General features: G+C 36.4%; 1 protein-coding gene across 7 annotated transcripts; it reads left to right on the top strand.

Moving 5' to 3' along the window:
• The first annotated feature begins 1181 nt into the window (after positions 1-1181).
• On the top strand, positions 1182-57203 carry alpha-Cat (catenin alpha). 7 transcript variants are annotated; one of them, XR_010436528.1, is made up of 13 exons: positions 1184-1418; positions 11408-11784; positions 11846-12163; positions 12226-12429; positions 12509-13193; positions 24430-24581; positions 48087-48159; positions 53331-53398; positions 53459-53640; positions 56149-56389; positions 56458-56574; positions 56645-56846; positions 56906-57149. XR_010436528.1 is itself a non-coding variant. In XM_064684597.1 (12 exons), the coding sequence occupies exons 1-12, from the start codon at positions 1265-1267 to the stop codon at positions 57068-57070; spliced, it is 2736 nt and encodes a 911-aa protein (XP_064540667.1). In that variant the 5' UTR covers positions 1185-1264; the 3' UTR covers positions 57071-57203. The 7 variants fall into 7 exon arrangements, 6 of the variants coding, with proteins under 6 accessions (XP_064540669.1, XP_064540670.1, XP_064540671.1 ...); XM_064684597.1 differs by lacking the exon at positions 56645-56846 and having other exon boundaries at positions 1185-1418; positions 56906-57203; XM_064684598.1 differs by lacking the exons at positions 48087-48159; positions 53459-53640; positions 56645-56846 and having other exon boundaries at positions 1183-1418; positions 56906-57203.
• Positions 57204-61308: the final 4105 nt, after the last annotated feature.

Genomic DNA, 61308 nt, shown 5'->3' with positions numbered 1-61308 from the left:
ACGGTACCTAGACATGAAGAGAGCATTGAGAGCACTGAGAGTAAGTGCGAGCGAGATAAAAATAAACAGCGATGCCGTTCTATCGCATAAATCATATGGAAGAGAGTAAGCCAAAGCAGTTTCCTGTAGTGGGAGCGAGATAAAAAACAGCGATGCCGTTCTATCGCACAAATCATATGGAAGAGAGTAAGCCAAAGGAGTTTTCTGTAGTGTGAGCGATCAAAAGATGTCATATGTATATCTTACTCGCTCGTTGGACCAGATGCAAACCAATTTTTGGAGACCACCTATTGTACACGGCATGTCCAGTCTATATGTTTTTTGGTTAGTGATATAAGCAAACGTTGAAGTGCAACAATTATGCATCAATTCAAACCCAAAATCATAAAAAAGAAGGGCACGCGTCAGATGCGTGCCAATAATAAAATTTTCTTTTGCGCCAATAATCTGCCCATTCACACACATTTGTGTCTGTGTGTGTGTACAGCTCGAAATTCAGAAACCCCAATAACTTCAAATCTTGCAAGGGACAGGCAGGCAACCAACAGGCACACAAACGCATAAATGCTTATATTTTCGTTTTCCACACGTAATAGCCTTATTCCACTGTCCACATTTCTTAAACATTTTTGAAAAATGTGTAAATTCGCCCCGAACAGTTCGTGTTTTTGGCGATAATTTATCGAACTTTTAATCGATGTTGTGAAAATTGTGAAGTTATCATTACTAAAAACAGCTGATTTAGCAGCGATCTTATGCGGTAACTTTGAAATTTAATTATAAATATTAATAATCCCACAGTTTTTACCATTTAAAGATGACCAAATCCCGTAGAGTCCATTAAATGGAGACCCTAGTTCGAGGTAGTGTTTTATGACTTTTGAAAGGAAAACTTTGCGGCGCTTACGTAAATCAAAGAAACTCGATCAGAATTTTATTTAAAAAAGCGGTACTTTTCCCACTCACGTATTACCGACAACTGACACTTGCCAATGGAACACCAATATGTGAAGTTACAATATGTGACATATATTAAGCATAGTGGAAAAAGGCTATAACTGCCGATGCTGATTTTAGATGTAGATGCAAACTCAGTGCCGGTGAAAACGAACTATTAGAAGTCAAGATCGAACCGACTTAATTTCGTAGATTTTATAGATATATTCATAGAAGATGTCATCACTAATCCAGTGCATGAGACGTCGAGTTACAAATAAAGTGGAAGAAACGTTTTTCTATAAAATATACAGTGTTTTATTTCAATATGGGTACACTATCCGATTTTGGTCAAATAGCTTTGAAATGGGATCCAAAAAACTTAGAAATTCGTACCATGTCAGTCGAAAAAACTTTAGAGCCGTTGGTTTTGCAAGTGACAACGCTAGTGAACACTAAAGGGCCAAGCAAAAAAAAGAAAGGTGAGGCAGTAAAAATTAAGTTTATATATATTTTAAAACGCTATTAAGAATTTCAATTGAGAATTTTATTAGGATATTAAGCTTTCAATTGAGTCTGTCATTAATTTTCACGATATACATATCTTTAAAGGACAAGAAATGCTTTCCCTCTTTAAAGGGATTAACACAAATGCATATTTACATATATGTATGTATTAAGTATGTATACTCTGCAAGGTGCGCCCATATTTAAAATAGTTAAATAGCTTAGATATTAGAGAAAATTGTAATTATACAGAACATTGGTTTATTCAATGCTCTTACATGTTTATTATTGAAAATTCATAAAACTGTATAGAAAATTTGTTTTATAAATTTTTCTGGAAGGTACTAAAAAAAATGGTGTTATTTTTAAACGAAAAAAAAAGATTACGCGTTCTTAATAAATAAATTAATTAAAATAGAATGCAAAAATATGTTCAGTAGTGCGTGTTGACTCCTTGGTGTCTTACAACTTCAAAAACACTGTTTTTTTATATAGCAGTACAGAATGTATGACGTTCAAAGATATATCGCTCCAGGCAAGATAATTTGCTGCTGTTAACGATTTCCTCTCTTCATACTGTCTTTCTCCTTTGCGGTGTTAAGCCAGCTCCATATATGTAGGTCTAAAGTGTAAGGTGTCCTTAGTTAACGTTTTGGCGAGTGTTATGAATTATTCTGTTTAAGATCCATGACAATTGTCAAAATAATAATATAATTAAAATTAAATTAATTGTTAAAAAGTTAACTCAGATCTAATGGATATGATGACTTCGTCCAGACAAGCAACTGGGTGTGCAATTTTTTCGAATAATGTTCGAACTCTGATTAAATGAAATTTGACAATCAATACATGCCTGATACTAGGTAAAAGAAAAGTTAAAGGAAAAGTTTCTGCAACCAATGAATAGGAGTGTATATGCATCTACATGCATACATTGTTCGATTAAATTAATCGTTCGTGGCATCCGAGACATCAAAATACATTATGACAAAAAATTATAGTGCAATTATGTTTTAGGAATACGGATTTTTGTGTCTAAAATAAACTTTCGTTGTTCTGCAAGTTCCTTAGTTCCGAACGGATTTATTATTAAAATCAAACTAAAGTTAAGTACAGAAATGTACAGAAATGTTCTTAGAGCTAAGCTAGCCCTGTGACCCATGTTTGTTGATACAGCACACTGTCTAGCGAATCGTATTTCGGACAGCCAGTGTATGAGAACGCTTTAGATAACATTGGTGCTGACGCGCGGCTATTTTATAGCCGTGCATAAGGCGTAAAATTGTTGACAGTAACAACTGTTTGAATACAAGCAGTTGATACTGTCAAGGAAAGAACCCAGGGACCTACAACATTAAATTATATTTTTCGGTACCAGAAAAAGGTTACAATATGTATATATAGCTCATTTGAATGGGGACTAGCGCGTTTAATGTTTTAAATTAGGTCCCAGAATAAAAAAGAAATCTTATAATAAGTGAACCATAATATATTAAAATGATCCCTAAAAAAAAAAACAAAAAAACATTTATTTTTAATGTAAAATATGTTATTGAGAGAATAAAATGATAGTTGTGATTATAGGCTCTTCATTTTTATTTTGAACATAGAAGCTTGTATTTCTCGGCCCAGTCAGATTCATTTTTTATAACACCTATAGCCATGATTATGTGCGTATATATGTAACAGGAAGTCCAGTACTTTTGATAACCAACATGATGCTATTTTCGAACTGTGCTTCGATGATGTTTATATTTTGTTATAACCGACAAAGCCCTTTTATCGCGAAGAGTGGTGTTAGATGGTCAACCTCTGTTTGCAACAAATATAATTGCTGCCATATTTTTTTAAGTGTAAGTAAGCAAAAGCAATGATATATTCAGCGCGCCGAAGATTTAACACAATTTAAGACATTTGCCTTATGGGATTGCAGATATGTGAAAATAGTAAAGCTCGTAAATGCTTAGTGAAAATATCGGGGAAAACAGAGTATTTTTCCGTCCGATTCTTCCTAACAATGGCTTATGTAAGCAGCATAGTTCAAATTCCGAGTTTGGTCAGTATATCTTGATATGAATTAGTTTTTTTTTAGCAGTTTCTTAGCTGAATTAGTAATCCGATGTTGGTAAAATTTTTCATAGGGGTCAAACTTATAAATGCCTAGTTTTGGTAAAATGTTTTGAAAAACAATACCCCTTGTAAACATTTCCCTTTTCAGATATATGAGAATATTGTGCAGCTATAGTGAAACTTAGCACAGCCGAGTTAGGATAATATATTTTTATAAACCAAAAGTGTCCATAAAAGAATCTACTACAAGGGTATAAAAAATCACTTGTTATTGGTATTGTCATTCCTCAATATTGGTGTACTTACCGATTCATTATAGTGCACACGTATGTGCACTTAGATACTGAGCAGCAGCTTTTGTACAGATATATTTAAATTATATTTTTTGTGTTTTCTCTTGGCACTTCAGCTTTCCCTGTCATATGCAAAGAATCGTTTAACAGTCCTCTCCATAGAAAAGACAAAAAATCTGATGTGGAAAACTGCCATAATTATGCATTAATATAATTATATTATATTATTTTAAAATCTCAGCAAGGGATCGTGGCTCATAAATGTGTAAGCATTAATTAATTATTAAAGACTAGGTTAGTTCTGTTAATCTTTAATTTTTTAACAACACACTCTGGTGTGATATTGTATGCCGATTATGTAATCTGATAAATATGCCGGAACTTATTACTTTCAGTCTTAGTGTCAAGTAAATATTTATAATTTTAGTTGTCCTAAATCAAGGTAATGACTTATCAACTATTCCGATAATTAAGTTTACAACATTCTTGATCATATTATCAATTTTTATCAATGAGGCGCAAGGCATGTCATATGAAAAATTTTATATACGGCAAATTCATATGACTGTGGAGTGTTGCCTTGCCGGCATAAGTCAATTATGTTTAAATAAAAGAATAATGAAGTTATATAAGTGTATTATTAAATTAGTACATGATGAAGATAAGGTGAATGGTTGTATTTGGAAAAAATATCGTCATTATAGATTATGTGTCAAAAAACCTATTCATGGTGAGCAGTGTGTGCTCATCACATTATATGCTGAAAGCATATAATTTTAAAAGTATGTCATATACTCGTTTGTCTGAGTAATTATATCGTTATTTGTTATGTTGTATAACACTTGGCTACGATATTAAGAAAAAGATAATTGTGAAATTTCAAGCCAAGATATGTTGTTTGTAATAATTTGATTTATTACTACATCGTGTAAACAAATGGGTTTCCTTTTATCGTAAAATATAACATTTGCATCCAATGGAAATTCGATTCATACAGATGTATGGACGGATTAGTATGTTGGAAAAAAAAAAGTTTCAATAAGTTTTGTAATTATTATTTAAATATTTGTTATAAATGAAACTTTAACATTTTACATACTATGTAATTTAGTATGTGATTTGTTTTACTTAATATATTTTTGTCGCATATACATATAAATAAATTATCAAGTTTGTAATCAAAATAAAATGTTTTTTCCATTTTGGTATTAAACAATGTGTGATAAAATATATATTAAGTAAGTGTACCTATAAAGATATTTTTGAACGAATTATATATATTTCATATAGATATAATATGTAGTTAATTTTTAAAAAAATGTGAAACGTAAATTAACGAACATGAAATGCTATGTAATAATGGCCATATTCGTTTTTATTTTACATTAATATCTATAGTATATTTTTTATTCAAAAATATATTAAGTTGTCATGTAAATACATTTTGTATAAATATATATGTATATTTTGTACATATAAATTTAAAAAAACATTATTCTGGTTGATCCTGCCAGTAGTTATATGCTTGTCTCAAAGATTAAGCCATGCATGTCTAAGTACACACGAATTAACAGTGAAACCGCAAAAGGCTCATTATATCAGTTATGGTTCCTTAGATCGTTAACAGTTACTTGGATAACTGTGGTAATTCTAGAGCTAATACATGCAATTAAAACACGGACCTTTTGGAACGTGTGCTTTTATTAGGCTAAAACCAAGCGATCGCAAGATCGTTATATTGGTTGAACTCTAGATAACATGCAGATCGTATGGTCTTGTACCGACGACAGATCTTTCAAATGTCTGCCCTATCAACTTTTGATGGTAGTATCTAGGACTACCATGGTTGCAACGGGTAACGGGGAATCAGGGTTCGATTCCGGAGAGGGAGCCTGAGAAACGGCTACCACATCTAAGGAAGGCAGCAGGCGCGTAAATTACCCACTCCCAGCTCGGGGAGGTAGTGACGAAAAATAACAATACAGGACTCATATCCGAGGCCCTGTAATTGGAATGAGTACACTTTAAATCCTTTAACAAGGACCTATTGGAGGGCAAGTCTGGTGCCAGCAGCACGGCACAGTAATCTATTAGCCTAAATCTCTATATATAAAACTGTTTGTCCTGACTGACTGACTGGCTGACTGACTGACTGATTGGTGATCAACGCACAGCCCAAACCGTAAGAGCTAGGAAGCTGAAATTTTCACTGTAGTTACTTTATGTGATGTAGGTGCACGTTAAGACGGGGTTTCAGGAAATTCCACTCGCAAGTGTGGAAAAATCGCGAAAAACGTTTGTATGTAACTTTTTTGTTTACCATCCGATCGGCCTCAAACTTATTTTCAAAGATCTTTGTTCAAATTCATTTAAGGGGTGTTTCACACTTTTCGAAAAATCCGTTCCTCCTTGGTGGAAATGGAGGTCAAAGATTTGGTGGGTGACGTTTCGCGCTCAAATTCATTTCCAGTGATCTATATGAAAAATCATTTGAGACGTGTTTCTCACTTTTCGCAGAATTCAAACTTCTTCGGGAAGAATGCGATTTAAAGATTTTTTGGGCGGCGTTTTATGTTGTGACCGATTTGCTTCAAACTTATTTTTAAAGCTCTTCATAAGAACTTAATAAGTACGTATTTCAGCGATTTGGAAAATTCCACCCGCAACAGTGGTAAATTGACGGAAAACGGTTGTATGAAAGTTTTTTGTTTACCATCCGATCGGCCCCAAATTCATATTTAAAGATCTATGTTTAAATTCATTTAAGTGGTTTTTCACACTTTTTGAAAAATCCATTCCTCCTTGGTGGAAATGGAGGTCAAAGATTTGGTGGATGACGTTTTGTGTTCAAATTTATTTCCAAAGATCTATAAGAAAAATCATTAGAGACGTGTTTCACATTTCTCGCAAAATTTTTTGGTGAATTTTAAGAGTTTTCCGATTTGCATAAAAGTTGTTTGATTCCCGTCCGATCAGTTTCAAAATCATTTTTTTGATTTTATAACATACGTGCCACGGGCAAGGCCGGGTTATACCCGCTAGTATTTATATAAATATAAATATAAAATTATGACTGATTGCTAATTTGAATTATATGCTTGCATTAACATAAAATAAGAGAAATTTAAAAAAAAGTTCTGATATATGATTAATTGATATGATTACAGTGCGTTAATTTTTCGAAATTATATAATGACATAATTATTATTGATATTTGAGTTAATTATTGGGATATAATATAGCGTATTTATTATTATTATTTTTTTTAACTATTTATAGTTAATTAACGCAATTCCGGGGCGCTCTATTTAGTTATGTATAATGATATTATTATTATTTAAAACTCTAAGTGAAAAGTACCTTAAGCATATACATATGCTTTGACCCGAAATATGGTGAACTATACTTGGTCAGGTTGAAGTCAGGGGCAGCCCTGATGAAAGACCGAAACAGTTCTGACGGGCAAATTGATTGTCAGAAATGAGTATAGGGGCACTAATCGAACCAGCTAGTAGCTGGTTCCTTCCGGTGCACTTAACTGTTGTATAAAATAATCGTATCTGGTAAAGCGAATGATTAGAGGTCTTAGGGTCGAAACGATCTTAACCTATTCTTAAACTTTAAATGGGTAAGAACCTTAACTTTCTTGATATTTGGTTTAAGGTTATGATATAATGTGCAAGTGGGCCACTTTTGGTAAGCAGAACTGGCGCTGTGGGATGAAGCAAACGTAATGTTACGGTGCCCAAATTAACAGCTCATACAGAAATAATGAAAAGGTGTTAGTTGCTTCAAATAACAGGACGGTGGTCATGGAAGTCGAAATCCGCTGAGGAGTGTACAGCAACTCACCAGCCGAAGCAACTAGCCCTTAAAATGGATGGCGCTCAAGTTGTATACTAATCATTGCCGCTAAAGAAAATGATTTATATTACTTGTGGTATACATTTTGAAACTTTAGTGAGTAGAAAGGTACAATAGTGTGCTTATAAGTGTTTTTGGCGTAAGTCGGCATGGAGCCGCTATTGGTACAGATCTTGGTGGAAGTAGCAAATAATCTAGTGAGACCTTGGAGGACTGAAGTGGAGAAAGGTTTTCGTGCTCATCCTGGCAACAGTAATAACCATTAAGAAGCCGTCGAGAGGCATCTCGATCGCGAAACTGCACCCACCATCTGCGACCCTTATTTGAACCGTCGAGGAATGCATTTTTCCAAACGTGTGAAACACCCCTTAATTGAATTCGAACAAAGATATTTGAAAATGAATTTGAGGCAGATATAGTGTAAACAAAAAATAACATATAAACGTTTAACACAATTTTTCCATACTAGCTGGTGCATTTTTCCAATATTACCATATAAGGTAAATACAGTTGTAAACAGTAAACATTAATGTAAACTTTTAAAAGTCAACAGCCACAACATCTAGTGTTTTATAAGCAATAGTAGTATAAACTATATATAACTTTATTGTAAAAAGTCAAGCTTGGCACTCTAAGAAAATAAGAAGAGAACGCGAGGTAACGCCGACTCATGATATGTAGAAAAACGAGTAAATAAAAATAAAGAAGATTACAAATCTGGTGTAAGGTTTACCCAAAAGTTCCCATCGATATCATTAAGTTGACAAAATTAGAGCTTAAGCCGCTGCTTTCGGAGAAAGGAGTTCCTGTATGCAACGAAACTACTATATACCAGTTGCGTACACTGGTGAAATCAGTAATGGCCGAGACTGTTGAAACATCGCGTGTCTCCGGAGAAGAGTCACCGAGTACGTCAGGAGCTTTGGATATAAATGCGGAATGTTTTGAGTCGGGTCAACTGTTGGAACAGCCTTATGAAAACGCCCACAACGAGCAGCCTGCAGAGTTGCATGAGGATGAACCTGGCCATGGGAATGTCGCTAATTCAGAAGTAAATGTTTCAAATGAGTTCGCGTTCGTAATAAATGAAATCACCGTGTACACTGCACATAAAAATTTTGCAGAGCTAATGGCACGTGTTTTCGAACTGGAAAGCGGAGTTGAGCCACCCAATCGACGTCGCCGTGTGGATATCAACGATGTCGAGGATGTGGATATAGACGATGTTCAATGTTGAGCACCTTTCAGGCATCTGTTGCAGCTCGCGCACCTAATGACGCCACTATGAGTGCAATTCTTGAGACTAGATATTAGTACTGCCGTCAAATAGGGCATCAAGGATTGCGTGCGTCCCAAAAGACCAGAAGAAGGAAGAAGGTTGATTCAATTGTTTTTAAATTGGCCGCTAATACAAGCAGTGCCCAAAGCGCGGCAGTATTACTGCCATGGGGATGCCATGATGAGGAGGGCACAAACGATAAATCATTTATCCTATTAGTAAGTCTAAGACTACCTTGTAAAGGGAGATGCACTGAAATGAACAATATTTTTGCATTGTTAGACACCGGAAGCCCTGTAAGCTTTACGAGTAAATCGGAAAGGCGTAAACTCATCAAAAACTTGATATTGGATGAAAAATCATATAAGGAAGTTGGTCATTAAGTTGGGTGTTCAAATAAAATTATGTTATTTTGCAAACTTAATAAAACTCGCAATAAACTTTGCGTTTAAAGAAAGGACTTTTTTAGGTTTTTAACAATATGTTGCTGGAGACATGTGTCAATTGTTTGCACTCTTCGCTGTTTTTTATGTTAATTGTTAATTTGTTTGCTCAGTTGCAACCTTAGAAGGACCCTTCATTCATAGAGAGAAAGAGAACAATAGACGGAAGCAATACTGAATTAAATTGTTCTGTCCATCTAGACTAAATGTTAATACATGATAATATACGAATATTTTATCGTGCAATTAGATCTACTGCTGATAATTTCACCAATATCGATCAAGATCTTCCATAAGTTATTAAATGCATACATAAAAATAGAATTGCAATTGCGATTGTATCGTATACCGTGCTATGTATATGTGCAGCTACTTAAGTTCCGAGTCGGTCTAGCCATGTTCGTCCGTATGTATGATCGCGAGGATCTCGGAACCTTTATGAGCTAGAGTCTTGAAATTGGAACTAAGATCCTCCTAGTGTTCGCACAGTACGAGTTTGGTTCTGATAGTCGATAACTTGCCCCGTTTCCAAGTAAGCGATAAAAATCGATATCAAAATCCCATATTTTGAGCAAGTCTCTTTGGTTTTTAGAGTCACCAAAATTGACATCAGCTTTTTGTACAATTGTAAGAATTTCTATATACATGTACACACACACATTCATGCGCGTCGTTATTGAATTCTACCAACATGTGATCCCATTTAAATTCGTTTTTTTTTTTCTCATCGAATATAAATTGTTGGTATGGCTAGGGAACTTTTTTTTTTATTTGTAATTAATTTGTATTTATGCTAAAGAAAATGGGCTCGTAGCGCGAGCTTCAATAGATGGTGTTGGTAGAAGAGGGTCAGGGTATCCCCTAGTCGGGAACTCCCGACTTCCTCGTATAAAGTCTTCTATTCTAAACTATTTAGCAAGTAGATAGTCCTATCTTTATTTGTAATTGTATTTGTACACATACTCGTAGTTTGTATCGACTTTTTTTTTTCATATTTACTTTGCATTTCGTGTCGTACGTTACACGACTGCGCCCCTCGGTCGGTTGGGCGGGAGGTGGGATGCAGTACGTTGCATCGGGATTCGCGTAAAAGAAAAAAAAAAAAAAAAAAAGAGCCTCTTACTTGGGTTTTTATGCTAAAGCAAAAGAGCGCGTATTTATAGCTTCATTTGTCATTGTTAGCAGGAAGTTCAGTGTATCCCCTAGTCGGACACTCCCAACTAGAGCACTCTTACTTGCTTTTAGGATATTCTAACCGAAATGGGAAGTTGTCACCTTCATTGCTCCTAGCGTACACAAATCATATTAACATTTGATAACTATTATCATATAGATCTATAGAAATATTGGGTCCGCAATAAAGTTTTTGAACAAAGCCCTTCTAATCGTTACGCTTTCTTTTTTGCTTTGAGCTGTTATTTTATGGTCAGTTGCACTCGACTAAAACGTCCTTATTTGTTTTTATATCCTTAGCCTATTGAAAATGTGTAAAAACATATAATGTTTTTGTGCAAATGTATGTAAAGGGCAGCAGGAAGCATTTCCGACTCCATAAAATATATAGTCTTAATCAGCATCAATAGCCGAGTTGATCTAGCCATGTCCGTATGTATGAACACGTCGATCTCAGAACCTATAAGAGCTAGAGTTTTGATGTTTTAAATCCAATTGCCCGCGCAGTACGAGTTATCATTCTGTTTCTACGAAATATATACAAATTGATTTTTAGGTTAGGTTTATAATAATATCTCGGAGTCTATAAGAGAAGTTAGAGTTTCCAAATTTGTAAAATTTGCAAAGGCTTAGATTTGTGCTTGGCATATAAACAATGTATCCACGATATTTATCCCTGACAATTTCATATTGATCGGATTGTAAACAGAAATGAATAATTATTGAATTTCTCGTTCAAAAATTGAAAATGCATTGTTGCAGAATTTAGTGCACATGTCTGGGGTGTGCCTTTTTGTGCATCTATTCTTACTTGTTACTAAGTTTTTTATTTGATTTTTAAGGAAAATCAAAGCGGGCGAGTGCACTAGTTGCTGCTGTTGAAAAAGCTACAGAAAATTTTATACAGAAGGGAGAGCAAATTGCGTATGAGAATCCGGATATAACGCAAGAAATGTTATCTGCCGTCGACGAGGTGCGTAAAACAGGAGATGCCATGAGCATTGCAGCAAGGGAGTTTTCGGAGGATCCATGTAGTTCATTAAAAAGAGGGAACATGGTGCGAGCAGCACGGAATCTGCTTTCAGCTGTAACACGCTTATTAATTTTAGCAGATATGGTGGATGTTCATTTGTTGCTTAAATCTCTTCACATTGTTGAAGATGATCTTAATAAACTTAAGAATGCATCAAGCCAAGACGAACTTATGAACAACATGCGGGTAAGTTCACATTAAGCTAAAAAAAAATAAAGGTATCAAATAAAAAACCTTGATAAACTAGCAATTCGGTCGTAACGCTGGAGAGCTCATCAAACAAGCAGCAAAGCGTCAACAAGAACTAAAGGATCCACAATTGAGGGATGACTTAGCTGCCGCACGTGCAATGCTTAAAAAGCATTCAACAATGCTCCTGACTGCATCAAAAGTTTATGTTCGACATCCAGAATTAGATCTGGCCAAAGTCAACAGAGACTTTATCTTAAAACAAGTGTGCGATGCTGTTAACACGATTAGCGATGTGGCCCAGGGCAAATCATCACAGCCTACCGATGTTTATAGTGGTGCAGGAGAACTAGCTGCAGCCTTGGACGATTTTGACGTGGGTGCTTTTATTTTAGTAAATCTTATTGTTGCTTAATTATTTGCTTTTACAATTTTTAGGAGGGTATTATAATTGATCCCATGACATACAGTGATAAACGGTCACGTCAACTGCTGGAAGAACGTTTAGAAAGTATTATTAGTGCTGCTGCACTAATGGCCGATGCAGACTGTACAAGGGACGAGCGCAGAGAAAGAATTGTTGCCGAATGCAATGCCGTCCGCCAGGCTCTACAAGATCTCCTTTCTGAATACATGTCAAACGTAAGTTATTTGGAAGCCAGAATGCTAATATATGTATGTATAACTTTAGATTATATTTAACAAACATATATTATTTTAGATGGGTCAAAAAGATAACAGCCCCGCTCTAGATCGTGCCATTGATCAAATGTGTCGCAAAACTAGAGATCTGCGTCGGCAGCTTCGCAAAGCAGTTGTTGATCACGTGTCCGATTCCTTTTTGGAAACAACTACGCCTTTAATTGACTTAATTGAAGCCGCTAAATCTGGTAATGAAAAAAAAGTGAGGGAAAAAGCTGAGATATTTACGAAGCATGCTGAAAAATTAGTTGAAGTTGCTAACCTCGTGTGCAGTATGTCAAATAACGAAGACGGGGTGAAAATGGTCCGCTATGCGGCGGCCCAGATCGAAAGCTTATGCCCCCAAGTAATAAATGCTGCATCAATTCTCACGGTTCGACCCAACTCAAAGGTTGCCCAAGAGAACATGTCTGCTTATCGCCAAGCATGGGAGGTGCAAGTTCGGATATTAACGGAAGCTGTCGATGACATTACAACCATTGATGATTTTTTAGCTGTTTCCGAAAATCATATTCTTGAAGATGTAAACAAATGTGTCATGGCGTTGCAAGTTGGGGACGCTAAGGATCTACGTGGAACTGCTGGATCCATTCAAGGCCGATCGTCCCGTGTGTGCAATGTTGTTGAGGCTGAAATGGACAACTATGAGACATGCATTTATACAAAGCGAGTTTTGGAAGCAGTTAAAGTGCTACGCGAGCAAGGTTGGTATTACCGAATTTCTTTAAACATCTATAATGTGGCTGACCGATGGCTATAATTAGCATGTAGCGAATAAGAAGTGAAGTTTTATTCAGCGCAACGTGTGGGGAGCAATTTAGAACAACTTATTATTTTCAGAGGGTAACGTGTTCATTTCCTTATCCAAGCTCTCCAATTATATTTTATTATGGCAACATATCAGCCGAAATTATGCAACACCAGGCAAAAAATTTAAAATAATTATATAAGGTAGTTATAACGGCGTTTTATTCGATGAGAATATTTAAATCCGACGGATAGGCTGTGTTTCTCATGTTAATGGCAACAAAATTTCAAATGTAAATTATGCAATGAATCTACGATGAATCCAGTAAAGGTATCGGTAGGCGTCCTGCTCGATTTAATGTTGTTGGTGTCCCGGTGGCGGGCTCTCAGCGTGAATCGATGTTCGACTATCAAAACATAACTGAAGCTAATGTCACCAGCGACGTGAGATATAAGCTATTAAAAAGATATAAACTACGAAGAAGCATAAGCTATAAATCTACAGCCAGCAAGCCGACTCTGTATAAGCGAAAATGCTGCTCTTGCAACTTATGCAAGGGATAAGGTTACCCAATCTGAGTACAATTCTCAGCCATTGGGTAGGTTTCTTATAAAGTACTATAATTATGTAGAAAGTTCAAAATGTCAAAGTTAAAAGCAATAAAATTCGTAGTAAAACAAGCTTATTGTAGATTTTGTTGGAGAACCGCCAGTCGTGAAAGGTACTAAGATGGACAGTAATTACATAAATTAAAAAAGGCCGTTTACTGCTATGGTACCGTGGTCGACATATCAATTTTGAACGAACTACTTTTCACTATCCGCTGATGCTTAGTTCATCTGCAAAGAATAAATTTACATTTATTATGCTTAACGAAAAATCATTTTTACAATTCGCCAAATGCAGGACTCTCGATGGAAAATTAAAATTTTTTTTGGGGGAAGCTTGAAGTTTTGTCTGATAAGCTTTAAACTTTTTTTCAAAGCATTTCGAAAATTTAGCGATATAGGAAATTCCCCCCGCAACTGTGCAAATTTGGCAGGAAACTTGCAACTTTTTTGCTTATTATCGGTCGACTTCAAAGTCATCTTCAGATACGTTTTTGATCCGTTTTTCGCAAAATTCACTTGCTTAGCCGAAAAGTGCGGGTCAATGGCTTTCAGATTCTCGCTCAAAGCTAAAATGGGAGGGGAAACTATTGATTCCAATTTTTGGTTCTTTACTCGATGGACTTTTAATATATTTCTATATGGATTTAACTTTCCACGGTTGGGAAAAGAGATACATTTAAATGTTAAACACAAAACTAGCAACAGGAAAGGCCGGAATATACCCGCTAGTATTGTATAAAAAACTTATTTATCTGGGGCAAGGCCAAACAGGTATACATTAAGCTTAATTAGGCGAATAGTAAATAAATTCGCCTTCTTTCGATAAATGTAAGAAAGTTTGTCCAGACTTATTGTCTGTTTGATTGGTGATCTGCCCCAAGTTTGCACAAATATACTCTTGTTTCTGATCACCGATAACTTGCCCTGTTTCTAAGCAATAAAAATTAATATAATATCCTGTTTTTCGATCAAAACTCTTACGTTTTAAATCACCAAATTGTATACGTAGTTTCTAGAATAGAATATACAGATTAGAATTTTTTTGATTTTATGGCTACTGCCATAAAAATTGAATTCTATACTATAATTGCAGTTACTATTGTATTTTATGCTGAGTTGTTTGCATGTGCTGTTATATTAATCCAGTTTTTTCGTTAAAACTTGGTGATGTTTGCTGTGATGTTTGGAGCGAATGCACGTTATTTGGTCGGTTAAAATTAGTTACGAAGTCGATACCGGCAGGGAAACTAACGTTTTTTTTTTTTTAATATTTTTTTTATTGATGCTAGTATATTCCTTTACTAAAAAAAAATAAAAACCATAAAGCCAAGGCAATCGATCACATATAGTTAGAAAAACAAGGTAAAGGTATCCCCTAGTCGGGCAATTCCACCTCGATCACTTTTGTTTGAGTCACTTATTTGGCTTATCGATATATGCTGATCGATATATATGACTGAAGAGTTGGTGATCGACAGACATCCAAAACCTATTAAAGCTCCGAAGCTGGAAAATTTGACCTCCAAGTTGGGCAGAAGTATCCTCAAAGTTATAAAGGCATAAAGAATCATTTGTTTATTTTGTGAACGAAACGTAATGATTTAGTTTGATAGAATTGATTTATGAGCTTTAAATAAACAAACGACAGATTTTAACAAAAAAAAAGGGAAAATGCATGGCTCGTAGTAAGTTGAGTTATTCTTAATTACAGATTTTCGTTTGATTTGGCTGTTTTTTCAATAACAATGCTTGCACAACATTTAGGTATGTCACCCCCGTGACGACAGAATACAAAATATTTTATTCAGAGAAAATATTTTTTAAAACGAGATAATTATATGCATTTTTTTCATATATGTATATTAACTTTGTACGGTCTTAGTTTTTGCATATATACGGGTGGAAATTCGCTGAAACACGTTTTTATTAGGGATTTATGTAGAGCGTTGAAAGTAAGTTTGAAGGTGATCGGGCGAAACTTGAAACTTTACCAAAAAATCTCTGCCCCATTTTCACTCAGGAGGGGTGTAATTGGCTGACAGAGTAAAACACATCTTAAATCGGCTTACATAAAGATCGTAAAAAATTCATTTTTAAACGAAACTTCGCCTACCAAATATTTGACCCTCCTTTTCATAGATGAATGTGCGCACTTTAAACGCATTTGTTTATGTATGAATCTAAATTACACAAACAAGGAAAAACTTATAATTGAGGCACCGGTCACTAACATAAAAATGTAATATTTAATGACTTATTTAACCTGTCTTATATATACTAACATGCAGTTGACTACATTTACACTTTAATATAAAATCAATTAATTAACTAATTCATTTCATCAATTAAATATCAACGTTGCAGGTGTGATTTGAGAGTCATTTCTATTATTGCGGGATTAGAATACATATTCGAACAGCATGCTCAATTGCCTATAGAAGCTTGCCAGTTTATTATAAAATTGTAGGTCCGACGAGATCAAACAAATCAAAGCAAATCAAGGAGTGTGAGATTGTATATTCTATACAAAAATTTCTCTGTAAGCTAAAAACATGTCAAGTAATATTAATAAAATAGTTTGAGGCTTATGCAAAATTGCTGTATCTGAAGCACTAAATAGTTATATTATATACATTAACATTTACACAATGCAGGTTTTCGCTATTAAAACCTCATAGTAGTTGTAATTTCAATAATTCATAGGTCTGACCAAAGCTACTGATTTTGTTGATATGAACCTTCCAACTAGGGGTGTTATTAATTGTTATTTCTAGGCTCTTTAAATTATCATATCAACACATTTTTAATTTTTAAACTAAGAAATTCAGTTTCCAAATTTTTTTTGGATACACCACGACAAATTCTATGGTGAAAGAGTGATATTCAATAAAGTATTGAGTATATATATATACATATTTATATATATATATGTATATACAAAAAGATATAAAGATACAAAAAAATTTGTATTCGTATTTATTTTATACGTACCACGGGCAAGGTGGGGTTATACCCGCTACAAATATATCTATATATATATAAATATCTATATATATATATATATACTAGCGGGTATAACCCGGCCTTGCCCGTGGCACGTTTAAAGTAAATTTACTCAAAAGGCTTTGAAAATAATTTGTAATCTGATTGGACGGTAAAAAAAAAAACTTTCATGCAAAAGTTTTTCGCTAATTAACCACTGTTGTAGGTGGAATTTCCCAAATCATTGAAACACGTATACATTAAGTCCTTATGCAGAGCTTTGAAAATAAGTTTGAAGCAAATTGCACATAACTTAAAACTTCATCAAAAAAATCTTTGAATCGCATTTCTATCGAAGGATTTTAGATTCTGCGAAAAGTGAAAATCACGTCTCAAATGAACTTTCATATAGATATTTGGAAATGAATTTGAGGGCGAATTTTTGACCCCCATTTCCACCAAGGAGGGAAGAGAAAAACTTAAAAACTTAACCAAAAAATTCCTTGAATTGCACTTTCCACCGTGAAAGCTGTGATTTTGCCAAAAATGTGAAATCCGTCTCAAATGATTATGATCATACATAAAAATGTAGATCCATGAAAATAAATTTAAACGCGAAACGCCACTCACCAAATCTTTGACCCCCATTTCCAGCAAGGAGGGATGCATTTTCCAAAAAGTGTGAAATACTCATCAGATGAATTTTGACAAAGATCTTTGGAAATGTCTTTGTAGCCTATCGGATGGTAAGCAAAAAACTTTTGCCAAATCGCTGAAGCACGTATTTATTAAGTTCTTGTGTAGAGATTTGAAAATCAGTTTGAAGCAAATCGGACAAAACTTATAACTCTGCCCAAAAAATCTTTGAATTGAATTTTCTACCGAGTAAGTTTTGATGCTGCGAAAAGTGTAAAACTCGTCTTAAATGATTTTTCGTGTAGATCTTTAGAAATAAATTTGACAACGTAACGTCAATCACCAAATCTTTGGCCCCCATTTCCGTCAAGGAGAAATGCATTTTTCGAAAAGTGGGAAACACCCGCAAATGAATTTGAACAAAGATCTTTTAAAATGAGTTTGAGGCCGATCGGATGGAAAACAAAAAAGTTGCACAAAAACCTTTTTTCGATTTTTCCACACATGCAAGTGGAATTTCCCGAAACCCCGCCTTAACGTGCTCCTTCATCACATAAAGTAAATACAGTGAACATTTCAGCTCCTAGCTCTTACGGTTTGGGCCGTGCGTTCGTCACCAGCCAGTCAGACAGAACAAACAGTTTTACATATAGAGATATATGTATATGATCCAGCCATTACAAAATTATATTTATGTAGTATTCATTTTTTTTTTTTAATAATAAGTCATTTCACAACACACCTATTTTAAATTTAGCCTAGTTCTCTTCATGTTCCAAATCAATATTCAATTCAAAACAGACTCGTTCGTCATCTTTTTTTTCTAAAAAGCCATTTTCATCTTCGATTAAATTTATTTACCAATTCTTTCGGAATTTTTCTCTGTTTGTTTCATTTTTGTCGTTTATCTAATCAGCGACTAGATAACAAAGGATCAGAAGAATCCTATGCTCTATTAAAAAAACGTAGGTTATGTTGTTCTGTTCACTATATTGTCCTTTTTTCGCACACTGTAAACGAAAAATATTCTAAGGCATTGTTTTGTTCATAAAGGGCGGTTTTCTTTCGCAAACACAGTGGTTAAATGTAAAGTAGTCTTTGGGTTAGCTTGGTCAACTTTTTGTTGCTTATAATTCTCAAGTGATTTATACTTCGGACTAGGGCTTATATACTTTTTTTCAAAGCATTTCGAAAATTTAGCGATATAGGAAATTCCCCCCGCAACTGTGCAAATTTGGCAGGAAACTTGCAACTTTTTTGCTTATTATCGGTCGACTTCAAAGTCATCTTCAGATACGTTTTTGATCCGTTTTTCGCAAAATTCACTTGCTTAGCCGAAAAGTGCGGGTCAATGGCTTTCAGATTCTCGCTCAAAGCTAAAATGGGAGGGGAAACTATTGATTCCAATTTTTGGTTCTTTACTCGATGGACTTTTAATATATTTCTATATGGATTTAACTTTCCACGGTTGGGAAAAGAGATACATTTAAATGTTAAACACAAAACTAGCAACAGGAAAGGCCGGAATATACCCGCTAGTATTGTATAAAAAACTTATTTATCTGGGGCAAGGCCAAACAGGTATACATTAAGCTTAATTAGGCGAATAGTAAATAAATTCGCCTTCTTTCGATAAATGTAAGAAAGTTTGTCCAGACTTATTGTCTGTTTGATTGGTGATCTGCCCCAAGTTTGCACAAATATACTCTTGTTTCTGATCACCGATAACTTGCCCTGTTTCTAAGCAATAAAAATTAATATAATATCCTGTTTTTCGATCAAAACTCTTACGTTTTAAATCACCAAATTGTATACGTAGTTTCTAGAATAGAATATACAGATTAGAATTTTTTTGATTTTATGGCTACTGCCATAAAAATTGAATTCTATACTATAATTGCAGTTACTATTGTATTTTATGCTGAGTTGTTTGCATGTGCTGTTATATTAATCCAGTTTTTTCGTTAAAACTTGGTGATGTTTGCTGTGATGTTTGGAGCGAATGCACGTTATTTGGTCGGTTAAAATTAGTTACGAAGTCGATACCGGCAGGGAAACTAACGTTTTTTTTTTTTAATATTTTTTTTATTGATGCTAGTATATTCCTTTACTAAAAAAAAATAAAAACCATAAAGCCAAGGCAATCGATCACATATAGTTAGAAAAACAAGGTAAAGGTATCCCCTAGTCGGGCAATTCCACCTCGATCACTTTTGTTTGAGTCACTTATTTGGCTTATCGATATATGCTGATCGATATATATGACTGAAGAGTTGGTGATCGACAGACATCCAAAACCTATTAAAGCTCCGAAGCTGGAAAATTTGACCTCCAAGTTGGGCAGAAGTATCCTCAAAGTTATAAAGGCATAAAGAATCATTTGTTTATTTTGTGAACGAAACGTAATGATTTAGTTTGATAGAATTGATTTATGAGCTTTAAATAAACAAACGACAGATTTTAACAAAAAAAAAAGGGAAAATGCATGGCTCGTAGTAAGTTGAGTTATTCTTAATTACAGATTTTCGTTTGATTTGGCTGTTTTTTCAATAACAATGCTTGCACAACATTTAGGTATGTCACCCCCGTGACGACAGAATACAAAATATTTTATTCAGAGAAAATATTTTTTAAAACGAGATAATTATATGCATTTTTTTCATATATGTATATTAACTTTGTACGGTCTTAGTTTTTGCATATATACGGGTGGAAATTCGCTGAAACACGTTTTTATTAGGGATTTATGTAGAGCGTTGAAAGTAAGTTTGAAGGTGATCGGGCGAAACTTGAAACTTTACCAAAAAATCTCTGCCCCATTTTCACTCAGGAGGGGTGTAATTGGCTGACAGAGTAAAACACATCTTAAATCGGCTTACATAAAGATCGTAAAAAATTCATTTTTAAACGAAACTTCGCCTACCAAATATTTGACCCTCCTTTTCATAGATGAATGTGCGCACTTTAAACGCATTTGTTTATGTATGAATCTAAATTACACAAACAAGGAAAAACTTATAATTGAGGCACCGGTCACTAACATAAAAATGTAATATTTAATGACTTATTTAACCTGTCTTATATATACTAACATGCAGTTGACTACATTTACACTTTAATATAAAATCAATTAATTAACTAATTCATTTCATCAATTAAATATCAACGTTGCAGGTGTGATTTGAGAGTCATTTCTATTATTGCGGGATTAGAATACATATTCGAACAGCATGCTCAATTGCCTATAGAAGCTTGCCAGTTTATTATAAAATTGTAGGTCCGACGAGATCAAACAAATCAAAGCAAATCAAGGAGTGTGAGATTGTATATTCTATACAAAAATTTCTCTGTAAGCTAAAAACATGTCAAGTAATATTAATAAAATAGTTTGAGGCTTATGCAAAATTGCTGTATCTGAAGCACTAAATAGTTATATTATATACATTAACATTTACACAATGCAGGTTTTCGCTATTAAAACCTCATAGTAGTTGTAATTTCAATAATTCATAGGTCTGACCAAAGCTACTGATTTTGTTGATATGAACCTTCCAACTAGGGGTGTTATTAATTGTTATTTCTAGGCTCTTTAAATTATCATATCAACACATTTTTAATTTTTAAACTAAGAAATTCAGTTTCCAAATTTTTTTTGGATACACCACGACAAATTCTATGGTGAAAGAGTGATATTCAATAAAGTATTGAGTATATATATATACATATTTATATATATATATGTATATACAAAAAGATATAAAGATACAAAAAAATTTGTATTCGTATTTATTTTATACGTACCACGGGCAAGGTGGGGTTATACCCGCTACAAATATATCTATATATATATAAATATCTATATATATATATATATACTAGCGGGTATAACCCGGCCTTGCCCGTGGCACGTTTAAAGTAAATTTACTCAAAAGGCTTTGAAAATAATTTGTAATCTGATTGGACGGTAAAAAAAAAAAACTTTCATGCAAAAGTTTTTCGCTAATTAACCACTGTTGTAGGTGGAATTTCCCAAATCATTGAAACACGTATACATTAAGTCCTTATGCAGAGCTTTGAAAATAAGTTTGAAGCAAATTGCACATAACTTAAAACTTCATCAAAAAAATCTTTGAATCGCATTTCTATCGAAGGATTTTAGATTCTGCGAAAAGTGAAAATCACGTCTCAAATGAACTTTCATATAGATATTTGGAAATGAATTTGAGGGCGAATTTTTGACCCCCATTTCCACCAAGGAGGGAAGAGAAAAACTTAAAAACTTAACCAAAAAATTCCTTGAATTGCACTTTCCACCGTGAAAGCTGTGATTTTGCCAAAAATGTGAAATCCGTCTCAAATGATTATGATCATACATAAAAATGTAGATCCATGAAAATAAATTTAAACGCGAAACGCCACTCACCAAATCTTTGACCCCCATTTCCAGCAAGGAGGGATGCATTTTCCAAAAAGTGTGAAATACTCATCAGATGAATTTTGACAAAGATCTTTGGAAATGTCTTTGTAGCCTATCGGATGGTAAGCAAAAAACTTTTGCCAAATCGCTGAAGCACGTATTTATTAAGTTCTTGTGTAGAGATTTGAAAATCAGTTTGAAGCAAATCGGACAAAACTTATAACTCTGCCCAAAAAATCTTTGAATTGAATTTTCTACCGAGTAAGTTTTGATGCTGCGAAAAGTGTAAAACTCGTCTTAAATGATTTTTCGTGTAGATCTTTAGAAATAAATTTGACAACGTAACGTCAATCACCAAATCTTTGGCCCCCATTTCCGTCAAGGAGAAATGCATTTTTCGAAAAGTGGGAAACACCCGCAAATGAATTTGAACAAAGATCTTTTAAAATGAGTTTGAGGCCGATCGGATGGAAAACAACAAAGTTGCACAAAAACCTTTTTTCGATTTTTCCACACATGCAAGTGGAATTTCCCGAAACCCCGCCTTAACGTGCTCCTTCATCACATAAAGTAAATACAGTGAACATTTCAGCTCCTAGCTCTTACGGTTTGGGCCGTGCGTTCGTCACCAGCCAGTCAGACAGAACAAACAGTTTTACATATAGAGATATATGTATATGATCCAGCCATTACAAAATTATATTTATGTAGTATTCATTTTTTTTTTTTAATAATAAGTCATTTCACAACACACCTATTTTAAATTTAGCCTAGTTCTCTTCATGTTCCAAATCAATATTCAATTCAAAACAGACTCGTTCGTCATCTTTTTTTTCTAAAAAGCCATTTTCATCTTCGATTAAATTTATTTACCAATTCTTTCGGAATTTTTCTCTGTTTGTTTCATTTTTGTCGTTTATCTAATCAGCGACTAGATAACAAAGGATCAGAAGAATCCTATGCTCTATTAAAAAAACGTAGGTTATGTTGTTCTGTTCACTATATTGTCCTTTTTTCGCACACTGTAAACGAAAAATATTCTAAGGCATTGTTTTGTTCATAAAGGGCGGTTTTCTTTCGCAAACACAGTGGTTAAATGTAAAGTAGTCTTTGGGTTAGCTTGGTCAACTTTTTGTTGCTTATAATTCTCAAGTGATTTATACTTCGGACTAGGGCTTATATATCTAGAGTAAGTTGATAGGTTACTGATGGGAGAGCCGGGAGCTCTTTAAAGTAGCTATACAGACAAGCTGGTTACTTTTGGTGTTTAAACCTTTTTGCTGCAACTAACTACCTTAAAACTTAGCTTACACAAAATCAGGTCGCTTAAGACATTTTGTTATTTTCTTCTAATTTACTTCCTGACCTCGTCCTCACTAATAACAAGAATCGTACTGGCTGCAAACACAACATTGTCTGCAATAAAATTATTTTGGTCTTGATTTATATTTTCCAAAATTTATCTCTTCAGCGTGCGCTCAACAATTATTGCTGCTGTTACAATTTTTTATACCCTGAACCCATTAAAAATGGGTAAAAAGGGTATAATGTATTTGTGCAAATGTAACAGGCAGAAGGAAGCATCGCCGACCCCTTCAAGTATATATATTCTTGATCAGCATCAACAGCCGAGTCGATCCAGCCATGTCCGTCAGTCTGTTCGTCTGTCCGTATGTATGAACGCAAGGATCTCAGAACCTATAAGAGCTAGAGATGTGCAATTTCCTCTGTAAGTCCTCCTAGTCCATGAGCAGATCGAGTTTGTTTCCGATATTTGATAACTTTCCCGTTTCCACGTAATCGATATTAATATCCTGTTTTTTGACCAATTTTTGTAAATAATAAGAGACACCAAACTTGACATGTAGCTTCTAGAATAGTATATATATATCAAGTATCTTTCATTTTATAGCTACCGCCACCTCCCCGCTACCACAACAAAGCTATAAATCATGTTCGCAAACCAACTTGTATTGCCCATCAATTTAAGCCACAACTTAAATGCAATTGTCATTTTGAGATTACACGAATATTTTATAGTACAATAGGATCTACTGCTGAAAATTTCATCAAGATCGGTTAAGAAACACAAAGGAAAATGTGTTTTATGCGGCCCACGTGTTTGCAGCAGCAAGCGCAAATTCCAAGAACTTCTGTATACATGTACACACAAACATTCATGCGCGTCTGCTTTGAATTCTATCAACAGCATTGCAGTTTCGATTGTAAATATAATTTTTTTATTTGGCTGGTGTGGCTGTTGCTTAGAGGCGGCAGCAAGTAATGCGGTCAGTTGCGAGTTCGAGCCCTGACAAGGGTACTTTTGGTTTTGGTTTAATTTATCTTAATTACTACTAAAGCAAACGAGCGCGTAGTGGGAGCTGCATTTGGTGTTGGAATAAGAGGGTTCAGGGTATCCCCTATTCTGGAGCTCCCGACTAGAACCTCTTGTTCTATTTGCTATATATAAATTTCCTAATCTAAGTGCCCATAGGAATTACGAACTATCTTTACATAAGCATTTTATATAATTTTTTGTTTTTCAGTAATGATAAAATTTGAACAACGAGTTGATGCTGCAGTAGAAGCTCTTTCAGCAAATAGCAACAAAAATGTCGACGAAAATGACTTTATTGATGCCTCCCGTTTGGTTTACGATGGTGTGCGTGAAATCCGACGTGCAGTATTAATGAACCGAGTAAGAAATAAATATTTTTAATTTAATTATTAACATAAATAACCAATAAAACATAATAAAGCGTCCATGGAAACATTCTGAGACGAATTAAGTATGACGATAGGTATTAGAATATCCAGTAATAATCAAGCCTCTACTACGTTTATATCTATGAGGTTTATATCTATGAGGTAGTCGCTGGGAGGTGGTGAGTGCTATAAAATGAAAGATACTTGATATAAATAAAACATTAATGAAGGTACATGTCAAGTTTGGTGACTCTAGCTCTTATTATTTACCAAAATTCCTAAATAAAAAAAAAACAGGATTTAGATGTCGATTATTATCGATTACTTGGAAACGGAGCAACTTATCGAATATCGGAAAGAAGCTCGTTCTGCGTGGGCACTCCAGCTCTTATAGGTTCTAAAATCCTGGCGATCATACACACGGACAGACAGACGAACATGGCTAGATCGACTCGGGTATTGATGCAGATCAAGAATAGATGTACTTTATGGGGTCGGTAATGCTACCTCTTTTTCTGTCACAAATACATTATACCCTTTTTACCCATTGTCAATGGGTTCAAGGTATAATCAGGATTCTGAGCAAGATGCAAAATAGGCACAAGCCCCGTCTAAAGCAGCAGCTAATTCAAAACGCAATCACACTATGTATAAACATAAATGCATACATACAATGGATATGAATTTACGGGCGCAATTCAATAGTCACACAATGATTATACTGTTTGGAAGATTAAATTGGTCGGTGGGGACACAACACCAGCTGTTAGAGTGGCATTCACACAAATACGATTCCTAATGCGAGTCTATCTCACACTTGCACATGCACATACACACTAAATATTAACGGCCGAAAACTATATTTATCGATAATGTCCTGTTTTATTTAAATGATTACGAATCACTGTACACAATTTATTATCAACAGCTCCAAACCGTCTTAAATAGTTTATTTTTTCATAAATCTTTGTAAAATCAGTATAAAAAAGTCGGCAATCAAAAATCAAAAAATAAGATGACTACAACAACAGCGGTACCTCCGAGGATGTATGGACTACCAAAGATACATAAGGAAGGACCCTGTCAAGGGAAATTTTTTGTTTTTTGTTAAATTTATCTTTATTACTTTATAACTAAAGCAAACAAGCGCGTAGCGCGATCTGCATTGGTGTTGGAATAAGAGGGTTCAGGATATCCCCTAGTCGGGAGCTCCCAACTAGAACTTCTTACTTGTTTGTATATTATTTTGATGTCTTAATTTGAAATCTGATTTATTTTGACTAACCCTTTTATTTTTAGTTTGGATTTAGTTGTGCCTATGTAAAAACCATTGCACTTGTTATTTTCCCCGTCACATGGTATGTAGTAAACTACGTTGCTTTTGTCGGTCACAGTAATTTTTATACCCTGAACCCATTAAAAATGGGTAAACGGGGTATATTGTATTTGTGCAAATGTATGTAACAGGCAGAAGGAAGCATCTCCGACCCCATAAAGTATATATATTCTTGATCAGCATCAATAGCCGAGTCGATCTAGTCATGTGCCTCTGTCTTTCTGTCTGTCCGTCCGTCCGTATGTATGAACGCAAGGATATCAGAACCTTTAAGAGCTAGAGACTTAACATTTTAGCTGTAGGTACTCCTAATGCACGCGCAGATCGAGTTTGTATAACTTGCCCCGCTTCGAAGTAATAGATAAAAATCGATATCGAAATCCTGTTTTTTGAGCAATTTCGGCAAATAATATGAGCTTGAGTCACCAAACTTGACATGTAGCTTCTAGAATAGTATATGTCAGGTATCTTTCATTTTATACCTATCGCCACCTCCCCGCTACCACCTCAAAGCTATAAATCAAGTTAATTATCCAAATTGTATTGCCCGTCAATTTAAGCCACAATTTATATGCAATTGAATTTTCGAGAAAACAGAAATATTCTTTATACTATTCGACAATAAGATGTACTGTCGAAAATTTCATTAAGATCGGTTAAGAAACAAAAAAGTTATGTGCGCACGTGTTAGCAGCATAGCTGCTGTATTTTCTGAATTTCTGTATACATGTACACACACACACATTCATGCGTGTTTGCTTTGAATTCTATCAACAGCATTGCAATTGCGATTGTATTGTTTTCGGTGCTGCTCTTTTAATTGGTTTTTTTTTTCTCATTAAAGCTCAATTATTGGTGTAGAGGTAGCGGTAAGTGGTGCGGTTAGTGCGAGTTCGAACCCTGTCAAGGGAACAATTTTTTTTTTTCATTTTTCTTTATAACTACTAAAGCAAACTAGCGCGTAGCGCGAGCTGCATTTGGTGTTGGAAGAAGAAGGTTCAGGGTATCCCCTAGTCGGGAGCTCCCGACTAGAACCTCTTACTTGTTGACTTTATCTTGTTGAAGAATTTTTGTTACGTATTCGTAGATTTGCGTGCTACTTTTGATTCTTGTTTGTTGTAGCAGTCTGAGCTCGTGAGGCATTCTGATAGTCGTGATACATATGGATAATAGGGATTTGTGTATTTTGGTAGGTTCTGTTGGCTTTTCTGTTCTGATTTGTTGTCTTTTTAATGTTGTTTTAATTACATTATGCGGGTAATAATTTTTCGTCAAAAGTTTTTTTATTTTATTTCCAATTACTTTGTGGTATATGGTGTCCGATATGTTAATCATTCTTTTCATACAACATAGTGCCGTATTTATAAACATACTTTTTGGGTGGTTTGAATTAAAATCGAGTATTCGTCCGGAGGCTATGGGTTTCTTATACCACTTAATTTTGTGTGTGTTGTCAACTGCTGCGTAATATAGAGTTTATAAATGGAATTTTCCCGTCTTTTTCTAATTCAGTTGTAAATTTGATGTGATTGTGAAAAAAATTCAATTCTTTTAGAATGTTATGCACTTATATTTTGTCCGTTAATGCAGAAAGGTCAACTATATATTTCGTTAAAAATCTTGGTTTTGTTGTCAACTCATCAGTAACGCTGTCGAACAGTTCCTCCATTATTATGTCTGCGATTACTGGAGAGGCCGGAGAACCCATTGGCCTTCCTTTTAGTTGTTTGCATATCTTGTCTTTGTATTTAAAATATCGGATTTCTTGAATACACAATTTCTCAATGTCTATAAATAGTTGTTGAGGCATAGTTGATCCATCTAATCCTTCTAATTTGTTGCGAAACTAAGATACTACGTCAAAGGATACTAATGATTCGTCTTTCCTAATATGGGAATTGTCCACTTTGTCTTTAAAAGCTAGTGCGTTCTTAATGTTGTACCTAGAGTCCATTGTCAGATTTATTAATATTTTTTCAATGTATTTGCACAGTTCTTAAGATGGTGATTCGATAGAGGAACATATTGGCCTCAGTGATCCTTTCTTATATACCTTTGGTAGTCCTTATGTCCTCAGAGGTACCGCTGTTGTTGTAGTCATCTTATTTCGTTTGTCCTTTGAAAGAAGACCCAGTTAGTCTGTAGCTTGCGGTTGCCATCACACCATAGACTTTTAAGTGTTGTTGATTTTCCCTTGCCGACTTTTTTACTGATTTTATAAAGATTTTTGAAAAAATAAACAATTTTAGACGGTTCAGAGCTGTTGACAATAAATTGTGTGCAGTGATTCGTAATCATTTTAATAAAAACAGGACATTATCGATAAAAATAGTTTTCGGCCGTTAATATTTAGCGTGTATGTGCATGTGCAAGTGTGTGATAGATTCGCATTAGGAATCGTGTTTGTGTGAATGCCACTCTAACAGCTGGTGTTTTGAAATAGCCCCTCCCCTCCGACCATTTCAATCTAACAAACAGTATAATCACTGTGTGACGATTGAATTGCGCGCGTTAATTCATGTGCTTTGTATGTATGCATTTATGTTTATACATAGTGTGATTGCGTTTTGAATTAGCTGCTTCTATAGACGGGGCTTGTGCCTTTTCTGCAGTGAAATTGGGTAAAGAGGGTATAATGAATTTGTGACAGAAAAAGAGGTTGCATTACCGACCCCATAAAATATATATATTCTTAATCTGCATCAATACCCGAGTCGAGCTAGCCATGTTCGTCTGTCCGTGTGTCCGACCGTCTATGTATGAACGCTGGAATCTTAAAACCTATAAGAGCTAGAGATTTTAAAGTTTAAACGTAGGTCCGCCTGGTGCGTTTCCAAGCAATTGATACGACTCGGTACGACATCCTGTTTTTTGAGAAAATCTCTTATGTTTTCAGAGCTACAATAACGAAATGTGGCTTCTTGAATAGTATATATAGATCAAGCATCTTTCATTTTATAGCTATCACACATTTTTTATACCCTGAACCCATTGAAAATGGGTAAAAAGGGTATAATGTATTTGTGCAAATGTATGTCACAGCCAGAAGGATGCTTCTCCGACCCCATAAAGTATATATATTCTTGATCAGCATCAACATCCGAGTCGATCTAGCCATGTCTCTCCGTCCGTCCGTCCGTCTCTCCGACAGTCCGTCTCTTCGTCCGTCCGTGCGTCTGTCCGTATATATGAGCGCAAAGGATCTCAGAACCTATAAGAATTAGAGACTTGGAATTTTAGCTGTAGGGCCTCCTAGTCCATGCGCAGTACGAATTTGTGTCCGATAATCGATAACTTACTCCGTTTCCAAGATATACTGTAGAAAATTTCATCAAGAGCGTTTAAGAAACACAATTATTAAAGAAAACGTGTTTTGACTTTCCTTTTATCAGCGGCAGCAAGCGCAACTTCCAAGAAAATCTGTATACATGTACACACACACATTCATGCGCGTCTACTTTTAATTCTATCAACAACATTGGAATTGCGATTGTATTGTTTTCTGTACTGCTATTTTTATTCGTTTTTTACTAATTAAGATTCAATTATTGGTTTTATTGTTGGGTAGAGGCGGCTGCAAGTAGTGCGGTATGTTGCGAGTTCGTCCCTACTGAGGAAACTAGTTTTTGTATACCCTGAACCCATTGAAAATGGGTAAAAGAAGGGTATAATGTATTTGTGCAAATGTATGTAACGGGCAGAAGGAAGCATCTCCGAACCCATAAAGTATAGGATACGCAAGGATCTCAGAACCTATAAGAGCTAGAGACTTGAAATTTTAGCTGAAGGTCCTCCTAGTGCCTGCGCAGATCGAGTTTATTTCCGATATCGATAACTTGTCCCGCTTCCAAGTAATCGATAAAAATCGATATCGCAATACTGTTTTTTTGAGCAATTTCGGCAAATAATATGAGCTAGAGTCACCAAGCTTGACATGTAGCTTCAAGAATAGTATATATACATATATCAAATATCTTTAATTTTATACATATCCCCCCACCTCCCCGCTACCACCGCAAAGCTATAAATCAAGTTAATTATCCAACTTGTATTGCCCATCAATTTAAGCCACAATTTATATGCAATTGCTTTTTCGAGAAAACAGAAATATTCTTTATACTATTCGACAATAAGATGTACTGTCGAAAATTTCATTAAGATCGGTTAAGAAACACAAATGATGCGCGCGCACATGTCAGCAGCATAGCTGCTGCGAAATTTGCAAGAATTTCTGTATACATGTACACACACACATTCATGCGCGTCTGCTTTGAATTCTATCAACAGCATTGCAATTGCGATTGTATTGTTTTCTCTGCTGTTATTTTAATTGGTCTTTTCTCATTAAAGCTCAGTTTTTGGTGTGGACCTTGAGTAGAGGCAGCAGCAAGTGGTGCGGTTAGTTGCGAGTTCGAAACCTGCCAAGGGAACAATTTTTTTTTTCTTTTCATTTTTATTTATTGCTACTAAATCAAACGAGCGCGTAGCGCGGTTTGCATTTGGTGTAGGAAGAAGAGGGTTCAGGGTATCCATCCCCTAGTCGGGAGCTCCCGACTAGAACCTCTTACTTGTTAATACTAAAGCAAACGAGCGCGTAGCGCGAGTTGCATTTGGTGTTGGAAGAAGAAGGTTCAGGGTATCCCCTAGTCGGGAGCTCCCGACTATAACCTCTTACTTGTTTATTACTGCTACAGCAACGCGCTCTTAGCGCGAGGAAGATGGTTCAGGCAAAGACAATATAGACACTAAGATGAGTAACGCCATACAACAAAATTCTACTGAGCAGCTTGATTTTTTTAATTTCGAGACCGAGAACGAAATCAGTATCATTGCGCTCTCACAGCCGAAAGAGCGAAAAACTAAAAATATAATATATTCTCAGCTTCAGCTATATGAGGGCCGTGCAAGCAATTATGTTTGTATGTGTGTTAATATACCCAGCGGACCAAACTGTCGCAAATGATATCGCAAACTGGTGAAATGCGAGACTTTACCCGACAAAACTCTCGCAATCGCATCGGGAAACGATAGCAATATGAATCATATGTCGTTCAGTTTGTGGCAGTCAAAGTTTCATTTACGATTGTCGCCAGAAATACGGTTAGCGAGCCTTTTGTGATATGTTTTGCGAGCCTTTTCTGATATTTCTAACGAGTCTTATAAAATATTTTCTGTGATACTTTTTTGATTAAAAAAAATATTTTTTTTAAGCCGGTAGAAATATTAAAAAAAGTCTCTTAAAAGATATGGAAACGGCTCGCATGAAATATGGTTTGCGAAACTGTTTTTTGTTTAATGCCCATTTTGTTCCCATAAAAATGTTGGTTGGTGTTTTTTTTTAATATTCATTTTCAATTCAAATTTTAATTAAAAAATAAATAACATTTTATTTGATTTAAATTTTAAATTCATTTCTTTGGCAATCTTATAATTATAATAAAAGTTAATACATAAATAAATTAGTTTAATTAAAACTATTAATGAAAGAAAAAAATCCCATGCCAGGAGCATTGTCTTGCAACATCATCCGCTATTATCTGGCGCCAGGAGCTCCTAATGAATTTGTCGTACGCCTTTTCAGCACTTTCGGGGCAATAGGGAATAGTTTAGTTATTAATAAACACTTGTTAATTACTTACCTCCCTACAGAAATCCAATTTTCACTGTTCACTTAACCACGTGTTTGCTCGCTTCGGCGGAGAATAGAAAAGAGAGCAAAGCAATTTTTCAACCCCCAAAATACACATATTTTTCGGGCTGAGTAGGAAACAACAACAAAGACAACACAGCATCCGAATGCCGCGTCATTTTTACTCTCTCTCTCTCTTGACGATGTTGCACTCTCTGAGCACGATAAATATTTGAAACAAAAACAACACACTATTCTCTCTACTGTGCACGCATTTTTATCGCAAAGATCTCACTGCCACGCTCGTGTGCGAGTGTTTTGCGATAAAAATGTATCCCACTCGTTTTCTGCTCACATACGAGCTCATTTGTGAGCATTTTGCGAGACTCTCTCTAAAGGCTCGCATGTTGGTCCGCTGGGTACATACATAACAGCATATTTGAATGTGTTGTTATTCACTGCTCTGGCTTTGGTTGGTGAAGAAATAAATTTTGTTAATTTTCGAGCGCTGAACATGGCCAATCCCAAAATTTGTGATGACATATGAATGCATGTTGTGTACTGAGGTTGGCTCCGTAGAAAAAATGTGTTTTAAAGTCGATGCAAATATTTATATAATTTCTTTGAATTAAATTATTAAGTTATTACTATTTTTAAGTTTTAAAAAATAAATTAAGAAATAAAAGAGCGCAAAATTTGTTCGTTTTAAAGGTACATGTTATTAATTGTTTTTTTTTTTTTATTTAGTTATATTTATATTTATTTATACTTAATATTCATTTGTACAAATAAATATTGGATTTGTATATTTTAGCACTATATATGTCTTAATTGGGGAAAAATAATATTAATTTAATTTAATGAATTTATATAAATATTTGCATCGACTTCAAAATACAGATTTTCTACGGAGCCAACCTCAGTACACAAAATGCATGCACAAATTTGGGATAGGTCATGTTCAGCGCTAGAAAACTAACAAAATGTATTGCTGCATCAGCTAAAGCCAGAGCAGTGAATAAAAATATGTATATGTATGTCGGAGTATGGTCTTCATTTTCGGGACCATCCGCGACTACCTTGTGAACCAAGCGCTTTCTTGAGCGTGACATCGTGTTGCATCAACGAGATTTGTTTCAAGACTAATTTCACAATGCCAACATTTCACTTCGCGTGTATACCACACACATACAGTGACACCCGCGTTCCAGGCGCAAGCATTATATTTCTCTCTCTCTAACACACTGTCACGCCTAGGCTGCGCTGGACAGAGAACTCTGCCAGGCTCGCAATAATAGAAAGCACAAAGCAATGTAGAAAAGATCAGTATAGAATGGAAGAAATAGAAAATAGACAAGCAACGCATTCTTGTGAATTTCATACAATCGATTTATTCATGCTCTTACATTTCCATTCGTAATACTTAAAATTAAACTAATTAAACCTGACTATCACACCTCTTCGTGTGTAACAAAATAACGAAGGAAAGTAACAATATGCTTCACTTACTCTGAAATGACAATTTGATCCCAACTTATTAAAACAAAGTTATTTAAAATAAAAAAAAAACCAATTCAAAACTATTTTTCAAAGTGCCAACTCAATTACAGAAGTACAGGGTATTATGCTAACTACTTCTCAGTATATCCGGATATAAGTGATTTCCCATTAGATAACAACTCTCTTGTGAGGTTAAAAGATAATCAGGACACTCTCCAATCCAGGCTCCTACTGTCAAGCTACTCACCAGATGCTGGATAAGTAATCACATAAACTCGTGCACCAAACAGCACCAATAAATAGCATAACAGCATGATCTTCAAGTATAGAGTCTGATATCTCACATTGAAATCCATCAATGCCTCCACTACATGTTGTAGATATGTGACGCGCTGAAAATAGTTAAGCCGATTGAATTTAAGCTGCCTTAGATCGGGCTCAGTGTATGATGAAGATGGCGCTGTACCCAGGAAGTGTGCGGGTGTCAAGACGTCAAGATCACCTGGATGCTCTGAAAGTGGAAGTAATGGTCGAGAATTAATAATTGCCGTGATGTGGCAGACGAGCGTGGGCAGCGAATCGAAATCCAACAGAGCGATAAAAGTGGTGCGAAGCAGTCTTCACAGCGGCTTCCCATAGTCCGCCAAAGTGCGGAGAGCGAGGAGGGATGAACAACCATTCAATTGAGTCGGATAGGCAAAACTTGTGAACAGTCTTGATATGCTCGTCACTCAGGAACAGGCGGCACAGATCTGCTAGTTCATTCTTGGCACCTACGAAGTTTGTCGCATTGTCAGACCAGATGCTTGAAGGTCGAGAGCGAGTCAGTATGAACGATTTAGGGCGTTTTGAAACGATGTTGTGGACAAATCCTTTATAAGCTCTAAGTGCACCGCCTTTGTAGCGAAGCATATGAACAGGTTGATATATCATTTCACTGGTGGCCTGTTGCGCACTTCGCTCTTGTAGTAAAATGGTCCACAGAAATCAACGCCAGTGGCCATAAAAGACTACGATGTGTCAAGACGATCAGCTGGTAGGTCTGCCATTATAAGCTCTGCCAATCGTGGCTTGGCACGAAAACAGATTGTTCATTTGGCAACAATACTGGAGACTGTTTTACGACCGCCTATGGGCCAGTACTGGAGCCGAATCGAAGACAATAAGGCGCGAGGTCCAGCATGTAAGTTTCGTTTATGAAAGTGAACTATGAGTGCTCGCGTCAAGGAATGCTGACGGGGCAATATAATTGGATGTCGCGCTGAAAAGTCCAACGACGAGTTTTTCAGACGTCCATCGATGCGGAGTAGGCCGAAGTCGTCAAGGAATGGTGCAAGAGAGGCCATTGAGCTAGACGTTTTGACATGCCTTCCTTCCTTCAATGCCTTGTAGTCATCGCTAAGAGTAGCCATTTGCACTGACCGTAGCAACCAATTTGTGCCAAGATGCACGTGGTCCACAGTAAGTTCAGCTTCTCAGATTCGATTTACAAATTTACAAATATAAGCAAAGACCCGTTGCAGCTTGGAAAACGAATTGATGAACTTGCAGCCAATCGAGAAATCAAGTTGCGCTGCAGTTAGGAGGTTCCAATAATGCAGCTCCGCAGAGTTCCAGCTTTGGTACAGTGATGGTATTCACGACCGCGACACGCGATTTGGAGTACAAGAGACGTACGCTGGTGTTGCCATGGCACTTTGAGACTGTAAAGACGCATGCTCCATAAGCGCTCAGGCTGGCATCACAAAATCCGTGAATCTTCACTGTACTGTCTGATAAGAATGCACGACGGGGTACTAGAATTGCTGAATATGCTCAAAATCAGCGGAGAAGTTGACCCAGGCTGTGCTTAACTGTACGGCCAGGCTCTGATCCCAGTCCAGTTTTTCTCTAGAGATCCTGCGTACAAATTTTAGATTTTGTTATTACGGGACCAACAAGACCAAGGGTGTCGTAAAAGCGAGCAATTGCGGATAGTATTGCCCGTTTTGTCAGTCTGGAGGGAAGCCTCAGTGGAGAATGGAGAAAAGGAAACAGTCTGAAGCGGGATCCCAAACGAGGCCTTACGTTTTCGTGATGTCACTGCCATCGTCGAAGTTAAGCAGCGATTCTCTATCCTCTTTCGGTATGCTTTGGAGTTCAGTTGTGTCGCTAGAACACCATTTTCGCAGCTTAAAGTTCCCCTTGACGAGTAGTCCAGACGTTTGCTTCAATATCTCAACTGCTTCTTGAACCAGCTACCACCAGAAATGAGATCATCCACGTAGAAGTCTCTTTTAACAATGTCAGAGCCAATAGGGAATGTTTTCTGCTCATCCATGGCCAGTTGGTGCATAGCTCGCACTAAGAGAAACGATGCTGGTTTTGTGCCGTAGGTGACGGTGTCTAATTTGTAAATCTATCTTCTGATGCTGAGACTCACGCCACAGGATACATTGAAAATAACTGTCAGTATCGAAAACAGCTTCGGTTGGATGGTAGGACCTGCCATCAGTGCATCATTCAGCGAGTGTCGAGAGGTAGTAGCTGCCGAGCCATCAAACACGACCCTTAGCTTGGTTATAGTGCTATCCTCCTTCAGCACGTAGTGATGTGGCAGGTAATAATTGAATTTGCCCAGTGCAGCTAAGGTAACAACTGACATATGACCCAAGTCAAGATATTCCTTGATAAATGCCGCATACTGGGTTTTCAAAACTGGATTGCGGTCTAGTTTTCTTTCTAAGTTCAGGAATGGACGAAGCGCCTGTTGATAGGACTCACCCAGCTGATGCATGCCTAGTCGGAGTGTTACACGAACTGAATAGTCGCCAGTCGCCAGATGTTTAAAATTGGCCTGAAAGTGTGCGTCGCAGTCGCGTTACTCCTTGTTTGGTAAGGACTCAGGCTCGGTGCAGCATTCCAATTCCCAAAAACGACGGATTAATTCATCAATCTGCATTGAGTGATTATTTTCCTGCATGTGAAGCACTTCCCGTAGCCACCCAACCAAGGCGAGTCGTTTACAATATCGGCAGTCAAGCAGCTAGTTTAATCTGGCCGACGCATAGCAGATCGAAGAACAGACTGGCTCCAATCAACATGTCGATTTGCTGAGATTGAAAGAATTCAGGATAAGCTAGTTGTATATTTGATGGAATTATCCATGATGCAGGGTCAAGAGTGAAGCTGGGCTGATTATCAGTGATGGATGGTGCATTCAACGCCGGGATGCATGTGGAGTACTCCGACACCTGAGATTTGACATTGATGTTGACCGAAAAACCACCGGACGCAAATGCTGCATCACCAATACCAGAGACTATTGCTGTTGATTTGAATTTGCGCAGCTGCAGCTGATGAGCAAGATGAGCGCGTTTTTCACATTGATGACGGCAGTGGCAAGCAGGACAACATCGTGCTTAAGATGCTGGGCGGTAGTGAGTAGCGAAGATAAAATTTCCGCCAAGGTGTTTCTAAAACACACTGCCCATCGATTTTAAAGCACTTAGATGAGAGTTGACCTTATCTGAGAAGTCGCGCAGTTGTGTCGTCGCGCCCTTATCCACCTTTCTCAAACCCGAAATTTCAGCGATGTGTGCCTGAAAAATAAGACGCTTGTTATTAAAACGTTTATCAAGAAGTTATAAAGCGCCAGCATAATTAGCGAATTGTATCCAGTGCTGTTCCTTTAAGGCATGACCGTAGATGCTGGAGTTTTTCAATGTTAGTCAAATCCTTGTCAATGACCGTGATGAACAAGTTCGAGAAATCGGCCCATTCTGTGTAGCCTCCACTAAACTCCGGCAATTTAAGTTGAGGCAATCGAGAGTGGTTTGGAACAACAAAGGTAGAACGCGAATCATCAGCTGCGGATGAATTGAAAGTGTAACAATGCGGAATCTGATGAACCTTGCTTTGATTTCCGCTCTCGCGTTGAAACCCGTAGCTGCCTAAGAGTTGACTCAAACCTTGACTAAAGATTCTCTTCAACGCTGGCATGACTCACATCTAACAAACTATCATAGATTGTTTCAAATTTCGCCTGCAATTCAAATGCCATGCTTATGTGCTCGTAGTCATCAACGCGAAGTCGAGCGGGATCAAGTTCAGAGGGCAATCTATTGAGTCGATCACTTAAATTCTTAATCTTTATTTTAAGAACAGCAGCCTGGGTTCCAACCGCCACTTGATTAGCTGATGTCGCCTCATCATTTCCATTTGCACTTGCACCTTCATCAAACAATTTGACATTATGCACAACAAGGTTCACACAGCCGAACTACAGTACAAGTCTGCGCGCACAAGTGTTCGTTCGAGCGAGATAGCGTATAGCTGGTTATAGCGCGCAACGATTAACGGGGATTTTGCTACGGCGTTAATGTATAACAACCAACTGTATGCTAATGCGCAAGCAAACGGCTGTTGTGCTTAAATTGATAAATTGTTTGTTGAGGCGCGTAGCACTTAACGAACAGCTTGAGCTTGTAAAAATACACAAACGAAATTATAAAGGGCATCTATTAAAATTTATAAGTTTTTATATTGTTGCTTGGCAGCCAACTCGAATTAGTGGTGCCTAGGTTGCGATCAAACGAAAAACTAACTATGACCATATGTAAAGCGTTCGAAACTAAACTCCAATAAGACGCTCGCCGCTTAGAGCGAAGGACAGCGGGAATCAATGCAGAAGGCAAAGGGGCAACGAAAGAGAGTGGGCAGAAGCTCACAAAGAGCGCGGAAAAACTATTTGCTCTTAGGCTGTTTTCATGATTGTTATCTTCTGCTGTTGGCTGCTGCACGCAGCCGTCGGTGTTGTCTCTGCTGTTACTTTACCAAACAATCCAACTTGTATTGCCCATCAATTTAAGCCACAATTTATATGCAATTGACTTTTTGAGAATACACAAATATTCAATATTATATTCTACAATAAGATGTACTGTCGAAAAATTTTTTAGGATCGGTTAAGAAACGCAAAAGTTATGTGCGCACGTGTTAGCAGCAGCTAGCGCAAATTCAAGCGAGCTGCATTTGGTTTTGGAAGAAGAGAGGGTATCCCCTAGTCGGGAGCTCTCGACTAGAACCTCTTACTTGTTTGTATATTTGTTTTTGATGTCTTCATTTAAGTGCGATTTATCTTGACTAATCCTTACCTTACACCATTGTACTTGTTGTTGTTTTCCCCGCCACATGGTATGTGGTAAATTACGTTGCTTTTGTCGGTCATAGGGATTTTTGACTTTATCTTGTTGAAGAATTTTTGTAACGTATTCGTAGGTTTGTGTGCTACTTTTTTTCCTTATTTGTTGTAGCTGTCTGAGCTCGTGAGGCGTTCATATGTCGCGGTACATATGTATAATAGGGATTTGTGTATTTTGGTAGGTTCTCGTGGCTTTTCTGGTCTGAGTTGATGTCTTTTTAATAATGTTTTAATAACATTCTGTAGATAGTAATTTTTCGTCAAGAGTTTTTAAATTCCATGTCCAATTTCTTTGTGGTATATTGTGTCCGATATGTTAATCATTCTTTTCATACAGCATAGTGCTGAATTTATAAACATACTATCACCTAAAGGGTGATAGAACAAAAATGATTTCTCTTTTAGGGTTTGAGATCGGAAGCAATAAAATTGAGGATTACAAATGATTGGGAAAAAATCATGAGAAACATTAATTTTGTAATTTGATATTTCACGAGGAGTAAAGAAATTTAGAAATTAATAAAATTACATTTATATGAAACTGATGGGGCTACAGTTTCGCTGAGCACTACAGATGGGGGTTATAGGCATTAATTCAGGCTATACTACAGGGGTGATGTTAGGACAATCGCTTTGAAAAGGCGATAGCGACGACATTGGGGACAAATGCAAGTTATGAATCATAGCCAAAAGTAACGAAGACTCTAAACGGCGATTAGTGTTAGAGTCAAATTAATATATTTTTCAAAGTCCGCGTCATAGTTTCTCAAGAGGGTCTTAGACATATAAAGTTTAGAAAAATGATATCACACACAAATATACATTCTGGAGAAATCAATTTGCTTCTCAATTTGGGGCATTGTGTAAAATGAGACGCAATATCACCCTCAAATACCCAACACGCCCATGCCCGACCGCAACTAGACGTAAAGCAGATCAGATACAGCGACAACGTCACCCACCCTGGTGCAGCCCTCGGAAAGAAGAAGGAAGGAAGGACGACTTCAATCAATTCTGTGGTTAATCAGGGACAAAGACGGACAGAATTGTAACGTTCCAAGTATCACATCAAGGTAAATGTCAGCGTGCCTGATCCTCCCACAGCCACAGCTGGCGCGAGCGACTAGGCCGCAGAGCAAACATGGCGTGCTGAGTATTTTCGACATTGAGGACGATTTTTCATCGTAAGGAAGATATATATAAATACAATTTCGTATTGTTTTGTTGAGCCGTTTTGTATCTAACTGAACTCGGCGCGAATTGCTCAAACAATGTTGGTGCCACTTGCTTTTTGTACATTATTCACTTGTTTCGGGCGACAGAGAGTAAATTCTGCTAGTACACTAATAAAATTGTATAAGTACTTTTAAAAGCAAAATATAAATTGAAATAGCCAATCTTATACAATAACAATTTTTATGCAATAGCACACGAAAATAAGGTTGGTTTTAAGGCACGATCTGCTGATCACGCTGAAGCTTGAAATCCCAAAATCTATTAAACGTCAAGTCTTGGCTTATGTGCTCACAACACAATATTCCAAAACATTCCTATTTTCGCATTGAGGTAGCGAACCTTTGAGTTATTTCACATTACTCCTCACTTGAAAGAAAAAGCAAAACTGCTCGCACAAATCACATGCATACATACATTTAACTGCTCTATTAGACATCAATGAAAGAGAATTGACAACGTTCACAACACTAATTCCTATCTAAGTGGAGCTAAAAAAAAATATTAACATGATGCAGCTCTATAAAGGAAATATAAAAGAAATATGATTTTCGGTACTAAGTCTCTCAAAACTATTAACTTCATGAGCCTGTTTTCCAAAAACAATTTGAAATCGATCGATTGATAATTATTCTTTAGCTTGAAGAAAATTAAATTAAAAAGAAAAAAATAGCAGCGAGGGCGATAAATTTTCGAATTGCAAACATTTATAAATAGAGTGACCTGGGACTTCAAAAAATACACAAGCACTCGTTCCATTCCAATCACTACAAACGTTCTTCTACTATTGTTGTTCTGGCCCACCTGGGAGCCAGGCGTGTACATTGCCGTAGCGTGATCCGCATATTCCAGCCTTTGACAACGCCTCTCGATGAAGGTTGTAAACCGCTCGCATGATGGTATGACGTCCAACGGCGCATCATCCTCCCAGCTAGCTTGCGAAACGCTATTTAGTTTTTGCAGCAACGTGTGTACTATGACGCAACCAGCGATCTGTTCCACACTGGCCATCGATTTTAAAGCACTTAGATGAGAGTTGACCTTATCTGAGAATTCGCGCAGTTGTGTCGTCGCGCCCTTATCCACCTTTCTCAAACCCAAAATTTCAGCGATGTGTGCCTGAAAAATAAGACGCTTGTTATTAAAACGTTTATCAAGAAGTTATAAAGCGCCAGCATAATTAGCGAATTGTATCCAGTGCTGTTCCTTTAAGGCATGACCGTAGATGCTGGAGTTTTTCAATGTTAGTCAAATCCTTGTCAATGACCGTGATGAACAAGTTCGAGAAATCGACCCATTCTGTGTAGCCTAAACTCCGGCAATTTAAGTTGAGGCAATCGAGAGTGGTTTGGAACAACAAAGGTAGAACGCGAATCATCAGCTGCGGCTGAATTGAAAGTGTAACAATGCGGAATCTGATGAACCTTACTTTGATTTCCGCTCTCGCGTTGAAACCCGTAGCTGCCTAAGAGTTGACTCAAACCTTGACTAAAGATTCTCTTCAACGCTGGCATGACTCACATCTAACAAACTATCATAGATTGTTTCAAATTTCGCCTGCAATTCAAATGCCATGCTTATGTGCTCGTAGTCATCAACGCGAAGTCGAGCGGGATCAAGTTCAGAGGGCAATCTATTGAGTCGATCACTTAAATTCTTAATCTTTATTTTAAGAACAGCAGCCTGGGTTCCAACCGCCACTTGATTAGCTGATGTCGCCTCATCATTTCCATTTGCACTTGCACCTTCATCAAACAATTTGACATTATGCACAACAAGGTTCACACAGCCGAACTACAGTACAAGTCTGCGCGCACAAGTGTTCGTTCGAGCGAGATAGCGTATAGCTGGTTATAGCGCGCAACGATTAACGGGGATTTTGCTACGGCGTTAATGTATAACAACCAACTGTATGCTAATGCGCAAGCAAACGGCTGTTGTGCTTAAATTGATAAATTGTTTGTTGAGGCGCGTAGCACTTAACGAACAGCTTGAGCTTGTAAAAATACACAAACGAAATTATAAAGGGCATCTATTAAAATTTATAAGTTTTTATATTGTTGCTTGGCAGCCAACTCGAATTAGTGGTGCCTAGGTTGCGATCAAACGAAAAACTAACTATGACCATATGTAAAGCGTTCGAAACTAAACTCCAATAAGACGCTCGCCGCTTAGAGCGAAGGACAGCGGGAATCAATGCAGAAGGCAAAGGGGCAACGAAAGAGAGTGGGCAGAAGCTCACAAAGAGCGCGGAAAAACTATTTGCTCTTAGGCTGTTTTCATGATTGTTATCTTCTGCTGTTGGCTGCTGCACGCAGCCGTCGGTGTTGTCTCTGCTGTTACTTTACCAAACAATCCAACTTGTATTGCCCATCAATTTAAGCCACAATTTATATGCAATTGACTTTTTGAGAATACACAAATATTCAATATTATATTCTACAATAAGATGTACTGTCGAAAAATTTTTTAGGATCGGTTAAGAAACACAAAAGTTATGTGCGCACGTGTTAGCAGCAGCTAGCGCAAATTCAAGCGAGCTGCATTTGGTTTTGGAAGAAGAGAGTTCAGGGTATCCCCTAGTCGGGAGCTCTCGACTAGAACCTCTTACTTGTTTGTATATTTGTTTTTGATGTCTTCATTTTAAGTGCGATTTATCTTGACTAATCCTTACCTTACACCATTGTACTTGTTGTTGTTTTCCCCGCCACATGGTATGTGGTAAATTACGTTGCTTTTGTCGGTCATAGGGATTTTTGACTTTATCTTGTTGAAGAATTTTTGTAACGCATTCGTAGGTTTGTGTGCTACTTTTATTTCTTATTTGTTGTAGCTGTCTGAGCTCGTGAGGCGTTCAGATAGTCGTGGTACATATGTATAATAGGGATTTGTGTATTTTGGTAGGTTCTCGTGGCTTTTCTGGTCTGAGTTGATGTCTTTTTAATAATGTTTTAATAACATTCTGTAGATAGTAATTTTTCGTCAAGAGTTTTTAAATTTCATGTCCAATTTCTTTGTGGTATATTGTGTCCGATATGTTATTCATTCTTTTCATACAGCATAGTGCTGAATTTATAAACATACTATCACCTAAAGGGTGATAGAACAAAAATGATTTCTCTTTTAGGGTTTGAGATCGGAAGCAATAAAATTGAGGATCACAAATGATTGGGAAAAAATCATGAGAAACATTAATTTTGTAATTTGATATTTCACGAGGAGTAAAGAAATTTAGAAATTAATAAAATTACATTTATAAGAAACTGATGCGGCTACAGTTTCGCTGAGCACTACAGATGGGGGTAATAGGCATTAATTCAGGCTATACTACAGGGGTGATGTTAGGACAATCGCTTTGAGAAGGCGATAGCGACGACATTGGGGACAAATGCAAGTTATGAATCATAGCCAAAAGTAACGAAGACTCTAAACGGCGATTAGTGTTAGAGTCAAATTAATATATTTTTCAAAGTCCGCGTCATAGTTTCTCAAGAGGGTCTTAGACATATAAAGTTTAGAAAAATGATATCACACACAAATATACATTCTGGAGAAATCAATTTGCTTCTCAATTTGGTGCATTGTGCAAAATGAGACGCAATATCACCCTCAAAAACCCAACACGCCCATGCCCGACCGCGACTACACGTAAAGCAGATCAGATACAGCGACAACGTCACCCACCCTGGTGCAGCCCTCGGAAAGAAGAAGGAAGGAAGGACGACTTCAATCAATTCTGTGGTTAATCAGGGACAAAGACGGACAGAATTGTAACGTTCCAAGTATCACATCAAGGTAAATGTCAGCGTGCCTGATCCTCCCACAGCCACAGCTGGCGCGAGCGACTAGGCCGCAGAGCAAACGTGGCGTGCTGAGTATTTTCGACATTGAGGACGATTTTTCATCGTAAGGAAGATATATATAAATACAATTTCGTATTGTTTTGTTGAGCCGTTTTGTATCTAACTGAACTCGGCGCGAATTGCTCAAACAATGTTGGTGCCACTTGCTTTTTGTACATTATTCACTTGTTTCGGGCGACAGAGAGTAAATTCTGCTAGTACACTAATAAAATTGTATAAGTACTTTTAAAAGCAAAATATAAATTGAAATAGCCAATCTTATACAATAACAATTTTTATGCAATAGCACACGAAAATAAGGTTGGTTTTAAGGCACGATCTGCTGATCACGCTGAAGCTTGAAATCCCGAAATCTATTAAACGTCAAGTCTTGGCTTATGTGCTCACAACACAATATTCCAAAACATTCCTATTTTCGCATTGAGGTAGCGAACCTTTGAGTTATTTCACATTACTCCTCACTTGAAAGAAAAGGCAAAACTGCTCGCACAAATCACATGCATACATACATTTAACTGCTCTATTAGACATCAATGAAAGAGAATTGACAACGTTCACAACACTAATTCCTATCTAAGTGGAGCTAAAAAAAAATATTAACATGATGCAGCTCTATAAAGGAAATATTAAAGAAACATGATTTTCGGTACTAAGTCTCTCAAAACTATTAACTTCATGAGCCTGTTTTCCAAAAACAATTTGAAATCGATCGATTGATAATTATTCTTTAGATTGAAGAAAATTAAATTAAAAAGAAAAAAATAGTTTTCAAGTACCAAACTATGCCTCAAATGATCCAGATCGTAATGCTAACAGGGAAACTGGCGCTATAAACAAAAATCGCATTAAACACTTTTCAATAGGCATGAAAGTTTCACACTCCAGCTGTGCCAGCTGGCTGTCATGAATAACTCGCCTCCCTTTCAATCACTGTAAAAGATTTCTCCAACAATATAGGAGACAACATTTCTGCAAGTGATTATAATGCCAAACACACGCGCTTCATTGTCAATCCAACCAACTTGAGAGAAGTAGGTCATAGGCCATATGTTTCATATTTCTGATTATATTGATTTCTAGTCACTCGACTCTTTTTTTTATACCATGCACTCATTAAAATGGTTAAAAAGGGTATATATGTTTGTCTGTCGGTTTGTATTAACGCGTCGAACTCGGAAAATATAAGAGCTTGATTTTGAACATAACCAGCAGTGCGAGTTTGTTTAAATCATCGATAATCCGTTTTTATGAAATCGTTAAAATTCGATATCGGAATCCTATTTTTGTGTATAACTTGTAGCCTAAATGAGCTAGAGTCACCAAACTTGAATTGTAGCCGCTTATTCCTCCAGGGCAACATTTAGAACATGATCTCTGAAGACAGCCTACACAAACATGACTTGTTATAGAATTAGAACGAAAACCACTCTGAAAAAAGTGAAACAAGAAAATTGGAGGGAAATCGATATTGTGTTAGAAAAATGTGCAGTAAAAGCATATCCCCACATTCCTATTATTTTATTCTCGCCAGGGGAAAATGCGGAAGAGCGACTGCGATTGGCCACCCGGTTCGCTCAGAGAGAGAGAGAGAGCAAGAGGAGAGCAAATCGGATTACGTTCGTAAATCCCTTGGCTTCAACTGGGCCATTGACCTAGAATTTTCAGCTGTGCATATAGGCAGCAACGGTGACCATTTTTCGAATTTTTGCGTGTGCCGAAATTCGGCACCGGTCATGTTGCTACCCAAATGTACAGCTTAGAGGAGTTTGATTTGGTCAGCGGTCAAAGGCGGGCGTGTTGTGGCCAGAAAGAAGAGAAAATAATATTACCGTGGTCGAGGCACGCAAGCCTGAACATTTAATTTTAAAATTATTAACATTAACAAAGAAAAAAACATATGAACCTGCCGGCGAGGATACATAAACATAAATAAAATGTTTACATGTATAAAAGGTGCCAGGCAATCGTACAAAGTCCACAAAAGCCAAAGAATTAGTGCTACGCAAAAACAATCACAATTACCGACCGAGTTCAACGCCTAAGGACGACAGCCAGGGACCCTAGGCCACAAAGAGGGGAGCGGTAAAAGGCGGGACTCTGACAGCGAGATGTCTAGACCGATTGAGTCCGTTCCAAGATCGTTTTCCCCACTCCAGGCTAAAAGCAGTGGCCAGAGGGCGCGGACAGTTGCCCGTTTCAGTGTGCTTTTTCTAACCAGCAACGCATAAATTAAATCATTAGATTTAAGTTTTTTTTTTGCTTCTATGTTAAAATAAAATACTACTTTAACGTATTTTACGGCACCTATATAATCATTTTGGCACATATGAATATATATTTATTTATGTGGGTACTTTGTTCCCCATTGGGGCAAAACAAAATTTAAACTCACATTTAGTCGTCTGGTTCTGGTGGCTTTTGGCCACCGCTTCTAGCAGTGTTCGAGTGGGATCGATTGCTGAAAAATCAAATTACATTATGTTCGCTGTGAAGGCGGTGTTGCTGTGCTTAGTGTCTGCATATTGCATTGCATCACCAACCATTGTGATGTATGGTTAGTGATTGCATCTATACAACAGCTTTCAAGCGTAGTATACGAGCTGTCAATATAAAATTAAAAAATGTAAGGCATGATATTACGATAGGTCTGCATATTTAACAAACTGATGACTGTCTAATATTCTGTTACATCTTATCTCAGTTAGTCCTTTCAGTATTCCTATGCGGGGTTGGTATCCTCATTTACTCTGACGTAAAGCACTTTCCCATAATGCTTCGAGAAAGAACACCCTGTTGATAGTTTCTAATTGTGGAACTCGCGGATCTCGTACGCCTAATTCACATTTAGATTTTTTGTGTGGGCTTTGGCCTAAGCTCAAAACACGAAAAGGCGTGAAAGCCCGACATAACATTTATTTTTATTGTTATTGTTATCAAAATGATTGATATTCAGCTTGCCCTTTTGCTTAGTATACAGTTTATTTAAGAGTGTTATGTTTTGTCCGTTAGTCATATCTAACGCCCTAAAACTAAATTAATGACGAGGCTTCGCGCAAAAAAGTATTCTAAAGCAAATATGCAAGAAGATGGTCGCTAATACGACCTAAATATTAAAATAACACGACGGTAATATTAATGTTTGGAAAGAAATTTACTTAATTGATTGGTCCAAGCTTAGCCTCAGTAAATTGTTAAGTATTCGGGTCGCGGCAAGCCTCCAAAAGGAGAGACATGACCGTCTGTTCAAACATCCATTTTGCGCTCTAGACCAAAGTTCTCCATCGCCTTGGTTAGCAGGGGCCACAGTCTTTTCTTATAAGTGAGTGTGGTCGATTATGTAATGCACGTATCCGCTGTTTTAAAGGGCATTCGTTTTGGCTTTGGCTTCTGCCTGGTTCCTGTCGCTATCGTGCACGACGATGTATTTGCTCCTGGTCATCCCGTCTGGTTCGAGGGTATGAGCATTCACCCTCCACGGATCCATCATCCTCAACCTTGCTAAGTCCAATTAGGTCTAAATTTTCCTTGAACCGTCGAATGAAATTTAAAAGTCCTGTGGCGATGAATTCGTGTTTCGTGACCCCTTAGATAACCACTGAAACGTAACTATGGTAACTGAGCGTTTGTCTGTCTTTTGTATCTCCGTCTTGACGAGGCCGCTGTAGATTTCTACCTCCAGTAGACGTACTGTTGCTTAAAGATTTAAGTGCGCAGGTAACAACGTATTACCAAAGACAATATGACACTAATATACAATATAACACACAATATAACACTAAGATGAGTATGCTACTATGCAGCTTGATTTTTTTTAATTTCGAGAACGAAAACGAAATCAGCATCATTGCGCTCTCACAGCCGAAAGAGCGAAAAACTAAAAATATAATATATTCTCAGCTTCAGCTCTATGAAGGCCGTGCAAGCAATTATGTTTGTATGTGTGTTGTTATTCACAGCTCTGGCTTTGGCTGGCAAATGAATAAATGTTGTTAGTTTCCTAGCGCTTATCATGCATGACCTATCCCAAATTTGTGTTGACATATGAATGCATGTTGTGTACTGAGGCTGGCTCTGTAGAAAATCTGTTATTTTAAAGTCGTCGCAAATATTTATATAATTTCTTTAGATTCAATGTTTAATTATTTATTATTATTTTTATTTTACTAAAAAATAAAAGTCCCAAAAAGTACAAATAAGGTAAGTTAAATAAGTCGGTAGCTTGTTCGACCGGCAGAGTAAAAAATAGTTTAAACAAAACAAAAATTGATAAAATTAATCTTTGGAAACACAAATTTGCAAAATTAATAAGTTAATTTAAAGAAATTATATAAATATTTGCATCGACTTTAAAATCCTCAGAATACAACATGCATTCATTGTGAATAGCTGCTCGTTCTCGTTCAAGACTCATGTGTGCGGGGTAAACCGAGAACAAGTTTCATTGTAATTGCAACTAGTAATTGAATACCTTTAGGAATTCAAAATATTCTGTGAAGGCCAACTGAGCCAGTAGCAAATTGGAAAAATGTATATGATTAATAAAAATTCCCTGCTTTAGACTGTATTGGACTTTGACCAATATGTCCCTCAGTCTCATTACGCCTAGTAAATAGTCCCAGATTTGTCGTAACTTTGTTTCAACACAGAACTACAGATTGTAATCGGGGACTGGATATAGCATTCGCATACTAATATTAATTACCAACTTAAATTTGGAAATTTTTCATATTCATTATTTCTAATTTTCATTTCAGAGTTCTGATGATCTAGATACTGACACAGAGTTCGAGCCAGTCGAAGACTTAACATTGGAAACGCGTAGTCGATGTAACTACCTTTTATTATATTATGCTTTCAAAGTGAAAAGATTATATTGGTTATGTGAAACGCGTTTCCGTGTACATATTTTAACGAAATTCGCCGCTTTGTGTATCTAGTAGGGGATTCATACTTGGAACATATAACTTTTTACACGTATCATTTGGAGTCAGTTGTGTTTTCCTGAAAAATAATATAAAAAAAGTTTTCGTTACAGTTAGTTTAGAAGTCCAAAATATACACGAACGTTTAGTTGACTTTTCTCAAACATTTTTATATGATAAGGATCAAGAACAGCTGAACTTAAAAAATTGAATAAAATTTACATATACATTACAAAACAAAGGAAGGTCTGAAGTGCCCTTCTAGCTAATACTCTAAACCTTCTTCTACCAACATGATAAGCCCTCGCTTGTCTTACCTTTATCATTTCATTTTACCTAGGAGCAATATTAAAACGAGAAAGAGGCTCTCATCGGGAGTTTCCAACTAGGGGATACCCTGAATCCTCTTCTACCAACGCAGAATGCAGCTCTCGCTACGAGTTCGTTTGCCTTAGCAGTAATACAAAAAAATTGAAAAATAATAAGTCCCTGGTATTCGGACTCAAAAACCCGTGTCGACTGTACTACTTGCTATCATCTCTACTCGAAATCCATAAAATAGCAACACATAAACACAGCACAGAAAACAATACAGTCGCACTTTCAATGCTGTTTATAGAATTAAAAAAAGACGCGCATGAATGTATACATGTATACATTAATTCTTGCAATTTGCGATAGATGCCACAAACACATGTCAATATAAGCACTCGTTATCCTTAATAGCGATAGCTATCAAATGAAACATATATACATATATGTACATTAAGTATTCAAGAAGCTACATGTAAAATTTGGTGACTAGCTCTTATCGCCTCCGCCGCCGCCATATAACTAAAAATCAATTCGAACTACTCACTAATGTAATCCAAAATTTTAATGTAATTTTATCGCACAATAAGATCTCCTGCTTAAAATTTTATTAATATTTGTTAAGAAACACTGAAGTTATTAAAGAAAGTGTGTGCCTATATTGACGTGTTCGCATCATTGCCAGAGTTTCTGTATACATATACACACCCATTGAATTATATAAACAGTATTGCAATTGCGATTTTATTGTATTGTATGCTATGTGTATGTGCTGCCATTTGAATTTGAAAATAAATTGTTGGTGTGACTCGACTAAAGGCGGTGTCAAGTAGGGCGGTCGCTAACGGCTTCGAGTTTAATTTTTTAAATATTCGTTTTTATTACCTTTTAAGCAGACTAGCTCGTAGCACGAGCTGCATTTAATGATGTTAGAAAAGGGTTCAGGATATACCCTAGTCCGGAACTCGCGACTAGAGCCTCTTACTTGTTATCTGTAACATAGTGTGATTACACATTTATATCCGGAAAATGATTAGACTGTACTTATTTATGATCTCGATTCCAATAGTAATGCTAAGGGAAGAAAAACCACAGAAAATGCATAAAGTGTGGTATGTTTGCATTTGTCCGTGTTTATCTACGTATGTATAGAAGGAAGTTATTATGCCTGTAATGGCCCAATACTGGAAATAGGTATCTCTTACTCCTAGACTTTGCTAATCTATATGGTTAATTCACAATAATGCATGAAAAAATGTCTTATTTATTCTAATAGGTTTTTCAAAATAAAGCAAGAAAATTTTTACAGATTTTGTAAACTACGAAAACACGTTAATATATGAATATTCAGATGTCGGCATATATAAAGTGGTCGGCATATATATTTTGACCAACACTACTTTTTACAATAAGCGTTTGCTCAGTTAATCTGCATAAGGGTAACGGGTTACTTATTGCAATATAGTAAATGTAAGATTTACTTTACAATGTTTGTAATCAATATTGTAAGTAAAAATTTATTATAGCGAGTAAGAAAGCTGTAATCGAGTGAGCTCTACTACAAAATCCCATGTACACCTCAGTTAAAATAATATTTTGGTTTATAGCACCATGCTTTGAATTTTCGAAGTTATAAAATATAGCCCAGTATGAATGCCAAAATGTTTGTGCGGTAGGTATAGATGCATTTATTCACAACACTAAATGTAATGCAAGGTCAGCAGCACAATTTCTCAGTGACAGGCTTCCGCCTGCGGCACACCTTAGGAAATTTAATGTTAAATAATTTCTATTTGTTTTCTGATTAGCATGAAATTTTATGGCCCTAGCTTTAAAAATAAGTATTAATATTGCGAAGATGGAGAAAGGTATCCAAAAACTGAAATATTCCCATTCTGTGTCTACAATACGTGAGCCTACATACTTCAATTGGTGTTTTAAGCTGTTATAATTTTTAAGTTATACCACTAACCATACAATGTATAGACATGTCAAACAGCAGAATAATCGTATCCCGATAAGTCGTCAACGAGGGAACCCCAAGGATGCCTGCGACCATTTTAGTGTGCCCAGACTGAATGAAATATTTATAGTTCACATTCTAATTTTTATACCCTGAACCCATTGAAAATGGGTAAAAAGGGTATAATGTATTTGTGCAAATGTATGTAACAGGCAGAAGGAAGCATCGCCGATCTAGCCATGTCCGTCCGTATGTATGAACGCAAGGATCACAGAACCTATAAGAGCTAGAGACCGCGCAGATCGAGTTTGTTTCCCATATTCGATAACTTGTCCCGTTTCCAAGTAATCGATAAAAATCGATATCGAAATTCTGTTTTTGAGGAATTTCGGTATATAATAAGAGCTAGAGTCACCAAACTAGTCATGTAGCTTCTAGAATAGTATATATATATCAAGTATCTTTCATTTTATAGCTATCTCCACCTCCCCGCTTCTACCTCATAGCTATAAATCAAGTAAAAACACCAATTCATGCTGCCCACAAATATAAGCCACAATTTAAATGCAATTGACTTTCTGATAATACACGAATATTCTATAGTATTATGCAATAAGAAGTACTGTAGAAAATGTCATCAATATCGGTGAAGAAACACAGAAATGATTTAAGACAACGTGTTTTGACTTTTCTCCTATTAGCGGCAACAAGCGCAAATTTCAAGAATTTCTGTATACATGTACACACACACATTCACGCGCGTCTGATTTGAATTCTATCAACAGCAATGCAATTACGATTGTATTGTTTTCTGTGCTGCTATTTTAATTCGGTTTTTTTCTCATTAAAACTCACTTGTTGCTGTGGCTGTTATATAGAGGCGGCGGTAAGTAGTGCGGTCTGTTGCGAGTTCGAACCCTATCGAGGAGACTAATTTTTTTTTGGCTGGTGTGGCTGTCAAGTAGAGGCAGCAGCAAGTAATGCGGTCAGTTGCGAGTTCGAACCCTGCCAACGGACCTTTGCATTTTAGTTTAATTTTTCTTTATTACTACTAAAGCAAACGAGCGCGTATTAGGAGCTGCATTTGTGGTTGGAATAAGAGGGTTCAGGGTATGCCTTAGTCGGGTGCTCCCGAGTAGAACCTCTTGTTTTTTTATACCCTGAACCCATTGAAAATGGATAAAAAGGGTATTATGTATTTGTGCAAATGTATGTATCAGAAGGAAGCATCTCCGACCCCGGAAAGTATATCAAGAGCCGAGTCGATCTAGCCATGTCCGTCCGTCCGTCCGTATGTATGAACGCAAGGATCTCAGAACCTATAAGAGCTAGAGACTTAAAATTATAGCTGTAGGTCCTCCTAGTGCCCGCGCTGATCGAGTTTGTTCCGATAATCGATAACTTGCCCCGTTTCCCAGTAATCGAATAAAATCGATATCGAAATCCTGTTTTGAGCAATTTTGGTAAATAATAAGAGTATCAAGTATCTTTCATTTTATACCTATCGCCTGTTGGAAGAAGAGGGTTCAGGGTATCCTCGGGAGCTCCCAACTAGAACCTCTTGTTTATTTTAAGCAAAACAGGTCCCCACAGAAAACAAAAAAATTAGAATATATAGCGTAAATATTTCATTTAGGTCATTCAAGTTTTTATTGAATACAAATAGATCAGATTCTTCTCATTATGTCTGACTGGCCCAAGAAATACCATGATAGAGCATTTGAATGTGCGTGTCTTTTGCTACCACAGGCAGAAAGGGCACACAATTGAAGGAAATATCTCTGGCTCGCGACAAACGCCGTGATCTACTTATGCGCACATCCACACAACACAAACATATGTATGTTTGTAGATCGCGGGGTTTTTAAGAAGCTATGCAGGGAGAAAGAGACACACACATGTGCGTAAAGCAATGAGTGAGAGCGAGGCAAACTCCGCACATGCATACACACATATGTTTTTGGGCTGAAAGGAATTAAAACTAACATACATATATTAAGAAATAGCATCAGCCTCTGCCCATGCATACACACATATGTTTTTGGACTTTAAGGAATTAAAACTAACATACATATATTAAGAAATAGCATCAGCCACAACGACGTTGTGCGCTGAGCGAGATGCGGCATCATATTATTCGTTCGGCTTTCGAGGGCAGAGTTCGGCTGCCACTCTCAGAAGTCTCACTTTATTTGGGCACACTAAAACGGTCGCAGACACCCTTGGGGTTCCTTCGTTGACGATTTATCGGGATACGATTATTCTGCTGTTTGACATGTCTATGCATTGTATGGTTAGTGGTTATACTTAAAAAATAATGTCAAAATCCATATTTATCGATAATTTACAAAATTCTATGTATCGTTTAGAAGAATATATTGAGAGTAGGTCCTCTTAGTGCCCGGGTAAAAGTTTGTTTGAATTTTTTTATGAAGAACTTGTCCGGTATCCACGAAAGCAATAATAATTAATACCGAAATCATGTTTTGAGCATATTGCTTTAAGAGATACGACACACCTCATTTGGCATTAAGTTTTCTCGTATAGTATGCATAGATTAGGTATTTTTCATATATTGGATAATATGTAACAACCGCCCCGGCGTGTGTGCTTGTGTTATGAAGAATTTTCAGGTTATCTCCTTGATTGTACCAATATACTTACATATGTGTTTCTTATGAAAAAGCATTATGATATACTTTGGTACTAGAAACAGGCATTACTCAAAATGTATTTTATTGTTTGATTATTACCAAAATAATAAAAAAAAAATAATTGAATATACATAAATTTATTTTCAGCAAGCGCTCACACTGGGGATCAAACTGTTGACGAATATCCGGACATTAGTGGTATTTGTACTGCTAGGGTAAGGTGAACCAAGCTAAAGTAAATAATACGCATTATTTGTGTTGTTTGAATTAATTAGGAAGCAATGCGTAAAATGACAGAAGAGGATAAGCAAAAAATTGCACAACAAGTAGAACTATTTCGTCGCGAAAAACTTACTTTTGATTCAGAGGTTGCAAAATGGGATGACACTGGCAACGACATCATTTTCTTGGCAAAACATATGTGTATGATAATGATGGAGATGACTGACTTCACTAGGTATTTCTTTACGTATAAATTGAGATTGATTTTTTTAAAGTACAAATTCTATTGTTTTCGATTTTAAATATTAGTATAGTAACTACATTTGTTTAAGCATTTTAACCCATAAAATTACAAAACAATCTTTAGTAGACTACTAAGTAAGATGCATTTTCTGAATTTGTTATACGGTTAAAATAATGAGTTCATTACCGCTAAATTTATATGCATATGTAAAATTATTTTGAAAAAAACTTTGACTTGTTTTTATACACTGACCTGACCCCATTAAAAATAGGTAACAAGTATTTGTGCAAATGTATGTAATAGGAAGAAGGAAGCACATTAGAGCCCATAAAGTATATATATTCTTGATTAGCATCTGTCTGTCTTTCCGGGCAGCTGATTGTATGAACGCAAGGATCTCAGAACCTTTAAGAGCTTCATCCTAGTGCTCGCGAAGTACGAGTTTGATTCCGATAATGGATTACTTGACACGTTTCCCAGCAATCGATATCGAAAACTTGTTTTTTGAGCAAAATCTCGTAAGTTATAAGAGCTAGAGTCACCAAATTTTACATGTAGCTTCTTGAATAGTTATATAATTATCAGAGGTCGCAAATAACAGTCAACACTTATTTTTAATGCGGTCGGCTCTCGAATAAACATAAAAAAAACGAAGCAAATTCGGGCTTGCTCTCTATCGAACACTTTATTTCGTAGCAAATGTGTACTCTGTTCGTGCTTTAGCTTGAGCAGTGCCGCTGTTATGTCTAACAGTAAGATCTTAACAGGACACCTTCGGTCGGTCGCACAGAAATGTGTGTTATTTGAAGAGCAAAACGAAAAAAGTGGAAGCGAAAAGTGTCTTCTTCTTGTTGTCGTTTGACGATATCAATGAAAGCTAGAGCGAGAGAGAGTAAGAGAGTGAAAAAGAGGGCATGACATAATACAGTTATGCATGTAGGCAAGCTATTTTATATAGGTGTACATGCTTATATTCTATAAGAAAACACCCATTAAATAATTTCTAGCTTGTTTATATATGTTTATGTGTATGGGTATTTTTATTACATATTAAGTTTAATAATTAACAATGCATACAATTTGGTTAGACATACACAAGCACAAAAGACACTTTGGCAGCAATTTTTTCTGTTCAGTGTTCGTGGAATAACATGTCCGAAAAAAATGCAAAGAAAAGTGTCTGCTCGTGCCTAGAGCCTGCTATATAGAAACATAACTTTGTGTGTTTTCTCCTTTATTCATTCTGTCCGACAAAAACTGTTATTTTACAGACAACCCTCTGATATTTATAAAGTACTTTTCATTTTATATCTACCGACACCGCCCCGCCACCACCCATTAACTATAAATCAAGAAAGTTAACTACATGGTATTGCACACCAATTTAAGTCTCAATTTATTGAAATTGTCTTATTGAGAATATATGAATATTCTATAGTACAACAAGATCCTTTGTTGAAAACGTGTTTTGGCTGGCCTTGTGTCTGCGGCGCAAATTTCAAGAATTTCTGTATACATGTACACACACACGTTCATGCGCGTCTTTTATTGAAGTCTATCAACAGCATTGCAATTGCGGTTGTATTGTTGTCTGTGCCGCTATTTTAAGTCGTTTTTTTCTCATTGAGACTCAATTATTGGTGTGGCTGATGAGTTAAGGCGGCAAGTGGTGCGGTGAGTTGCGCGTTTGAACTCTGCCAAGGGAACAACTTTTTTTTTTATTTTAATTTTTCCTTATAACTACTAACGCAAAAGAGCGCGTAGCGCGAGCTGCATTTGGTGTTGGAAGAAGTGGGTTCAGGGTATCCCCTAGTCGGGAGCTCCCGACTAGAACCTCTTACTTAAGCTTTTTTTTATCGGCTTAATTTTCCGATCACCGAGCCGCTTCTAGCAGACTTGGTTTTTGGCCTCGCTTTCGGAGAACCTGCTTTACTCATGCAATAATATCTTATATACTAGTAGCCCGTTCTTAGTTCGCGACATCGGACCTTCTCTCCATCGATTTCAATGCCATTGCATAAATGCGGAGGTGCGAAAAAATATACTTTTTTTTTTATAAAACACAGAACAAAATACTTTTCTTGATTCAAAATTATATATTATATATAGTGGTAAAACTAAAGATTAAGATATAATCATAGGTGTTTTTCCAAATACCAGACTTGAAAAATTATAAAAAAAAATCAAAGTTATTTTCTCCTAACATGGGGCCTCTTGTGTATCACTAGGTTTGGTAACGTACAACATGTGGCTAGAGAAATCAGTGAACTGTTAAGTTACAAAAATCTAAACAGGTTTTTGTTGTATGTGATATTTGAATCTAGAAAATTTTTCCTTTATTTTCATATTTTGTAAATGTAAATAGTATTAATATTAGCATGACATTGAATTTATTATATTATATATAATACATATTTAATATTAAATTAAAAATGAAAGTGCTATGGTTATTATCCATAAACTTATATTTAAATATTAATAATCTTTTCAAATTTTTAGAGGCCGTGGTCCTTTAAAGACTACCATGGATGTTATCAACGCCGCCAAGAAAATATCGGAAGCCGGTACTAAACTCGATAAGCTAACTCGTGAAATAGCAGAGCAATGCCCTGAAAGTAGCACTAAAAAAGACTTATTGGCATATTTGCAACGTATTGCTCTCTACTGTCACCAAATTCAGATAACTTCTAAAGTCAAAGCAGATGTACAAAACATAAGTGGGGAACTGATTGTTTCAGGGGTAAGAATTACTCATTTTTTGTTTCGTTGTCATTATCGATGTTGATTTTTGCATTATATATTTTTTAGCTGGATAGCGCAACTTCTTTGATACAAGCAGCTAAGAATCTAATGAATGCCGTAGTGCTAACAGTAAAATATTCTTACGTAGCATCAACAAAATACACAAGACAAGGCACTGTCACTGTAAGTTTACCTGCCCTTCATTTAATATTAATATTTATTAGTACAATTTTACAATTTGTTTAATTTAAAGGGATATACTACTAGAAAACTCTTAATTGTATTTGCAAATTAAAAAAACTGTTAACCATCTAGACATCAAGACATAAATGCCTATTCAATTCAGTCATAACGATAACTGATCTGCATCTAGGCATCTGGTATTGGAGCTAGTGGGTTAGCAAATAGTCAGACGCCGTAAAGACTCTCACTATATTATGATTTATGCCATTCAAGTAGATATAAGCTGCACATTGAAATCGCGGTATTAATAAGCTGTTCTTCTTTTTTTAAGTCTCCAATCGTTGTATGGAAAATGAAGGCACCAGAGAAAAAACCACTTGTGCGGCCTGAGAAACCAGAAGAAGTTCGCGCTAAAGTTCGAAAGGGATCGCAGAAAAAAATTCAAAATCCTATTCATGCTCTTTCTGAATTCCAAAGTCCCGCTGATGCTGTTTAAAGGACACAATATAAATTATAAATTTAAGTATTATATACCTAATTATTATTTTATGATAAACATTAACTCTTAACAGGAACAGATTTTTATCAAATATATACTTTACGATTTACCTATATTAAATGGTTATATATTTTGCTGTTTGTTCTAAACGACTAATTACTTAAGCGTATTATTTTGGGTAAGGACTCATAGATTTCAGGACGATAGTGGGCACCAGGCGGCGTTTTCGAATATTGAATCATCATTATATGGATATTGTTACAGTGTGCATTTATAAGTTGTGGTTAATGGTCTATATGGTTAGCGGATATAATCTTCGAACTCCCAGCAGAAAGATGCGAACGCAAGCCGTCAGATATTCGTTTATTTTTTTTGACGGAGACCTAAAAATTATAGCATGTAACTTTATCTTGATAAGAAGGAAGGGCTATCTTCGGGACGTCAAGGTTTAAATTTCATTCAAGCACATCATAAGGTGTATGAATATTGACAAATGCAACATTTATTCATTTTAAGACTGATTTTTCCTATAGAAATTCATGATATAGTAGTCCAATGTTTTGAAGATATTGCTATATATAAGGAGCATAGTCAATCCAACTTACCTAATTGCCGGGTTTTGTCAAGTTCTCTAGAAAGACAAAAAGTTTATATACAATTGAGCTTTTCGAGTCGTTGTTTAAGACAGAATCCAATTAATTTTTGTTTCACTTTCATCGTTACGGATTTAAAGATGTCAGTAGACACATGGGTACTTACACCCCGGAAAGTGGTGCAGAAAGTTTCACTCGTAAGGGTGTAGGTTACGCAAGCGCACCTCTGCGTTTTCATTTAGGTATTCCAGTTTGTCGCTCAGACTTCAAATTACTGAAGTTGCTATCAGTGGCTTCGAACACGCAACCGATGCATGCCAGTATTGTTGAGGTGGCTCCGTTAATAACCACATGGAAGAAACAGTTTTCAAGAAAGCTCCTGACAAAAGGGCTGCTGCGGGAAAATCCACTTATTTGTGAATACGCTCCGGGAAGCTTCCATAGGGCTCAAATCTTTTTTTCAGATTGAGAGCAAAAGCTCTGGCCTGAGCAGAACGTCCCATTTGTCTGACTGGGTGCTTGGAAGTCGTCTGGCCGAATCTTTCGGTGAGCTTCTAATGTGAGTGGTTAGTACTGGCATCGGGAGGGAGTGCCTCACAGTAGGCTTCTGTCTCTTTCTGACAAAGTTTTCAGATCTGGAGGAGAACTTCTTTGTAAAGTGAGAAATTCACCAATTGGCTGGGGCAAATGATGCTCGAGTTCTGGCTGACATGGTTGGTAAAAAGGGTTACCTGTAGCACTAAGGGTCAAATCGAGGAATAATCGAATTTAGAATTAAAGTGCGAGTAAGCCCCATGAGTACTTGTGACCATTTTGTTATGCCCAGAGAGTAAGACTGCTGAGAGTGGCAGCCGAACGCATAGCCTCGAGAGCTGAACGATCAGTCCCAAGCCGTATCTAGCTCAGTACAAAAGGGTCTAACAAAAATAAATCAGATTCTTCTCATTATGCCTGACTGGAAGAAAAAATACATGATAGAGAATTTGAATGTGTGTGCCTTTTGCTACCACAGGCAGAAAGGGCACACAATTGAAGGAAATATCTCTGACTCGCGACAAACGCCGTGATCTACTTGTGCGGCTTCATACTGATCGTTCGGCTTTCTAGGTCGGCGTTCGGCTGCCACTCTCAGCAGTCTTACTCTCCCAGTGCATAATAAAATGGTCGCAGGCACCCTAGGGGTTCCCTCGTTGCGATTTATCGTGTTTCAATTATTCGGTGTTTGGTATATCTATGTATTGTATGGTTAGTGTTTTTACTTTCTTCTTGGTCACTATGTATAGTTGCCACCATACTGCTAGGAGTTTCCCCTAGTACATTTTCTTCTAACTTTATCCGATATAATGCGTCGGCAATATGATTTTATTTTGTTTGGTTTTTTTTATATAATTAAGTCAAACTAAGGTTTTATGATCACGAAGTATTTGGAATATTCTTAGTGTCCCAGACAATAGCCAAAAATGCTATTGATAACACTGCACCTACAGCGATATTACTCGCATCAGTAGTTAATGAGAATGGTTTCTTGTAGTTTGGGTAAATTAATATCGGAACGGACATAATTTTAATGTCATTGGCTTTCTTATTTTAGCTAAGCTGGGGATAAATTTCGGTAAACCGCAAAGTCCAAAAAATGATTTTATTTGCTTATTTGTTTTAGGAACCGGAAAGTTTTTTACTGCTTCGATATATATATAATATGACTCAAGAATTATATTTATTTTTTCACAAAATAGCAGTTGTCGAGCCTTAGCTCAAGATTTGCGTTTCTTAATTTCGCAAATCTTCTAAAAGATTATTCATTCATCTTTGAAAAGTTGCAGGGGCTTTTATCAACTCAAGTGGCTTTCGAGGATATTCATAATGTTTTGGCTCTTGAGTTTTCTTCCACTTTAATTTGATGGTAACCTTTTGCAGGGTCAATGGTGATGAAGCATTAGCAATTACCTTATCACCAAAATTTCATGCATCACTTTTACAATCCAAATTGGTGGATGATACCTGGTTGTGACATATCTTTTGGGGGTATTTATATCCATCCGCCTGTCCGTCTGTCCGTGTGTATGAACGCAAGGATCTCAGAACCTATAAGAGCTAGAGACTGAAATTTTGAATGTAGGTCCTCCTAGTACATGTTTATTTCCGATATTCGATAACTTCTCCTATTTCTAAGCAATCGATAAATTCGATATCAAAATTCTGCTTTTTGAGCAACTCTCTTATAAGAGCTAGAGTCACCAAACTTGACATGTAGCTCCTAGAATAGTATATATCAAGTACCTACCCCCGGCTTACACACCATAGCTACAAATTAAGTAAATAAACCAATTTGAACTAACCAACAATTTTAATGAAATTGACTTTTTAAGAATATACAAATATTTAATAGTACAATAAAATATACTGTTAAAAATTTCATCAAGGTGGTTATGTATATGTTGGCAGCCCACGTGTCAGCGGCAGTTCGCGCGAATTGCACGAATTGCTGTATGCATGTACACACAGACATTCACGCGCGTCTATTTAATTCTATCAACAGCATTGCAATTTCGATTGTATTGTTTTCTATGGTGTGTGTATGTGCTGCTATTTTAATTAGTTTTTTTTTCAGTTGCGATTGGTTGTTTGTTCGGCTGCTAGGTAGAGGCGGTGCAAGTATCGCGGTCTGTTACGAGTTCGAGTCTTATCGACTGAACTATTAATTTATTTTTATCACTGCCAAAGCAAACGTGCGAGCTGTATTTGGGGTTGGTAAAAGAGTGTTCAGAGTATCCCCTAGTCGGGAGCTACCGATTAGAGCATCTTACTTGTTTTAACTTCTCTTCCTCCCCTTGGCTTAGGTGTTCCAACCTTAACTCGTTATATTTTGTCAATTGATTGATTTGTTAATAATGAAATTAAGTGGTCAAAGCACTCTCGTGCGGTCTTGACCTCTTCGACGTTTTCGTCATTATATCGGAATATAAAATTGTATTCACTCACCCAATTCCTGAGCATAGTCAATGTTTACTTGACATGCTTCTAGGAATTATCTGCATCACAACATTATAATGCTCTGAAAAGTTGTGAGTGTAAAATATTTGCTTTAAGGGAAAAAGCTAACTAGGACAAAGTGAGATGTTTTTATTAATCTCTATTATGCAATTTTAATTTCAAACAATTATTTTTTTTATCAGATTTATTGATGAAACTGTGTCAGTGATACTTTTTCATACCTTAGATGGTTTTGCGTTCTCTCGTGATTTAATTTTTGTTGGAACTTGTGGTGAGCCTTCTGGTTCTCTTGATTAGTGAACTGCTTATTTTGTGCTTTATCTCTTTGGTTTTGGCATAACTATTTGAAGTGGTTGATTGGAAAATTGCATTTTGCTGATAGTTTCTCCTGGTCCTGCGATTGTTATTTCTATTACGTTGGGCGTCATAAGCTTTCGGCCTATCGGATACATTATTTGTACATAACCCCTCCCTTTGTGCTACTTGTTTAAGTTTTTGTGTCGACGTAATGTCGTATCCAGCTAAAATCATGAAAAGCCTGTCAGGTAATTTTATTGTAATTGTGTTTTAACTTGTTTATGCTTTTGCATTTTATACGGTTAATTGATTTGATGTCTTTCTAGTTTGTGGTTATTATTATTACAATTA

This window comes from Drosophila montana, unplaced genomic scaffold (assembly GCF_035044405.1).
Source record: "Drosophila montana isolate Dmon_TW-CO22-7 unplaced genomic scaffold, ASM3504440v1 contig_2848_1, whole genome shotgun sequence".
NCBI lineage: Eukaryota > Metazoa > Arthropoda > Insecta > Diptera > Drosophilidae > Drosophila > Drosophila montana.
This window is presented reverse-complemented; position numbering and strand designations above follow the sequence as displayed.

Bases quoted from the DNA above. Each gene is read 5' to 3' on its own strand.
- alpha-Cat (XM_064684597.1), top strand. From the start codon at position 1,265: ATGGGTACACTATCCGATTTTGGTCAAATAGCTTTGAAATGGGATCCA. The intron at 13,194-24,429 runs GTTGGTATTACC...TTTGTTTTTCAG, and splicing joins TAAAGTGCTACGCGAGCAAG to TAATGATAAAATTTGAACAA. The intron at 24,582-48,086 runs GTAAGAAATAAA...TTTTCATTTCAG, and splicing joins GTGCAGTATTAATGAACCGA to AGTTCTGATGATCTAGATAC.